Source organism: Phragmites australis, chromosome 3 (genome assembly GCF_958298935.1).
Source record: "Phragmites australis chromosome 3, lpPhrAust1.1, whole genome shotgun sequence".
NCBI classification, from domain to species: Eukaryota; Viridiplantae; Streptophyta; class Magnoliopsida; order Poales; family Poaceae; genus Phragmites; species Phragmites australis.
The window spans coordinates 48,470,884-48,521,783 of record NC_084923.1 but is presented as its reverse complement, the minus strand read 5'-3'; the positions used below and the strand labels follow the sequence as shown (position 1 = coordinate 48,521,783).

The 50,900-nt window shown below is 45.5% G+C and overlaps 6 protein-coding genes across 7 annotated transcripts; 3 read left to right on the top strand and 3 right to left on the bottom strand.

The window, feature by feature from the left end:
• Positions 1-6,682: 6,682 nt before the first annotated feature.
• LOC133913646 (APETALA2-like protein 2) lies at positions 6,683-10,705 on the bottom strand. The gene is made up of 10 exons (XM_062356851.1): positions 9,993-10,705; positions 9,856-9,881; positions 9,670-9,700; positions 9,500-9,587; positions 9,271-9,416; positions 8,741-8,785; positions 8,537-8,643; positions 8,313-8,452; positions 7,906-8,016; positions 6,683-7,127 (listed from the first exon to the last, which is right to left on the bottom strand). The coding sequence occupies exons 1-10, from the start codon at positions 10,394-10,396 to the stop codon at positions 6,918-6,920; spliced, it is 1,308 nt and encodes a 435-aa protein (XP_062212835.1). The 5' UTR covers positions 10,397-10,705; the 3' UTR covers positions 6,683-6,917.
• Positions 10,706-16,132: 5,427 nt separating this feature from the next.
• Positions 16,133-18,589, top strand: LOC133913645 (small ribosomal subunit protein uS12). Its single transcript, XM_062356850.1, has 4 exons — positions 16,133-16,199; positions 17,793-17,948; positions 18,027-18,153; positions 18,260-18,589. The coding sequence occupies exons 1-4, from the start codon at positions 16,195-16,197 to the stop codon at positions 18,398-18,400; spliced, it is 429 nt and encodes a 142-aa protein (XP_062212834.1). The 5' UTR covers positions 16,133-16,194; the 3' UTR covers positions 18,401-18,589.
• Positions 18,590-19,070: 481 nt separating this feature from the next.
• Positions 19,071-22,961, top strand: LOC133913643 (PHD finger protein ALFIN-LIKE 3-like). Of its 2 annotated transcripts, XM_062356848.1 has the most exons (5): positions 19,075-19,350; positions 19,457-19,489; positions 19,589-19,811; positions 22,111-22,231; positions 22,350-22,961. In XM_062356848.1, exons 1-5 carry the CDS (start codon positions 19,110-19,112, stop codon positions 22,605-22,607), a joined length of 876 nt encoding a protein of 291 aa, XP_062212832.1. In that variant the 5' UTR covers positions 19,075-19,109; the 3' UTR covers positions 22,608-22,961. The 2 variants fall into 2 exon arrangements, with proteins under 2 accessions (XP_062212833.1, XP_062212832.1); XM_062356849.1 differs by lacking the exon at positions 19,457-19,489 and having other exon boundaries at positions 19,071-19,350.
• An 868-nt stretch (positions 22,962-23,829) lies between these two features.
• On the bottom strand, positions 23,830-26,421 carry LOC133913642 (phenylacetaldehyde reductase-like). Its single transcript, XM_062356847.1, has 7 exons — positions 26,334-26,421; positions 26,011-26,148; positions 25,641-25,819; positions 25,351-25,539; positions 24,909-25,071; positions 24,232-24,418; positions 23,830-24,114 (listed from the first exon to the last, which is right to left on the bottom strand). Exons 2-7 carry the CDS (start codon positions 26,135-26,137, stop codon positions 23,943-23,945), a joined length of 1,017 nt encoding a protein of 338 aa, XP_062212831.1. The 5' UTR covers positions 26,138-26,148; positions 26,334-26,421; the 3' UTR covers positions 23,830-23,942.
• Positions 26,422-37,189: 10,768 nt separating this feature from the next.
• Positions 37,190-41,685, bottom strand: LOC133913641 (protein FLX-like 1). The gene is made up of 4 exons (XM_062356846.1): positions 41,011-41,685; positions 39,129-39,301; positions 38,352-38,461; positions 37,190-37,600 (listed from the first exon to the last, which is right to left on the bottom strand). The coding sequence occupies exons 1-4, from the start codon at positions 41,601-41,603 to the stop codon at positions 37,508-37,510; spliced, it is 969 nt and encodes a 322-aa protein (XP_062212830.1). The 5' UTR covers positions 41,604-41,685; the 3' UTR covers positions 37,190-37,507.
• Positions 41,686-44,892: 3,207 nt separating this feature from the next.
• On the top strand, positions 44,893-49,478 carry LOC133913640 (probable xylan O-acetyltransferase 10). The gene is made up of 6 exons (XM_062356845.1): positions 44,893-45,425; positions 45,518-45,747; positions 47,449-47,620; positions 48,048-48,247; positions 48,470-48,628; positions 48,812-49,478. Exons 1-6 carry the CDS (start codon positions 45,204-45,206, stop codon positions 49,149-49,151), a joined length of 1,323 nt encoding a protein of 440 aa, XP_062212829.1. The 5' UTR covers positions 44,893-45,203; the 3' UTR covers positions 49,152-49,478.
• The last annotated feature ends 1,422 nt before the right edge of the window (positions 49,479-50,900 follow it).

The following is a 50,900-nucleotide window of genomic DNA, read 5'->3' as shown; positions in this document are numbered from 1 at the left end:
GCGCTAATTAAAACTTCTACCGCTTAAACAAATAAAAACTTTAGCCTAGATAAGAGAATGCGACTACGTGATTTAAAATAGGATAAGGCAACTAAACAAGCAAGATAACCAAGAGAGAGAATTTTAAAGAAGGACTCGCAATAGCAAAGATACTCAAAGTAAAATGCGGGAAAGTAAATAGTTGGAGAAGAGAACACCGATTTTTTCCCGAGGTTTCGAGAAGTTGGCACTTCCCCCTAGTCCTCGTTGGAGCATCCACCAAGGATGTAGCTCCCCCTTAGTCACCAAGACTCAAGTGCTCCCTCTTGATTGCCCCTTCTCCATCTCCGGATTGGCGGGCATCAAACCAAGTATATCATCTCTTCCCGGGGCTCCCACAAGTCCTCCAAGAGCTCACCGAGAAAACCTCCGATCACCAAGACCGTCTAGGTGTTGCCAACCACCAAGAGTAACAAGCCTCAAGCTTCACTTGACAAAGACCAAGCCTAGACAACAGCTAGATGCACACTTGTTACTCTTCAAGCACTTAAAGAAGTCCCTAATCTTCAACTAAGAACTTGGAATTAACACAAGTGCTCTCTCTTGCTTCTAAATGACACGCCAAGTGTATGAGCTGCTACAGGGTCGCAAGAGATCCTGAGAAGTCCAAATGAGTGGGTATTTATAGGCTAAGGATCAAGAATTAGCCGTTACTTAACAACCCAGAATTTTTCTTAACGCCGGAAGTTCCGGTGTGAATAACTCACTTCACATCGGAATATCCGGTGCTAATGCCCCTGACAAAATAGCCGTTAACTATTCCATTAGCCGTTAAAGCCCCGGCATTTAATCAGGACTTACGCCGAATCATCCGGCGCATTGAAACGGGCCAGATGATAGTTTGCAACCTCTCTGTATAAAATCATCCGGTTATGACTCTTTGCTACGCCGGATCATCCGGTGTGTAGACATAATCCGAGACTTCATTGCGAATATTTCTCCGGTGATCTCACCACTCGAACGTCGGACTATCCGGCGTGGTCTTCAACAAATTTTCAAGTCAGAACTCTTAGGAAATTGCTCCGGTGAGATCACTCTTTCTACAGAGGATCATCCGGTGAGTTGAGTTTTTGCTGAATTTATCTAATTCAAAGCCGTCTTGAGTTATAACTTCTTGGATACTGAACCAAAAGCTTTTACGGCCAACCTAGCAATAGAAAGTCACAAGTGTGCATCAACTATGTCTAGACTCACCTAGGTCAAGCTACAACTCTTAACCCCTCTTTATAGTACGGTCAAAAGACTAAAAAGAAATATAACCTATACTACTCTAAGTGTCCTCCATCTCCTTGTGACACTTAGAACTAGAAGATCCTTATCCTTCATGTACCGATCCTTTGATCGTCCATATAAGTTCTTTAAAGGGCAAGAGTATCAAGACATCATTGTCAATTATGTTTTTCTTTTTCTTTTATACTGTTCAAAGCGCATACGTTAGTCACAATGATACGGTTGTCATTAATCACCGAAACTCTTACCTCTTACCTAGGGGCCTAGATGCTACACCGAGAAGAGCCAAATCGGGAGGGGGTGCTCGGGGCCAAGAACAGTTGGCCCCCGAGTACCCGGAGTTCCCCGAGGACTCGAGAAGAGCCAATCCGGGAGGGGGTGCTCGGGGCTGAGAACAGTTAGCCCTGAGTACTCGGAGTTCCTCGAGGACCCGAGAAGAGACATATCCGGGAGGGGGTGCTCGGGGCCAAGAACAGTCGGTCCCCGAATACCCAGAGTTCCCCAAGGACCTAAGAAGCCCCTTGCCGGTGGACCCCACAAGGGCTCCACAGTGAGGTGTTAATCGGTGGGAAGCCCAATGCTGACTTTGAGAGGGAGTGTGGTCGGTCACATCCAACCACTCCCCTACACCTGTCGTATTGATTACGTCAGTCCCTACCACTGCCTGGCAGGAAGGCGTGGGGACATTTAATGCGATGGGTCCCATCGCACGTCACCTTGCGGGGCCTATAAAGGAAATGGCTTGAAAATATCATCGATGGGCTCGAAGCGTATCGCCTGTCGCCCTGCTACGTCAGACTGTGTCAGATCTGCTCTGACCGGATGGGCATGCAGGGATATTCAGCGGTTGGCAGGTGGGCCCCCTGCACCAGCTAAAGTTGGGATGTAATAACCGATGGGACCGTCGGAAGGACGCATTTTTCAACCCCTGTAACATCAAACTGTAGACCCATGATGGTTGTTTTCTATTTATGGCTTACGGGAACTTGTGCCCCGATCTGGGCACGTCGAGCCTCCCTCGATAGGATAAAAGGGGGAGCACTTCGTAGAAAGACAGGTGAACAAGTTTTAGCAAGTCAAGTTTAGAGAGACCGGCACTTGAAGACCGAAGCTCAAGACTTGGTAGATAGACCAAAAAACCTTGTAACATAGAATTCCAGAGAAAGATATTCCAAGAGCATCAATAGCACATCAGATACACAGGATTAGGTTATTACGCTCCGTGCGTCTCGAACCTGTCTAAATCCCTTATTGTCGGTGACATGGGAACCGGGGGTCCCCGAGTCCCGAGGCCAGGATAGCAGAGTGCCACATGGCGCTCTCCCTCAGGGATTATCTCCCCGAGATCCGAGAAGACCAAGTCCCGGGAGAGGGTGCTCGAGGCTATAAACATTGGTCCTCGAGTTCCCCGAGGAACCGAGCAGACACAGTTCCGGGAGAGGGCGCTCTGGGCCATGAACAATGGTCCCCGAGTACCCGAGTTTCCTGAGGACCGAGAAAAGGCATATCCGGGAGAGAGTGCTCGGGGCTATGAACAGTAGTCTCCGAGCACCAAGAGTTCCCCGAGGACTTGAGAAAGCCCCTTACCGGTGGACCCCATAAGGGCTCAGCGGTGAGGTGTCAATTGGTAAGAAGGCTCGATGCTGCATTTAAGAGGGAGCGTGGCCTGTCACTTTCAACCACTCCCCCCACGCCTGCTGTCAGTCCGTGCCACTGCCTGACAGGGAGGCGTGGGGACATTTAATGCGGCGGGTCCCACTGCGCGTCATCCGGTGCGCCTCGGGATATCGTCGCAGGGCTCGAGGCGTATCGCCTGCCGCTCTGCTATGTCAAGCTCGCTATGGTCGGGCGGGCACGCAGGGCTGCTCGGTGGCTACCCGGTGGGCCCTCCCTGCTGTACCTGCTGAAAAGCGGGATGATGACGACAGGACCGGAAGGGGGCGCATTTTCAACCCCCCTGTAACATCAACCTGCAGTCTATGATGATTATTTTCCATTTATGGCGCCTTGGAACTCGTGTCCTCCTTTCTAGGCACGCCAAGCCTCCCCCGACGGTATAAAAGGAGGTGGGTGCATCCCAACGATGAGGACAGGTTCTTCAAGACCAAGTCTTACGAGTTGGAGAAGATCGAGACAAGCTAACACAAGAGATACATGAAGCTCTGGACTTAGACAGAAATCCTTGTAACATAATGAGATTCAGATAAAGGCATTCCCAGAGCATTTATAGCATACACACAGGAGTATGGTATTACGCTCCGTACGGTCCGAACCTGTCTAAAATCCTCTGAGCATTTATTTCCTCTAGCATCCGATCATCCATCCCGCCTGCATCTCATTTACTCTCATTAAATCACGTACAAGGTAGATTCAGAATCATCCCCCCGGCCGAATCTCAAAGGGGGTCCCTCCGGATCCCTGCTTGTGGAGTTCATCCTTCGACACTTGTGCATTTACTCCTACTAGCCGACGATCATCCGTCCCGCCTAAATCTCATGCTTTCGTATTAAATCCACGTACGAGGTAGATCCAGAATCAGCCCCTCGACCGAATCTCAAAGGGGGTCCCTCAAGATCCCCGCTTGCGGCGTTCATCCACTGACAGGTGGGGTGTGGGAAATCGCGGGCAAAAGCTTAGCCTGGTTGGTTCACCAGTACTGACAACGGAGACGTCCTTGGACGTCGTTCTACTCCCTGGAGACGTTGTCGTGGCCACTCTCTCTCCCTCCACTCGTGCCGGACTCTCCATGTCACGTTCTCATTGGAGGCATCGCCTTGGAGGTCCATCTTTGAACTGTGGTGCTCGCTGGTCCGGTTGCAGCTTTGCTCACGCTGCGACGGTTTTCATAACACCACCCCTCGATATAGGCTCTGGAGTTGTCGACGAGGATGCTACTTCTTTTAATTTTCGATTTGTGTTTCGGTGGACAGCTGACTCATTAAGAGGGTCATGCTACGGTGGAGTCAGAGCTACTACGTTGATGGTATTCAACGAAGCTCAACAACAATAACACGAGGTATGGCTCCTTGTGGTACCAGTGGTGGCCGTGGGACACAGGTGTGATGACATCAAGACAGTGGTTAAGGTACTCTGTGGGAAAACAAGTTGTTTGTCTCTGGAGCAGCAAGCTCGACAACGTTGACCTACTTTAGACTATGTCTTTTAGAGCGGTGCTTTAAATGGTGTGCAAGCCGTGTTATTTTAGCTGTTTTATCGCCTGTGGTAAGGGATTTTGGTCTTTTTTTTCTCAAATTAACCATGCAGGTTTAAGCTTTACAAACAAGCACTTGTGTTGTCCTTTCAAGAGAAAAGGAACAAGCAATAAAAGACAAAAAAATTATTTTTTCCAAAAGCAAAAAAGTTGCTCTCCTGTTGGAGCACCACACGCACAGAACAACAAATGGAATGGTGGGAATTGGTAAATTCCGCAAGGCGCCAGCTGTGACGGGGCCGGACGGGCACTGTTGGGCGCAAAAGCGAGAAGGGCAACATCCAGCCCCTGGACCACCGGTGGCAACACGAAATTTGGCAAGAACTTGACTGGCATCCATTCTGATCCGCCACTCCCATGCAAGCAAGCACAGGAGGCATGGTGACTGGTGAGTAGCTAAGCCAGGGCAGTGTAAAGAAAGGATGGTCAAATCTCAGCTGGGCTGTGACCAGTGAGCCAGTGAGGAGGGCCCTAGGACTGCAGTTGGAACAGTCCATCGCCCGATCCAGATACAGGCAGCTGAGGAGGATCAACCAGAGGCCACCCCCACCCATGGCCATGCCTCATGTCCACCCCTCTCTCTCACGCACACGGTGTCTCTCACACACACAGTGACACCAGTCACTCATGGCTCCCGAAACAGACATGAAGAGCCATGCAGGAGAAAGCAACGAAATCGCCATCACCAAAATGGGGCGTTGGCATGGCCCCAGAACCAGCGCCGGTGCAGTGCAGTGCAGTACAGTAGCATGGTACTGCCGACCTCGGGAGTGGGAAACGAAGCCATGCACACGGCGCCGCTGGTATTGGGCGGGATGCAAACGGGGTAAGGACGAGAAGGGGTGAAAGCGGGAGACAGCGACGTCGGACGGCAGCAGGAGCTGCAACTGTGTGCGCTGCTTTGTTAGTCTGGACTCTGGTCACTGAAGGCAGGCACGCCCCCATAGGGCGAGAAAAGCAGTCAGTAGGTGCTCCTGTTCCTTTAGCAGTGACAGTATAGCTTGTCCATCGTCCTCCCCTACCTCTGCTCCGGCAGTACAGTATCATGGCTAGCTCCACAAGGCTTGTATACCACTAGCTTTCACTTCACTGTGCGGGCTTCAACTGTTAGGGTTCGTTTGGTTACGGCATCCGAGCTTTTATATATATATATAACTTGCATCCACTTATATATTCTCATATAAAAGTTTATTTGATTGTTCGTGTAGGAGAGGTAACCTGTATAAATTATCCTAAATATAGGATACATCTAAATCGAGTTTCACTCACTCGTCAATCTCAGATCACATGATCATTATATCTGTTTATACAAGAAACTAAATATCTTTACTACATCTATTTATATAATCAACTAAACATTTTTTCAAAAACTATACCCTTTTTTTAATCTACTTTCACTCAACCAAATTATAAGATGCAACCCCTCTTTTATAATCAGACACGCGGGCCCTCGTACAGTCGTCGTCCATCAGAGTTGCTCCAAAAGTGTGGCGGGTGCCAATCGCCAACGGACAACTGCTGACAAGCGAGGTACGTACATACAGGCCAGATTTTTTTTACGCACGGGCCCACACGTCAATCTGATAAAGCCGTAATGATAGTGTCAGATTTGCTACGTGTACTGCATTTTCCCCCTTTTGGAAATTAACCACATTTCCCCACCTTCTTATCATTTTAAAATCGTTCTCGGACTAACGTGATCTTTTCTATTGCGAAGCTGGTTTGGGTTCAAGTTCACTGGGCCTAAGTGAAGGTGGAAGGCGTCGATGGTGCCGACCGACCATGGGACGGAAGCAGAGCGACGTGTGGCATGCAGCAACCGGAATCGTAGGACACAGATGTCTTTCGATAAGGAGGGTGGTAGGGATGAAGAACCCGTTGCCGTTGGAGATGACTGGCACGACGCATTGGTACCAAGCTAGCAATGAGATGCAATTGCCGGCTCACATTGGTACCAAGGGGATGCAATCGCCGGGTAGCCTCGTCAGCCCAGGGGAGTCTTGAGTTGGGCACGATTACGGGAGTCGATAGTTGGGGTGGCGGCAACTAGAACAGAAGTTTGTTTAGTAGGATGCACGAAACACGTTGGAAATTTCTCTAATACTCCAGAAATGTGACTGCTGAAAACTTTAGTATTTCGAAGCAGATTATGTTCAGACAGATACGGTATATATGCTCATGATTCATGCATGAATTTGCACCTTGAAGCTGAAACGTGGATAAAGAATCTCATAAACCATGATGAACCCACGGTGTAGTAGCAATAATTCAGATCATAACAAAGGCACAGACCACGGAGATAGCAGCCATACTGAGTCTTCTGGCTCTCTCTCCGATTAATTAACAACGGTTACCGGCAAGCTGCGAAACGCCACACACACGAATACAAGATCAGCAGCCGTCCCAAGGCCAAGAGTTGAACCGGAACAACAGGCTGTCAAGCGGTCGGGGGGAAGTAGAACTTGTGGTCCGGGAATGGCGCCGGCGGGTGAGACGGGAACGGGACGCCGGCGTTGCCGACGACGGTAGAGAATCCTGATGATGCTGCAGAGTGGTGCAATGGCATGTGTGGGGAGCCCTGCATTTGCCATCCCCAGGAGGGGAATGACTGCGGACCCAACTCAAGCCTTCGCTCCATTGGCCTTTCCTGCAGTTGCAACAGCACAAGCATCAGCTTTGTTAACCTTTGGCCACAGTAATGGTTTAGCTGCACGTCATTCACTAGAAACAGAGTAAAGAAGCATCCATCGGTTGTTCACGAAAACTGGCTCAACTAAGGATGCTTTGGTGAACATATACGATTTCTTCAGGATTCTAGATTTCTTATCTGCAGGTAAGTAAGCAAATCAAGACACGATAGCTGTGCTCCCTGCGAGACTTTCTGTAAAACTAGAGCATCCTCAGGACTAAAGCCGCAGCATGTGACCAGCGTACTAAGAGGCATCCCAAGTTATGTCATGGAACTATCAGACTGGACGACTGCAGTATTTCAAAAGATGCAAACTGGCAGAACTGCCAGAGTGAAACATCAATCAGCAGCTCACAGGCCAAACAGTATCAGCGATTAGTAAGTACATATGCTGAGAATGCAGACGAACAACTGTCCTTGAGATACAAAGAAAAAGGCTGTATTTCCAAGAAACAAGACATTTCATCCTAAATATCACAACCTGCTAAATGTTTCTGGGGAATCAAGCTACTATAGTTTCTACATGTCACCAAATCAAAACAAAAAATACAAGAAATGGAATTGAGAAACTGTTTAACTAGCTAGTATCAGCCTACAAGCTAAACAGAACACATTCATTTTTTTTAACATGACATGTTCAATTTAACCATCGTGGATTCGGCAAAAGTTTGAACTGATTGATCGCGTTGGCGTAGCAATTTGCATACATAACAGAAGGGTCTTAGCTTGGTAATACCTGGTGGTTCGGAAACAAGCCAGGACAAGCAGATGAGTACAAACGCTGATGGTGAGGTGGTACAGCGGTGCTTTGGTGATACACAGGCCACGGGGACGATGAGCTCATTGGCTACAGCAGCAACAGATAGGTGCAAATATCGTAAGTTCATAAAAGCTATAGGACCTGGACCATTAATAAATATCTCAACCAACTAAACGCCTATCAAATACTCCTATGAATCTTTATAGAGTAGGAACTATCAAAGGTCAAGGGTTCCACTCAAAGATACAAGACAGTTCAATCTAGTTGCTTCCACCTTAAGATTTTATTTTTCTGGATACCTTTTCAGCTACTGCAAGTAGAAAGTCATAGAAAAAAAATGGACCTGAGCATTTCACTGCGGTGTAATCTTGAAGTCAGATTACCTGAAGGGCCATCGTGCTTGAAGATTCAGGGGAGTCACATGTTAGATGGCGGCCAGCTGAGGTATTGTCCCTTTTGAAGCCGTGCACATTAGGTTGTGAAATCCGCAAATCCAAATCAACCGCATCACCATCAACAATTGCTAAGAATATAGTGACAATTATAAGATACAGCTGGGATAATTTGGATTGTATGAAAAATTTCATGGCAAGGCTGATTGTGATACCCTCATTTTCGGTGTCGGGTATAGCATCTCCTCCATTGTAGGAGCTAGGCTCAAAGTTAGTAACAGCTTCCCTCCCATTGAAGCGAAGGGCTGCCCTGTCATAGGCTCTACCAAATTCAACAAGCATGAAAGTCAGCAAAATTATTGAAGATGATGGAATCAACATGTCATTAAAACAATGATCAGTGAAAATTATTGTAGTACCTTGCAGCTTCAACTTCGCTGTCGAAGAGCCCAAGATAGATGTACCTGCATGTAAATTCCAGTTCTGAGATATGTCTCAACAGAGGATGCCTCCACTGGTAGACCATGGCAAATCTGGCTCTTGACTAAAAAGTACAGGAATTGCATTGTCTGCCAATGCATATATGTGAACTCTAGCGGTTGCTGCAAATAGATCTGTATCACATTGTTAGGTGCCGTGGCAAAACAATGAGTGGGGGAGTGGAGCTTTCACCAATTTAACATAGACGCACTAACTACTAGTAGCATAGATTATAATTACAGTGACCCTGTTTAAAATCACCTACCTGTATTCCCTAAAACCACCTGAAAGTGCCTACCATACCTACAAATTATGTCGCCCTGATCAACCCCGATGACAAGTTAAGTGAATATCATTTGAACATATTTTGTTCATAAGCAGCGTAAAAGAACACTCGAACTAGGCTAACGGAATAGAAAAGTTGAAAGCCAATTACTTAATATGCAGGTCAAATTTTATGATCGCTTACTTCTTGCCAAGAAGTTGGCCCATCCTCGCCTCCCAGCGGCCGCACTTGTGTAGCGTCACGCCGCGGTACTTGGAGCTCCCCCTCGCGAACCCCGTGCTCTGGCGGCGTAGAATGTGCACGAACTCCTCCTTGGTCCAATTCCTCATCTAAAACCACACCCACCAATCCACTACAAAGCTATCGATCACAGAAACCCCAACGAACAGTTTGATATGATGCAAGCTATTACCTGCTTCAAATCCTCCTCGTAGTCACTCAGACTGAAGTTGATGTCCGCGTCTAGCCCACGGAACTTGATCGCAGCACGATCATAAGCCCTGCGTGATGCAAAACCGGACCATTTCAGTACGCTTATCGATCAAACCGCGAATGAGAATTCAAACGAGCCCAAGCCCTAACCTCGCGGCCGCGTGGGCAGTATCGAAACCACCTGAAGAGAAGAGCATTAGGAGTTTAGGACACAGTAATCAGACCAAACGCACGGAAATTATTTCACAGTTAATAGAAGCTCGAGCTATCGACGGCTGCGCCAGATGCCGGGATATGTTTTGCCTGTTTCATCAGCTCGAGCTATAGATCACTCACCTAAGTAGACTTGTTTCCCGCAATCCCTGGGAGAACGAAGCAGCAGCGGCAGCAAATGATTAGCAGTTTGATGAGCAAATTGAATATGGATTGGTGGATGCTAAATTACGAAGTGGACGACATCATCAGAGGCTCACCAGATGTGCGACTCCCACCGGCCCGTCCTCCTGTAGAAGGTGACTCCCCTGTACTGCGAGCTCCGCGACCTCGGCCCGCGCCGCGTCTTCTTCGCGACCACCACCGGCCTCTGCCCAGAGCCGAGATCCTCAGCGCGGCGCGGCTGGCACACCGGCACCGGCGCGGGCACCGGCGCGGGCTCCGGCGCGGGCTCCGGCGCGGGCTCCGGCGCGGCCTGGGATGGGAAGAGCTGCCGCGTCATGAATCCCGAGGAGGCGACCGGCGCCGTCAGCTCGCCGGAGCAGTCCTCGTCGTCGGGGTTCCCGATCAGGCCCAACCGGAAGCCGCCGTCCGTGGAGTTGAGGACGGACGAGCTTGACGTGCCCGAGTCCGCTGGCGACGCCACATTGAGATCCAGCACCATCTCCGATCCGGAGCCCACCGGAGCCAAACGCCACCTCCCGCTCAAGCTTCAACTCACCAGTCAGGACTCAGGCAGTCACCGCCGCCTGCTCCGCTGCCCCCGCCTCGAGCTCGATCGGCGGCTTCGATCGATCGATCGACACGCGCGTTTCTATGGCGCCGGAGCAGGAGTGGCGCAGCTGCGATAAGTAGCGAGGTGGGAGGAGCAGCCGTGGGTGGTGGCCATGGGGTGTGGTGGGGTGAGAGAGCACGAGAGGAGAGAGAGAGGGTAGGGGGCACTGGGGCAGTGGGAGAAAAGGAAAGGGAGATGTGACGTCGGGGAGACGAAAGGGTATCAAAGGTAAACTACCCCATTTTTGTGCAGGGGAGCTTCGCTACGGGCACGAACGCCTCCGCAATGGTGGTTAACGTGTCGCGCGCTGGCTCGCCGAAGGCAACTGGTAGGTAAGGCTTGTCTGTGACTGCCGTGCGTTTTAGCTGTACTAATCGCGGGCCTTGTAGCTGCTTAACCTCTTTCTTTCCTGTTTTGGTCGAGAGAGATTTTTTTTATAGATGGAAGAGGAAGAGTGGTTTGGGACAACTAGTGTTTGTTTTATGTCGCGACTAGCAAGCTGCGTATGTTAATAGCATGGCTAGCTTTGTTATAATATTTTATCATAATAAATTTTGATTAAAAAATATTTTATTTGTTTTCTATAAAGTTAGTGTTATTTAGCTACAAAATATATAACATTAGATAAAAGAGGTAAAAATTATGTTAGTGGAAGAGAAATTTATTTATGCTCTAAATTTGTACCCGTTTGTATACATGTATTGATTCGATTCGTATACGTTTTGATCAATAGTTAAAATCGTGCATTGAGTGTAGACTCCTCAATTAAAATCAGAATATATTTGTATTGCTATTGTAGTGTGCTTTCTTTGTTAACTGTTTGATGCGATAACCTTGAGCTATACGATGATTCTTAATCTTTTATCTGAGTAAGAATTTTGAAAAAAAATAATAATTACCTTTTATTATAAATTTGAGCTATTGATTAATTGTATTTTACATGAACTCTTTATATTAGGTATTTGATTTTTATAATAGTTATTTTTTAAGACTATTTTTATACGAATCCTTCTTCTTTTCTATTCTAACCCCAATTTTAATTATTATTAAATTTATTTTATTTGGACTCTTTATTTAGATATTTTTCTTTCCAAACCGTATACAAATCGAATTGGTAATTTTTCATAGTTTTTAAATCCAACTTTAGCTATTTATTAATCTTATTTGATATGAACTCTTTTGTTTATTCTAAACCGTTATATATTTATAACAATGAGCGGTCTAATTTTTTTTCTTCTTATTAACATAATAATTTCGTGATCTTGAGATCAAACATGGAGACTTATTTTTTCCATCAAATATTAAGATAATATATTACAGTTGAAATGATTGCATAGCTAGTTGTATAGTTACGGTTTTATATTGGGAGCGAGTGTTTTAATATTTTGTTATTTTGATGAGATTTGGTCTTACAAAATAGTGGAGTACTATGAAAGAGGTAAATCATTTGTAGAGGAATTTACACTGTTGAAAAGTAAGTGTTGAAATATCATATTATGTAGTTGCAATGTAAATTTGGTCCTTATAAATGAAAGAAAGTGGAGTGAACTATACAATATGTAGATTTTATAACTAAGTACCGACGACAGGTATCCTAGCAGATGACACGTTGGTCCCATTTTAATATTTCAAACAAGTGCGTCGTGGTACTTTCGGAATCGTGGGCAGTTTCTTTTTGAAAACTATGATAACGACGCGTTAAGAAGTGGCCAAAGTATTTAAGTTACACAAATAAATATCTCGCTGTGCAACCGGTTAGTACAGCTCCTCATAGGAAAGCTGGCAGACGCGTTCACAAAACCGTAATCCTAGAGCATCCGTTTTAGCTATGCCAGTGGCCAATCAACAACCGACAATGGTGTTGTGCACCAGGCATCATTGCTTCCTTTTCTCCCACTGCCCCGACTAATAATGCCAGTGGCCACGATCATCTCCAGTTGTATTGCTAGTACTTAATTAACAAACGTGGCAAAAACCGTATGCATCAGACACATTGCAAAAGGCGCATTAGGCGCAAACAAATCTCAAACTAATCCTGCAGCGCAGTCTGCTTAGCCACGCCACTAGTGCCAGTATGCAACACAGTGAAGCACCGTGCCGCGAGGCGGGCGAACGGTCAGGCCGCCCGTCCGTGGAGGCATGCGTGTGTGGAGTCTATGGACTCGGCGGGCGCGGGCGGCCGTTAGAGCAAGTACAGTAACTCGCATAATATATAGTTTTAAGTGATTTAACAGATAATCTCCATAATAGATTATCATTTCAGTTGTCTAATAGTAATTGCATATTTTATTGTTTTATATATAAAACAAATTAATATTATAAATTCTATAATAATTATAACCGGTATTATGGTGCGTAAGTAATCTCGTAGTTTTAAATTTTAACTTATAATATTATTGTTTCGCAAAATAACAATATATTTTTTTCATGTTCATCTCTCTTTTCAGTGTCAACTAAAATTATATGTGACGTTATATGAGATGCTTGACGTGGAACTAACATAGTTGACCTTAGTCGCCGTGTCTTTGGTTTGTGTGGCGGCCTCGTGCGCGCGCTCGCTCTAGCCGCGGCCGCCGCGTCCTACACCCAGGGTTCAAAAAACCGTCGTTAACCGCTCAAAAATCGCGGTTACCGACCTTCTCAGTCCGGTCCGGTTTCAAAAACCGCTCGATAACTGAAATTTGAATTCAAAAAATTCGAAAAAATAAAAAAATAATAAAAAATCTTTAAAAAAACTAGACATAATTGTAAGAACTTATGTGAATTTTTTTTTCAAAAATAATGTCGTTTGCATCATATTCTATAGGGAGAAAGTTTGAAAAAATGAAAAACATTGAAGCGCACGGCTCAATTATTAACTCACGTTAAGGAAAAGTGTAACATGGAAACACATATTTTTCTTGTATAAAACGTATTTTAAGAGAATCTTTAAAATTGATTTCACTTTATTTAGAGTTTTATTAAATTCTCTATGATTTTTACAAAGTTCACAAGCATAAAGTGAATATGTTTAGAAACATCACTGTAATTAATTTTTTCATGTCTACTATTATTTTTTCTATGTAAATCATAATATAAATAAGCTAATAAAAACAGTTTCACTAATTTTTAAGATGTGATGGGTCAGTTATGAATTAATCTAGTCGCAACACATTTACACAATCATGCATGTTACAATAACTAATTCATGAGTTCATATATTTTTAAAAGATATAGGATCATGTAAGAAGACTAACAAAATTAGTTTCATGATTTTTGGATTAGCAAAGAGTAAACTATGCATTTACCTTGGTTTAACAAATAAAATTTCTCACAGAAAATTTTGAACTTTTTTATGAGTATAAATACTTTTATCATGTAGATCATATTACAAGGAAGCCAAAAAAATTTGTTTCACTTGATTTGAAGCTCGGATGAATTAGTTATTGATTTTACAAGATCGAACTCTTTTTTAGGTTTTTTGTTGAACTGCGCTGAAATTCGATAAAACCGCTCGATAAATCGAGAAAACCGAGCGGTTACCGACCCAAACCGCTCGGTAACCGACCGAATCAAAAATGCGAGAAAATCGCTCGGTAACCGACCCAAACCGCTCGGTAACCGCTCAAAACCGCTCGGTTACCAAGAGGGGAAAAACATGATTTTTTCGCAAAAATTTAAAATTTGCCGAATGAATTTTCTCCGAATTTTTTTGAATTTTTGACCAGTAACCGCGGTTATCGTGCATTTTGCCTACACCGCGCGCAAGTCGCCCACCCCGAAATCGCAAAAGAAACGACGCCCTCCGAGCCGAGCACGAGGCGCACGCGTTGGTTGGTTGGTTGGTTGGCACGTCGAGATCCAGATACGTCGCCTGAAGGCCGGAACTCCTAACGCATCTGAGCCAGTCGGTCTACCAACAGTTTGACGGGCGTGCTGTGTTCGGTTGCGGCACTCGTCAGGTCCGGGCTGTTTTCTGCCGGGCCCGCGCGTATGGGCGCACTCATCCGGTGTCCGTGCAGCCACAGGAGTACCTGTCCGTGCAACTGTGCCGCTGGTTTCGTCGAGCGGGGAACGTCGCTGGTTTCATTTCTAGAAATGCTTCCGCGTACGACGGACGGAACAGTGGCCGGGAAAGGGCACGAACGTGCAATCGCATCGGCCGGCACCGGTCGGGGCGAGGGCCGGCCGGGTAGCGCCCGCACGCCCGTGACAGGAGGAGAGCAGGACGGCGACAGCGCCATGAATGAGTTGCACCGGTACAGTGCTTTGACTAGCTTTGATTGAGTGAATGACCGAGCGGTCAGTGAGAGAAAGGCTGGCTCGGCCTGCGGCTTAGCTTCAGTGCAGGTTACGTACTTCGGCCGTGCGGTGCCGTCCGTGCCGTGCGTGATGGATGCACATGTGGATGTCGAGCGAACCCGTGCCCGCGCGCGGCTTTACTGCGAGATGGAGACGGATTTGCGTCGTGGTTAGGTCGGAGGCTCGCCAGGCTTTGGGTCTCACGGTTACGGCACGTCGTGTTTTCGTCTGACTGGAGATTAGGCACGGTATTAGTTAGTCGTGATTAGTTGTCGCTAAAAGAAATTGAGTATATTAGTATCCTTGACCGTGTTTGCTTGTTTAGCATTGTAACGTCCGATCCTGATCCAGGCTGTACGACTTGATTTGCTTTTCTAATAGCAACTGATTTGATTTTTTTTAGAAGGAAAAAAGGCACCGAGTTGATGGTTCTCAGTTGAATCTAGCGGGATTGTGGGCTTTTCAGTCGATGTGGACTTGATACGGATGATTGGGTCACAAAATCATGATCATGGAAATAAAGGAAAAAGTCCATCTACCCTCTCAAATTTGATTGTGCGGTCACATAACACCCTGTGGAACAAAGAAAAATCTATTCAACCTCCTCACGGTGCAAAATCAGGTCTATAAACATGTCGAGATGATTGTTTAAAATATTTTAAATAGTGTTTATTTATCTATTTTTCAAATAAACAACTTTTTATTTATTTATTTTCAAATAGCGGTTTTGAATATGGTTTTCCCATCATGGCAACTGACGTGGATGCCATGTCACGATGATTGTTTAAAATATTTTAAGCAGTAGAAAGTATTTTTTTACCTTTTTCTTAGTCATTAACATAAAATAACTTCCGTTATTTGAAATTTAAATAAAAAAGTTGCAGCCACGTCATCACCACATGGCAGCACCTATTATAAAAACAAAGTGGAAAAATATAATAGGAGAAGAAAACGGTAGGTAAAAATTTAAACAAACTTCCCACTATTTAAATATATTTTTCATCACTATGTGGCAGCTACGTGAGAGCGTATTGATCCGGTTTTACAACCTTGGTATTGCCTGTTAGATGGACCTTTTATTTCCTCAGGGGTCATGTGGCCGCACCATCGGACTTTTTCCGAAAATAAATTTCACTAGGCCTAACTTTACACGGCCCAAACATCTAAAGGGGCTAAAATTCTATTTAACTCCATCGTTTTGCAAGTCCTTTTGGGCCGTAGACCGAATCAACACAGCTCTTCAAAATTTCGTTCAAAATAAAAGGTCCAAAAGCCCAGCCCATTCACTCGAGCTAACATGGGCCCTAACCCAGAGCAGAAGGGATATAATCGCTTTGCGCACTCGTTGCTTCCAAACCCTTCCGCCGCCGCCGCTACGACCGAGGCGTCACCTTCGCCGATCCAACATGGGGTAACTGAACATGCTGTTTTCTAGATGCGATCGCCTAGAAGTTCCACGCTATTCCCGTTAATTTTTTTGGTGTTTTCTAGATCTATTACATACCAATGTTCGAATTCGTTAGCTTGTGATGCATGATGGTATCTCAGATGATTGTTGATTATAGGGATTGTTCCTGAAAAGAAAATTTTATTAGTGCGAACGGCGTGCCAAACATTTGATCCATTTAGCTTTAAGGTTTAATCGAATTACTAGCGATAGAGGCTTCATGTATTGCTTAATAGTGCCTATGGTCTATTTCCTTATTAGATGCATGATTCGTAGCTGGAGCTGGTATAGTTAGTGCTCGATTCAAATCTCATTTTTCATAACTGAATTGGATGCAATTTACACATCAAGGAATTAGCCTAAAAGGTGGCCTCACTGGTATACTAAAGTCTTAAACCTTTGATGTCCCTCATGCGGTGTCTTATGTAATAATTGACGGTGCTGGCAGAGAAATGTAGCAATTGACGGTGGGTATTATTGTTATGGGCTGTCCGAAATGTTGAGTGCTTGACCATATTTATCTACGACTAGCTCCGCACTTTTGTACACTATCTGAAAATTAGAAATTGTGAAGCTTAACAGTCTATTAATCCTATGCACTTACCTATATTGATGCAGACATCTCACTCCTCTGATGTGTCTTATTGTCTATACCTGTTTTTTTTTATGCCTTAACCATATATCGAATACTGGATTTAGAGAGTAGGGTAATGTTCCCCTGGAGTTCCTGTTGGTTCTTTTATCTAGCAGGCTGCATATAGCAAGGCCTGTAATAAAATACCTTTTCCCAGGCATGACCAAACTTTCTTGCACTGTACAATTCCGTTATAAAACACACATTGGCTACATTTTCACATTTCAACTGGACTTTAAGGAGACATATCCTTGTTACTGGAGACAGTGGTACTAGTGTGGCTCCAAAGCTCATTGGGATATGATAACATGTTAGTTTATTGAGCCCTGTATTGTATCACGTCTGCTGTCACTCTGTCAGTTATGCACAATACTTCAATTTATTTGCTACATCAATTTCTTTGAAATGGTCCTAGAAATCTAGAAATTTTCTTGTCATTCTTTTGCTCCAACTATAGTCTGATTATTCATGTAGTTACCTCTCGTGGTTGTCATATATGGAATAATACATTTTTAGTCTTATGGCTGTTGTGCTCTAATTTAAGTCCAGCTTCTTGGCTACAAGTTTCTTAGGGCCAATTTAAGTCAAAGTGGGGAGTTCATTCAAAAGTAGAGAGGTCTTAGTTGATCCATGGAGTTTAGGTGTTAAGCCATACAGTTTAATAGTATTCTGCTCTACCAACTTTGCCTCAAGGCCTGGGTAATCGAGTCTATGACTTTTACTTCCTTTCCTTTGTTATGCTAGTTGAGTAAGTAATCCGGTTGACTATGGTGTACTTTTTTAAAAAGGAAGTAACTTTGCACTTCTTTAGCTGTGTTTCTTCCTTGATGTTTATTATTGAAATGTTTGATCTGGAGTTTCATATGCTACATTTGGTGTTCACATATATTTCTTGAATGCTAATGTTTGTAATTCTACTGCAGTAAGACACGTGGTATGGGAGCTGGGCGCAAGCTCAAGACCCACAGAAGGAACCAGAGGTGGGCTGACAAAGCTTACAAGAAGAGTCACCTCGGCAACGAGTGGAAGAAACCCTTTGCTGGTTCATCTCACGCAAAGGGAATTGTCCTTGAAAAGATGTAAGTTTGTTAAATAGCACTGCACTTACTCATTTATCCTGAACAACCAATACCTGACTTGTGCTATTCCAATTGTAGTGGTATTGAGGCTAAGCAGCCAAACTCTGCTATCCGTAAGTGTGCTCGTGTCCAGCTCGTGAAGAATGGAAAGAAAATCGCTGCCTTTGTGCCAAACGATGGTTGCTTAAACTACATTGAGGAAAATGTAAGTTCTATTTCTGCCTCATGGAATTTCGTTATGGGCAAAAGATTTTTGCCCCTCTCAGTTGCTCACCGCTACCAATGGCTCGTTGCACTCTCAATCTTTATAGGACGAGGTTCTCATTGCTGGGTTCGGTCGTAAGGGTCACGCCGTGGGAGATATTCCCGGTGTCCGTTTCAAGGTCGTGAAGGTCTCTGGTGTTTCCCTGCTCGCCCTCTTCAAGGAAAAGAAGGAGAAGCCGAGATCTTGAAGAACCACTCCCCTTCGCCGCACCGATACTCGTAATGTTTTTTGGGCCTGTGGCGCACCGGAAGGGCTATCTCATATCAGAACTCATGTTGAAACGAACCTGTCAGCTGTTTGGCCATAGCTTTGTCGAGGAAACATCTGAATTTGAATTCTATCTATAAAGCTGCTACTCAGTGTGATGTTATGTTCATGTCTTGGTATGCATCTAGAATGTCTATATATCAAACTTTGGTGGCGTCATCTCGTGTCGGTGAAGGTACAGGTGGAAACCGATGGGTGCAGGTGAATGCGCGTACCGGCCGAGTATTCGATCATCTGAACCGTTGATGGCGGAATCGAACGGCTGGGAAGGCGCCCAGCTCTCCGCGTCGCAGCTCCGAAGGCTGAAGCGAGGTATCCACCCGCAGAGCAGAGGAAATCGCGATCTGATATGGTCCGGCGCGGTGCTCTCCACGGCCCACTGGACGGGACCGGGTTAAGCTTGACTGGGCCATCCCTAGCAGCGCCAGGTCAGCAGCCTATCCGGGCCCGCTTACTATGGAACATACTCAGGTGCCTCCTACCACCATCCTATTGTGTCACTTCCATGTGGACCCGGTGTCAAGTCTGACCCGTGTGTCAGTCTCTCCATCCAATAGGTAGCATCCCATCGCGGGTAGCAAGTCGTGACCGAAACAAATGGATCCTTTTGCCTCGGCTGGGTGTGACTTATGAGAGGCGAAGAAGCAAGGCAGCCGAATTCAACTCCCGTGTTCGGCTCGTCGGCCGCAGCTGCTGCCCTTCCGCCTCCCTCCTTCGCTCCGGCCGTGCTCGCCGCCGGCGCGCCTAGTCAACCGCTCCGTCGCATGGAGATGGCCCCTGCGCCCGTCTCCTCCAACCCGCGTACGGTCGAGGACATCTTCAAGGACTTCTCCGGCCGCCGCGCGGCCCTAGTGCGCGCCCTAACCTCCGGTAACAACTGCACCCCCACCTTGCCTCGCTCCTCGTAGTTACGCGACGCGCTGACTCCTGCATAGATCTAACGCTGCGCTCTTCTCTTGTGTCGTTGCCGGTGCAGATGTGGACGAGTTCTATGGCTACTGCGACCCAGGTGAGTGAGATCGATCTGCGACGAGCTGTTCCCGGGTGCGTGTAATGGTGGATCCGGGTGGGGACTGAGCGGATCTTGATTTTGTTTGCCTGCGTGCAGAGAAGGAGAATTTGTGCCTGTACGGCCTGCCCAACGGGAGCTGGGAGGTGGCGCCGCCGGCGGAGGAGGTACCGCCCGAGATGCCGGAGCCGGCGCTGGGAATCAACTTCGCGCGCGACGGCATGCAGCGCCGCGACTGGCTCTCCCTCGTCGCAGTCCACTCCGACTCGTGGCTCATCTCCGTGGCTTTCTTCTTCGGCGCCAAACTCAACGCCAACGAACGGTAGCAATGCTATTCCGGCACTTTGCCTTCTGAATTCGATTTCAAGCAACCGTCTTGTTGTTTTAGAGAATATAATGCATGTTTCCCCTCTGGAAGGTGGTTTCAGTTACTTAAGTTTTTGCCTTTCTTGCGTGTTAGTTTGCTTGATTTTTAGGTGACTGGGAAAATGCGTGATCGATTTTATGTCTATTTTTTTTCACTTTGTGTATGTGTGCGCATGTGCACATGTTTCTTGTGCTCTTCTTTTTGTTTCCTTTGAGTGAATTGGGGGTCATGCTTTGTGGATGAGTTCGCTTTACTGGCCCTTTTGCATGCTGTTTTTCTTCTTTCCTTTTTGTTTAGCTACAAGGTGCAAACAGAACCGTGAGCCTTTATACTTGATGACGATGGATGGAGTATTTCATAGGTACTGTGAAGACCCTTGGCCCATCAATTTATTATGAGTGGCAAACTCTTAGTCCATTTTCCACTTTAGTTCAGAAATCATGTAAAGAAATGGAGGATCTTTTGCTTTATGTAGTTCTAGCTTTGCATGTTCAACTGTTTTTAGAAATTTGATATCAATCCCATTTTTATTTTTATTTTTGTTGTGAAGAACAATGCCGCGACTTCTAGAACTAAAGATTAAAGTTGCTTCTTCTACAAGTCAGAAGTCTTCTCCTGACTTGATTGATAAGTCTGCCATCTTAATTGTACGGTAATTTATTTTCATAGATGTCTTCATGGTAGTTGTAGAAGCTACCATTTATTCCTTGATACAATCTGTATAGAACAGGAAATGTAAGTTATTTGACCAAGGTGAAAAGGACATCGTAAAAGGAACCCATAACTCTTGATGCTTGAAATTGTTGCGGAGCATTTTACAATATTACTGCTTGCTCAATTGCTTGTTCGTTCAATTGTTGTACATTTGCCTGAAAATAATTTTAGCTAATAGAAAAGCTGGGAAACTATATATATGAAGAATTTTGTGAGCACAAATTGAATTGTAAGGGTTGGGATGATTTCTAACTATTCTGTGCCATTTTAGTAATCAGCTCAGATATTGATTGTTGAAACAAATACATAATGAAGAGTAATTAGCAACATGTGCTTATAGTCGATGATTATCTCTTCTGCTGTTGGCATGGGCAGTATATTAATTCGTTGACAATTTTTTTTGTTTTTGCGAGAATTTTCTTATCCTAGCAGTGCAACTCATAATGTTCAAATTCCTTTTCTTTTTCTTGAGGATTTTATGAATAACTGTATAGTGAAAAAAAATTTGATTGTTTCATCCAATTGTATCTCTTAGGTGTCCCACATTCTTCTTCTCAACATTTAAATGCACACACACCTCTAGTGTTGAGCTCCCACTGTGTCTAGGTTTCTATCTTGCTTCAACCACCTTCTTTTGGGAAAAATGCTGATTTTGCGCTTCTTGTAGTACTTTTTGTTACATGTTTCCCGTCTCACGAGAATCACTGTGAGAATTTAATGCATAATTAGTCCTCTGCATGCCTTTTCCAACTGCTTTTTAAGCAGTTCACTCCGGATCATTTTTTTATTCCAAAGCATTTTTCTAATATTTCAATTTACATAGTTGTGTACTTGTGCTCTTGGATCCTTAACAAATGAAGGTAAAGTGAATTTAACATAACCCAGATCCTTTCCGAAGGAATATGATTATCACCTCTGCTATAACAACTAGCAATCTTAGCTGTTAAGCTATCATATTTCCACCATAGGCTTGTTCTGTCTTGTCGATACTGGGGCATAGATTGTGGTTATTCTTATTACTTCATCTCACGGGGAGAAACTTCCGGGCTGCAGTATTCTTATACCATCTCATTGTGTTAACATGCTTGGATATTGTATTCATGATGGTGATATTGACTACTTATTTTATTCTGAATGTTTTCCTCATGAACACATATGTATTGTTCTCTGACTTTTAATAAACACAAATTTTGGACTACTTGGAAGGATACTTTGCAGTTTTTTTGCCTGTAAGGTGATGAGATCTTTTGCTGCTGTACATACCCAGAACACTATTATTGCTGTACCAATAATCTATTTACAACCCGTTATCAAATTGCTGGCATGAACATTCAACACAAATGCTTCATTCTATATTTAAAGTAGTATTTCCTCTGTATTGAAGCTGTATTGTGTGTTGAAGTCTGTGTTTGCAACAATAAGAATCTAATTAAGATCCACATTGGAAAATTGATTGCATGAGAAAATTTGGTTAATTTTGTGTGAAATCTTAAGCTGAAGCCTCTTGCTGATTCGATGATTTGCTCTTTTTATTTTTCAGGAAGCGCTTATTCAGCATGATCAACGATCTTCCAACTGTTTTTGAAGCATTAGCTGACAGAAAACACGGCCGAGATAGATCTGGTGTTGATAGCAGCGGCAAGTCCAGACACTCATCAAAGGTGCCCCTTTCATCTTTCCAATAGTTTATTTTTTTACTCTAATTTGAGAAGCTGAAAATCCAGTTATTTATTTTTCTCTCAAATCTAACACGAAAAGAGTTTCAACTTCCTTATACAGCGATCAAGCGATGGCCACGCAAAGAAGTCTAGGGCGGCTCCCCCTGTCGAAGAGTATGACGACGACGAAGACGAAGAGCACAGCGAAACCTTTTGTGGAACCTGTGGCGGCCTCTACAATGCGAACGAGTTCTGGATCGGCTGTGACATCTGTGAGCGGTGGTTCCACGGCAAATGCGTGAAGATAACCCCGGCCAAAGCGGAACACATAAAGCACTACAAGTGCCCTGACTGCAGCTCGAAGAAAATCAGGCAGTAGGTTACAGTGTGCACCCACCCGCCGTCGCTGACCCATCTGATCTGATCAAACCATACTCCGTCTCAAGGTCGCAGCTAGCAGATGTGAATTCATTAGACGTTGTGCTGTTATGTGGAGGTAGAATGAGGCAAGGGACTGAGATGGATAGCTGCTCGTTTTATAAATGGCTCGTTAACTGTCGATGCCATTGCTGTGCATGTTCATTACCTGTCGTTGTAGCAGCCATTCACTGATGAGTGATTTATGCCTTGGTAGTGGTAGGGGTTTCATTGATTTGCGTATGTCTGGACTGGTCCTGTCAAATTTGTAGTCATCTTCCTCAAAGAAACAAACAAAAATGAACTCTTGTATATTCATAGTTCCATATAGATAGTCAGCCGCTGCCATCTGCGTCGACAGTCCCGGAAACAGGCGTCATCGTTTCAGTTGTAGCCGGTGATCGAGAAAGTCCGGTGCCGTAGCTATTCTATTAGGTATAGCGGCCAAGCACGGACACGTCCTCCCAACCGGAATCGCGAAGCCCCCCACCCACCCATTCCCCCGATCAAGCCCCAGGTCCAACCAGATCTCAACTCTTCTGCTCTCGCAGCAAGGACCAGTGGGCGGAGGCGCGCGCGGGATTCGCCGCACCCGAGTCGAGCGAGCAGCCCCGCGCTCGAGCTCACACGGCCGGGCGTGGCAGCTTGATCCGTGTCTGTGGCTCTGTGCCGCTACCGCACCCGCTATGGTGGGTTCTATGAATTGCAGCTGGACGCCCTCTGGAGTTGTAGCTGGACGCCCCTTGCTCCAATCATCCACAACACCAGAGCCCAGAGGATCCCCCTCCCCTGGCTCTGGCGGATCCGGATCCTCTGCAGAGGCGAAGGCAACGCAGACCGTAGCATCCGCTACAGTGATTTGTGAGAAGTTAAACAGTTGGAAATGGGTCCTAATCTGAGAAGTTCACCTAGCATCTAATCTGAGCCGTTGGCTTTCGATCCGACGGTTGGACATGGATCGATCCGACGGTTGGACATGGATCCTAATGCGAATCGCTGCTTATTCACTGCAGAGAATCACTTTCCGGCTCTAGCTGATCAAGTTCCATATTTATAACTCCCTGAAAATGTACGTTTCAGATTTGGAGCTTGAAACTTCGACTTTTTTTTAGCCGATCCAGTAGTACAGGATCCTACTGTATTTATATATTTTAACTTCGATTTTCAGAATTGCAAATCAAAGCTCACCTTCGAGATTTCCCTGTTTCTGAATTCCATTGGAACTTAGTTTCAGATTGTGCCTTTCCAGCGGTATATTATTATTTAGCCGCATGCTTATTACTAGTTACAAACCATACTAGCAGGGTACAGGATCACCCAACCATCGGGAGATGTACCCTCTGCTCTTGAGGCTCTCCACAGCATCCCTGATGATCTTCTCTACAGTACTGAACTGCAGCCCCAGCGCGATGAGCTTCTTTGACGCAGCCTCCGCTCTGAGCAGCCCAGGTTGGGTGTCCTTGGGGAACCTGCAGACAAAGCAACAACGGTAGGCTCAAGCACACCGAGAGATCGCTCTTTCACATCGATGCCTAAATTCCATTCACTATCATTGTGAAAGTGTGTGGTTTGGCTGGTCCGCGTACTTGGGCACTTTGTAGTTGGGATAGAGCTCGGCGACTCCGGCCGCGAAATCGCTCCAGTGGGCGATGGACTCCACGCAGATGTGCCTCCCGGACGCCGATGGGTTCTCGAAAAGCAGGATATGGGCCAACGCGACGTCTTCCACATGGACCGCCCCCATGAAAAAATCAGCGTACTCCTCTGTGCAACCTGCACGGCGAGAAAAGGTGTGCTTCAATGTTTCCCTGATCTCACGGTAACGACATGGCGAGCAAGCAAGAACAGTATTCTGAAAACTACATGTAATTTTTGGTAGCACGGCGTCAATGCACGATCATTTATCAACCAAAGCGTACTGATGCCTGAACTGAGTCTGAACGAGACATTTGTCCAAGCAGAAAAAGCTCTAGAGCTGAGACGGCCGGTCGTACAACCTAGTACACCTCACCATGGGAATATTCAGTATAGTTTGATTAACTTCTTTTGAGATAGAATTCCTACTGTAACATATTGACCACATCTGAGGATAGCATCAAAAGGCTAAAAATGTTTGGTTCCTGCAAGTGCATGAACAACTTAGTGGAACAGTTGAACGAAACTCCAGCTACACTCTTCCTTCACTCATTGGCCACTGTTTGGAAACCAAATTATAAAATATGGTGTATGGTCTATGCTTAGCAATGAGTACACGAAAGCATACCTTCGAGGAGTCGAAGAAACATGGCCATGCTAGCATTGATGGTTGGTTGAATCATCGGCCCCAAAACGGTCCCCGGGTTAACCACAACCACATCGAGCCCATTCTCCTCTGCAAACTTCCATGCCGCCTTCTCTGCCAGTGTCTTTGAAGCAGGGTACCAAACCTATGCAAAGGCAAAGGGGGCCTCAGATAACAGCGAAATCACTGATGAACATTCTTCTGTGTCAATGTTCACTTCATTTTCCAAGCTGACCATCATACCATCAAAATTCAGACTTCGGCTCACCAGAAGTACAGCATGCATCATCAAACTTTCATTCAGAATTGAGCAACACGAGAATACAGACGCACCATCGTTCACAATGTGCGGAAGAACCACAAGCAAAGGAGAGAAATTTGGAGATGCTAAAACAAGATAGAATTGGCCAATTGGCAGGCTCACCCCGTTCTTCTCGCAGTAGTCGATGTCGGTCCAGCACCGCTCGTCGCGGACCTCGCCGGCCGGCCACCCCGGGCTGGGCACGATGGCAGAGATGGACGAGGTCACCACCACCCGCCGCACTCCCCTGGCCTCCTTGGCCGCGCGCAGCACGTTCAGCGTCCCCTCCACCGCCGGCACCATCAGTTGCTTCTGCAACCACACACGGAGCAGGTCAGCCTGGGGGAGAGGAGGGGAGTCTCGGCCACAAGGCAACGGCGGGCAGGGCCACGCACGACGTAACGGCGCAGTACCTGGGGGTCGACGACGCGGTCGACGGTGCAGGGGGACGCGAGGTGGAAGACGCCCGAGCATCCCCGGGCAGCGGCGTGAAGGGCGGCGCCGTCGAGAAGGTCGCACCGGAAGATGCGGAGGCGGCCCTCACCGGCGCTGGCGGCGAGCACGTGGAGGTGGTCCGTCTCCGCCTTGTCATCTGCACGTCGCCGCGCAAACGATAACTGTAACCTCCGCGTCGAAAGCAACTAGCCAACTACTCTTCCCGGCACGCCATCGATGCCGCAGTCAAATGAATGGCAGTCCTTGCAATCCCGCAAGGACGCCGCTGCGCTCCGCAAAAAAAGGAGAGAAAGGAGAGGCAGTGGCGGGGAGTGTAGTGCTACTGACCGGGGTTGAGGACGCCAGCGTGGACGCTGTAGCCGCGGTCGAGGAGGAGGCGGACGAGGGTCGAGCCGATGAAGCCGCTCGCGCCAGTGACCAGCACCGTCTCCCCCTTCGCTTCCCCGCTTGCCATCGCCGGTCTCCAGGGGCGGAGCCAGGGCCCGTGCTGGGGGTGCTACAGCACGGGCCTAGCCCAGTGAACTAAAGGTAAACATGTGTAATTTAGGCCCAAAAAACTAGAATTTAGTTAAATTTTTACTGACTCAGTACCTGTCTATTGGGCCAGCACCTGTCCATGGGCCATCCTGGCTCCGCCACTGCCGGTCTCCCTTTCTCGACGTCCTTACTTGAGCCGATGAACCTGAGCTCTCGTGCTTGTGACTGTCGAATGGCTACCGGTCACTTGATTTTTATTGACGCGGTGGTACGGATAACGACAAGTAAATGGCACAGTACAATTCACGTCTACCATCACAGTTAGGGATGTATTTTTTAGGTATTGGCCGATCTAAGACTAAGATTTATTCACACTAAATTAAGTTAAAAAAAACTATATAGTGTTTCAAAACTAACTATTGGTACCACTCGCGTCCTTAATTACAATGAAAATTAGGGGTTAGCTTAATCTAAAGAGGAACATCCTATTTCAACACTAAAAAGTAAAAAGAGTCCGAATTAAGATGGGAGCAGTCACCGGTTGCGGCTCTTAAGCCATTAAATAACAAAGACAAGATCTTTATTGGATTAAACACTAAGTCATCAAGGCAAAGTCTTAACATTAGTCTCTCTTTCGGTTCCTTACCGATGTGATCAGTTTAGAGCTTGAGTCACCAAAGCAAGGGTCACCACGTCTCCACACAATTCATCTTGCCGTCGCTTCACACCAAGTCAGATGATCAACAAGCTTGCCGGTGAATCACCAACACTCCAAGGTGCCTACGTACCTCTTAGTACAAGACTAGATCACTCTTTGATCCACTCTTGGTAGCAATCATATAGCAACACTTTCTCTACGTCTATAAGCACTAATCACTCTCTAATGACGTACTTAATTATCTTGAATGATCACTTTAAGTACTTTGTTAGCTTGGATGTCATCTCAAGTGTACATGAATTTCTCTAAACTTCAGCAGCACGCCACACTTCAAATGACTGAGTGGAGGGGTATTTATAGACTCAAACTCGTGCACTAAAGTTGTTAACACCGAATGATCCGGTGGGAACAATAATACTATCACTGGATTATACGGTGAGTACACTCTCACAAACTAACCGTTAGAAACCCACTCAAGCTTCTGTGAACATCGAATACATCGATGTATACTTCATCTTCATCACCGGACTATCCGATGAATTATCCTAAGCCATCCGAGTCATTTTTTCTTCTCTGTGTAAATTACTCCAGTGTATGCATCCGATGCACATCACTTAGTTGACTTCAGCCAACCGAGCCAATGCAACTCTCTCTGGAAATAATGCTTCGGTGTTACACAACCTTCATCACCGAACCATCTGATGCCTTGAACTTTTTTCCGTTTCTTTGTACTGTTCATTGTCCGGTGGTCATTCTGTTCACACCGGATCATTCGATGGGCTAAACCTTCGATCTTCAGCGGCTACATCCTTCTCTGGTAATAATGCTTCGGGGTATTCATCCTTTTCAACACCGGACTATTCCAGGCATATTCTTCAGCACAATACTTTCTCTGGAAGAATTGCTCCGGTGAGCACTCTGCTCAAACACCATACCTTCCGGTGAAGTCTTTACGCTTCTTTCCCACTTGACAAATATACTCCGATGAATTCAAACACCTAGAGCACCGGACCATCCGGTAAGATAATTTTTTTTGGGACTTCTCTAATTCAGTCTAACTTTATCCCGGCTACGGTCGTTCGGGCTTTTTGGTTGGCCATTCGGCCATGTCTGTAATATATAGTATGGTTTGTAAATCTTTTGTAATCTGAACCTTAATACTTATGTACGAAGTTTGACTGTGATGTCATAATTGTTATACTATGTGTATCAGATACTTGATCTAGGGACTAATATGAGAAGCATAGAAGATCCCAGGTTCGGGATCTCACACAATTCATGGTTCACCGGATAAGTGGAGGCGACGATGCACCATTTCGCCGCGGAACAAGGGGAGGGGTGTGTCGAAGAGGTGTAGGTGGTGGTGCGCCATTTCTCTGTGGAATGGGGGAGACCTGGGTTGACAAGGGTGAACGACAAGGGTGAATGACTACCGCAAAGATCCTGGGTCGCCTCCGCACGAATGCTTGGACACTAGGTCTAACTACGCTTTCGGTGCTCGAAAAGTTGCCTCTATAAAGTCCCTAGATCAAAAGAAATAGATGGTCATATTCATTTAAGGGCACTATAAAGGGCTCTATTTTTTTTATATCGCTATATCCTTATATCTTATTCGTAGCTATATTTTTGCAAAAGAAGAAGAAGAGAGATGAAGTGGAGAAAGAGGTTAAAGAGAAAGCTAAGCCCCTAGTCCATCTTGCTGCGTTTGCCATTGTGTCCATGTGCATTTATTCACGTGTCTCTTTCACTACTACTTCTACCAGCTCGCTCTATGCATTATCCATTTGTACGTGCATATGGAACAGTGTCTGATGAGGCTCAGTCCGATCTTTCACGGTGGAACAACAAAGATATGAAGATAACTAACACAGCCTTATAATCTAATGTACATATGTAATAACATATTAAACAACCTCTCACCCGTGATAACACAGAACACGATTGGAAAGAGTTGAATCACATAGATTCGACGTGCAACCCAAGAAACAAGTTCTTGATCTGCTTGGCAACTCGGTAAATTTTAACAAGCTCTCATCAAAACTTGATAGCAGGGATGAACCCTAATGACACATGACCAAGACACATATCGTGGTCTATTTATTATCAAAAACTGATTACAATGGACGCTTGATCAGGCTTTAAATAACTGTTGACACGCACAACAATGACTCGAACCAACCTAGCTAAAATATGGAAAACAAATAACTAAATAAAATATTCCTAAGTCCAAAATTTAATCTTGCATGCCTCCTCTAGCTTTATTAGTTCCTGGACGTGGAGATCTTCACCGAGGGACCCATGGGTCAGCAGCAGCAACGTCTATTCCTTGGGTAATAACCTTATTTGGCGTGCCCCATCCTTGATCTTGTAGAGATAAGCGAGCAAGTGACCTCCAAATTAGTTTGGAAACTCCCAGATTTCTTCCTTTACTAGTTACATATTCGTACGTTGCAACGGGAGCCAACAATATATACAAGGTAATATAGTTTACGAAGTGAAACACGACGAGCTACAATGGAAGGCTATTTTGCAACAGGAGCCAAGAACTGGCATCTAAATTGATTAAACCACTATAATTTCAGCTTTAGGGAACTCTGAGCTCACCTAAAAAAATTGATGTGTATTCAATCAAGCATGGTTAACCTGCAAAGGAAGAAAATTCTAAAACTAATCTACCTTTATTTACCGGCACCATCTGAAAATGGTATGGAAAAATAGAGGTACTTACCTGTACTGCAAAGCCGAACATTGCTGAAAATTCAAGTATTCAACCCTGAGGGCCAATGCTTTCCTCAAGAGTCAAGATCCCTTCACGCGGGGGCGTGCATTCGATCGGACGGAGATGTTTCGTGCCTGGGAGCGGGTGCGATCGGACGATGATAGTGCGTTTGGTCGTTCCACTGAAGCTGACGATACACCCATTAGCTATTTTTAAGTAGGAGAGATATGTTAGGGGCAATAGTTAGTTTCTTAAGTTTTGAATGTATAATGACGTGTCCGTGGGTTGCAACGAGGACCAAATATTTTCACGATATACCATGTGTCACCATCCACTTAAATGCTTCTTCCACATTAAAGGAAATAATTTTCACAGTTAGGTCAGATTAACAGCACATTTGAGGAACTATAAGCTGGTACCTTATCCTTATGAGAGCTAGTTGTTCTAAAATCTGCATTTGAAAAAAAAACTACATGCATCCAAAGTGCATAGCTATGAACACCTTTTCCTAATCATACATCGGAATAAATGAGAGAAAGTAGAAAAGATCCTTACCTCCTCCAATCTATTGTTAGTCTTTAGCGCCCAACTTAATTGTTGTACAATCAGATCTTCCAAAAGTACCTGCAATAAAGCAAGCATTGAATATGTACAGAGGAAAATTGGAGCAGAAGATTTTGATATATTACTCTTTAAGTCAACATTGGATGGTAGGCACCTAAGTCCAAAATCATCACTGCATCAACCATAAATTGAACCAACAGATTTTGATATTACTTTGTAAGTCAACATTGCATGACAGGCACCTAAGTCCAATATCATCACTGCATCAACCACAAATCTCGGGAACCACAAGCTATCGGATCAAAGCTAGAGTCTACAGCAGCAACCCAAGTATTCCAGGTGCAGATCGTCAATAGTGGCTTTGAAAATGTGGCACTTCATTTCAGTTTTCAAGCATAAAATGAATCGCAGCTGCATGCCTACATCAACCAAATTTGGCTATAACAACTCATTTAAGTGATAAAAAGTTGAAGAAAAGTAGCATAAGAGAAGAACCATACATGCAAATGTCTTTTATATACAAATGATTCTCTATTGTTAAAAGAGGCAAATGATTCTCTATTGTTAATTTTAACAAATGTCTTGAGCAACATAAGAGAAGAACCATACAATTACCTCTAAAAGTGCTTTGTAGAACCTATAAAAAAAGAAAGACCAAAATCAAATATCTTAATGCAAGGCTCAATGATATTGCATCTACATGCTTGCCTGACCAAGCTTGAGCATGACTGAAGCTGATGATATGTAGGATGCCATGTTTGATGTTGAACAGAGCTATTATGGATCGATGTTATGTTCTGATTGTTGCTAGGGTATGTTATCGAAAGCGAATACAAGGCTATAACATGTGTTGCCATCATCTTAATAGTGACGATAGTTAGAAATTTAGACGAAAAACTTCCAAGTGATGTCATAGTTACATGAGAGATCGAAGCATAAAGGTGACTGGAACTTGATAACATGGAACATTATATCTTTAGCAAAGTAAAGACCGTGAGAGAGAAATTTGGGACTTACCATGCATAGATAGAGGTCCTCATTCTAGTTTGCTCCAGCACTGTAGTTGAAGCAGCGACCATGGGCTAAACCACACGTCATCCAGCAGTAGCAGGAAGTTCTTGAACTAGTTAATATTTTGGAATCATAGATTGCAAAACCAGTTTTTAAACCACTTATGCTAAGTTATTAATCAGATAATTAGATAAAAGTAATGCAATTTTTCTTACCTAAGCCAATAAGATGTCAAGTCTCCCGCTGTTGTTCAAAGAGGGGAACACATCACCATGGCTTTCTCCTGTGTTTCATTAGTAGGCTTTCTCCTAAGATGCATCACTACCTACAGAAGAAATAGTCATTCATTATATGTTAAATTCTTTCCAGATTCATTTCAGCAACTGTCGGTGACATGGGAACCAGGGATCCCTGAGTCCCGAGGCCAGGACAGCAAAATGCCACGTGGCGTCTTCCCTCGGGGACTATCTCCCTGAGGTCCGAGAAGACCAAGTTCCGAGAGAGGGCACTCGGAGCCATGAGCAGTGGTCCCCGAGTACCTGAATTCCCCGAGGACCCGAGAAGTATAAGTTCCGGGAGAGGGCGCTCGAGACCATGAACAGTGGTCCCCAAGTACCCAAGTTCCCCGAGGACACGAGAAGTACAAGTTCCGGGAGACGGCGCTCGGGGCCATGAATAGTGGTCCCCGAGTACCTGAGTTCCCTGAGTACCCAAGAAGACACAGTTTCGGGAGAGGGCGCTCGGGGCCATGAGCAGTGGTCCCCGAGTACCCGAGCTCCCCGAGGACCGAGAAAAGACATATCCGGGAGAGGGCGCTCGGGGCTATGAACTGTAGTCCCCGAGCACCTAGAGTTCCCCGAGGACTTGAGAAGCCCCTTGCTGGTGGACCCCACAAGGGCTCAGCGGTGAGGTGTCAGTTGGTGAGAGGCCCGATACTGCATTTAAGAGGGAGCGTGGCCTGTCACTTCCAACTACTCCCCCCACGCCTGCTGTCAGTCCCTGCCACTGCCTGGCAGGAAGGCGTGAGGACATTTAATGCGGTGGGTCCCATCGCGCATCATCCGACGCGCCTTGGGATATCATCGCTGGGCTCGAGGCATATCGCCTGCCGCCCTGCTGTGTCAGGACTGCTCTGACCGGGTGGGCACGCGGGGCTGCTCGGTGGCTACCCAGTAGGCCCCCTGCTGCACCCGTTGAAAAGTGGCATGATGACGACAGGACCGGACGGGGGCGAATTTTCAACCCCCCCCCCCCCGTAACGTCAAGCTGCAACCCATGATGGTTACTTTTTATTTATGGCTCCTTGGGACTCGCACCCTCCTTTCTGGGCACGCCAGGCTGTCCCGACGGGATATAAGAAGGGGTGGGCACCCCGGAGAAGGAGAGGGGGTTCAAGTGAAGTGATAGAAGACAAGCTCAAGAAGTTCAACAGATGCAGACAAGCTAACGAAGACAGGACACACGAAGCTCTAGACTTAGACAAAAATCCTTCTAACGCAAGAGATCCACAGAGAGGCATTCCCAGTGCATTTATAGCATACACATAGGAGTAGGGTATTACGCTCCGTATGGCCCGAACCTGTCTAAAATCCCCTGAGCATTTATTTCCACTAGCATCCGATCATCCATCCCGCCTGCATCTCATTTACTCTCATTAATTCACGTACGAGGTAGATTCAGAATCATCCCCCTGACCGAATCTCAAAGGGGGTCCCTCTGGATCCCCGCTTGTGGAGTTCATCCTCCGATAGCAATGGAGAATCAAGTTTTGAGTTTCATTTCATTGTAAGGTTTGTGGACACTCAAAATCAAGGATAGTAACACGTACCTGAGCACTGAAACCAGCATTGCAGAACATAATAACTGAACATCGGCTTCCAGCTATCGCCATAGCTTTGACATAGAAGCCCTCTTTCCACTTTGTGTTTATCCATTTGAAGGGAAATGAATCACTTACTTTGTAGGACTGCTACACATATTGTGTTCCTGAAGAACAACAGTAATTCAATAACTGATCAGACTGATGAGTGGTGGCCTGGTGGGCACTGCACGGATGGGACCAAACCATTACTCCAATCTAGTGCAATCAATCAATCTATGTGGACCATTTCAATCTCTTGCATTACTATCATAAAATTATATACAAAAGTAGCATACACCATCACTGAGAAGATAACAACTACAAGTCCAATACCATAAGAACAACTATAAGTGTGTAGTAAATGATTAGCATGATTTTGTTTATCAGTCATCTTGAACATATCAAGTAAAGACTATTGCTTCGCATTGCGCAAAAAATAGGAGCAGCATATTAAAAAACACAGGCATGGGTAGTTACCAAATATTAATTGGGTTTGGTAAGAATCAGTGTTCCAATCAATTATTCTTATAGTCAATTGATATATGAAGCTAAATAATCAGGAGCACAAAAAGCATCAAATTCACAACAATATCAAATGTATTCAAGAACAATATGTACAAAGACAAGTATTGTTACTACATTGGAATACGAATGCTAAGTCTGCAGCCATGACTATCAACACTACAGGCAGGGGGCACTGAATCGAAGCATATCATATGCAACTTCACAATCATATGAAAGAAATCATGTGGATCAAAGAACACATGACTACATCCCTTGATGTGTTCTACTGCTAATCGAGATTCAAGTGGAGTGGGAGGACCACGAACACGTATCGGAGTAGACGATGGGGAAGTAGATGCGCTTCCAGAGTGAACAACATGGAACTGCCAAACCTGCCGGTGGATCAGCGAAGGGGAACTCGTCGGACGGTGACAAGTCGCAACACCCTCCTCCAGAGGCTGGGGAACTGGCCGATCTTAACAGGATCCTCGACGGGGAAGTTGTGGAGCACCTCCAACTCGCACTGCAGTCCTCTGGACTTTGATCCTCCACCGGGAAGCTCTCGCCGGTGCTGGATGTACAGATCCTCGACCCGTCCTCCAACGAATCTGGTCACCGATCGGCTCTACCTGAGCCCTCCTCGACCCTCCGCTGCTCGGCTCCGCCTGAGGACGCTTCGCCCTCGCTTCCTCCAAGTAGCATCAGGCCCCCGACCACTACCATGGGCATGATGAGGCAACTGTTGTGCGCACAGTTAGGAGTGCACAGGATGCCATCGCTGCGCCTACCATGGCTGCGGATGAGGGGAAAGCCATGGTGCTTATGCGCAAGGCTCCTGCTACCAGAGGCGGTGGGGGTGGGGGCGACGTCGGGGCTGGGGGCGCGGGCGGTGGAAGGGGAGCGGACGGGGATGACAGAGAGGGGGGGGGGAGTCCATGGAGGCGGCGTAGATGGGGCGCGGGGCGAGGTGGGGGCGCTGGAAGGGGAGGAGGGTGTTGTGGCGTCATGGATCGAGCAAGCAAGGAATGCTGCGTGGATCTGGGAGAAAGTTTGTGGCGGTGTGGGCGCTGACGATGCGTGCGGACAGTGATGCTTCGTGCGGGCGTGATTGGACGGGGATCGTGCGTCTGTTTGTCCGATCATGGCTTTCCATAGATCAATTATTGCTTTTTAAGTAGGAGAGAAAATAGGAGATATTTTTTCCCTAAAAGTTTTTTCTTCTTACGTATATTTCCTTTCCAACTGTGCAGCACCAAATTAATGTGACTTCCGTTCCTTTGACAACACAACTCTCCTGGATCCCATGCAAATACATGCACACGTTCACTAGCATGGATCGGCTAGAAAGCATGCACATGTGTTTTTTTCTCTTTGATTAAAATCCTCACGAGGCATGGCTTTGTCTTCTCTGAACTGAAAATAATGCGGAACATATATATCTTGAATAAGAAATATTGCATCAAATACCTGTAGCTCATTGATAATTGACTTGCGGAAAACAAGTGTTGGTTCTTGAAAAATAGATTGACGTATCAGTGTCCCCTTCTTCTATAACAAGGGTATATCGTGCGTGCACGCGATGCGCTGATGGCGAGCAGCGCCAGCTACTTGCTTGCCACAAGGAGGCAGGAACCCATAATAAGTTGGGGCTATGAGCACAGAGCACCAACACCAGTTCCCAACCGGTCCCCATCATTGACACGCTCATATGACATGTAGCAGCAAAAACAATTCGTTCATCATGTACCAACTTTCATCTACGGCCTCGTTTCTCGGTGCTTCTCACTCCTCTTAGAATCAGGTGTAAGACTATACTTTCGCTTTAACTCGCATCTTGAAGCAAACGGTCCAAGTTTAAGAATTCTTAATTTAACTCAGAGTGAACTGATGTCGCGGCCTTCTCTACTGGGCAAACGAAGAGCAAACTTTTGCAGTCTCAAAGGCAACAGAAACAAACTTTGATCTACAAGAAAAAAACATGACCGGATGCATAAGGGCAAAAATCTAAAATTAGACAACATACGTGACCGTATTTGCTGAAATAGACAACATGTCAGCGTATTTACAATTTTAGCATCTATATTCGGTACACCGTGTGCCGAAAATACATATTCGGCACACCGTGTGCCAAAAATGGCACTATAGCACCGTATTCGGCACACGGTGTGCTAAAAATGGTACTGTAGCACTGTATTCGACACACCGTGTAACGAAAATGGGCTAGCCACACCATACTCCGAAAATAAACAGTACCGCGCATGAACAGTACAACAATGCGTTTGAATTTTGTTTTCCCTCCTTTTCAAAACGGTGGTCTTCTGTTACTCTAAAAATTTTAATTTTTTTTTTACGTGTTCCACAATCCATGTGCAACCTATTTTAATTAGATTCACTGAAAAATCCTTTGTATATTTAAAACTAAAATTCTCCAAAAAAACTACTTTTATAACTTATAATAAATTTTAGTGTCTCAAATAAATTCCCAAAAATCTAGAAAAATTCACTAATATTCTTCTTATGTGATGGACTAATTTCTAAAATTATTTTCAAGCCTAGTTTATATGATGAAAAAGTGAGTTCCTTTGTAATGCTTCATTTATATGCATTTTTATCATTTCATGTAAATGAAGCATTACAAAGGAACTCACTTTTTCATCATATAAATTAGAGCTAAAAATAATTTTAGAAATTATTCCATCACATAATAATATTAGTGAATTTTCTAGATTTTTTGAAATTTATTTGAGACACTAACAATTATTACAAGTTATAAAAGTAGTCTTTTTTGGAGAATTTTAGTTTTAAATATACAAAGGATTTTTTGGTGAATCCAACTAAAATGGGTTGCACATGGATTATGGAATATGTAAAAAAAGTTTTAACAATTTTGGAATAACAGAAGATCACCGTTTTAAAAAAGAGGTAAAACGAAATTCAAACACACTGCTGTTATTGTTCATGCGCGGTACTGTTTATTTTCGGAGCATGGTGTGCCGAAAATAGCACTGTAGCCCATTTTCGGCACACGGTGTGCCGAATATGATGCTACAGTGCCATTTTCGGCACACCGTGTGCCGAATATAGATTTTCGGCATACGGTGTGCCGAATACGGATGCTAAAATTGTAAATATGCTGATATATTATCTATTTCAGCAAATACGGTCACGTATGTTGTCTAATTTTGGATTTTTGCCATGCATAAGAGAATGGCTACAGAAACTGCTACTTGTTGTCATTATCAATTACACGCCTTCTATTTTTTAGGCGCCAGATTTCTCGAATTTGATCATGCGACATTCTTCCACGCAACCGGTGAGGTTTAAGGTTTCAGGGTTGGGAAGTTCCATGACTGTTAGTCTTAGAAGAGCTCTAGGGGAGACAAGTGGAACTGGCGAAAGAGACAGGCACGGATGCGAAGTGGCAGGGACACCATGGGCCAAGCGACAGATAGCCGGTGGATCGGTGCCAAGTCGAGGGAGCTCCAAAACAAAGAGCTTAGCTTGATAGGAGTAGCTGGAGCATCTCCAGCAGTGAGGGCACCGGGTGCATAGCTCGATAGGAGTAGCTGAAGCATCTCCAGCAGTGAGGACACCGGGTGCAGGAGGGCGGGAGACGGGCTAGTGCACAAAGAAACGAGTGCTGCAGCGGTCAAGAGGTTGAAGAAACAACAGCAACCGTCTGATGAAGAGCGAATGGATGAGCCCGTTGCCCGCATCGAAATGTTATCTTCATATGACTGAAAATTAACACGACCCTATCTATTACATGTACCGCTACATGTGTACGTCATCAGCATCCCTGAACCAGAGCATCGATTTGCATGCAACGGAACTAACTGGTGAATCATCAGGCTTCAAACTTCCGACTCATACATTCATTCCGGACCCAAAAAGAATGAACAAGAGGATACCCAGCTCTTCCATGGAATGAATATCTCTAACATGCTTAGTTTGGCGCACTCTAAAACCATCCTTTTACATTTACCAAGCCGGAAACGGCAAGCAAGTCAAATCCATCTCGAGTCGCCAGTCATCTTTGAGCATTGGTGTGCTGGCTCTCGTACTGTGCATAGGGAACAGGTTGAGTCATGTAATGAGAATTGCCATCAGTGTGCATCTGAGCCTGTCAACAAGAAGATACAGATATCAATAATCCACAGCTATACTCTAGAAACTAGAAGACCTTTTGAGGAATCTAACTCAAGGTCAGTTTGCAGTTGAGCTACTGCCTTGTGCAGTGTTTAATTTATCACTATGTTTGGCAAATCATATTTGTGTCATACACTCATTTGTTTCCGTTATGTGAAATGAAACAATATCAGAGTCAATGTGATGCCAAAGAGTGTACATTAGTCATTTTAGTTGGAGGATCCACATGCATCTTTCCAGAAATTAATCCCCAAAACGATAGGACTTATGTTTCTGGAGTAACCGTGCAAGTGGTTCCCATACGAACCTATAGCATAGACCACCACAAGTAATATGTAAGCACCGCATGCCATTCTACTACACTTAACAGATAAAAAAGGGGAACTACAGAAATACTAATAAAAAAGGCAAATCATTTAGAGACCCGGTGCAATACATAAAGTGGAAGCTGATTTCCAATGTACTTGGAAGATATAAAAAAACCCATGTTAAGGTTAAGAATAAGAAACACAAGTATATTTAACAGAGGAAAAGTGAACGTATGCCATAAATCATCCAAAATAAAATAACGAGGTTCACTTAACAGGAAAGATAAATCAATCCTTGAATCATATTTCAACAGGGTGGTTCAATAGACGACAGTTTTTCCATGCATAACAATCCAGGCAACAAACGTTGTAGTTAAAACTAAAAGCAAATATGAGAACACTCACAAGTTAACAAACCTGATTAGTTCTATAAGCATCAGGATAAGATTGTGCAGCATATGTTGCCTCAGGATTGCCATATGTTGCAGTATATGTTGCCTCAGAATTGCCATAAGTTGCAGCATACCCTGAGATAGGATCACACAAAAAGAAAAAGAAAACTAATTCAGGACAATGCCACAAGAAAGTTAATGCAATTTGAAGTACGAACTAAGAAGTATCCTGCCTAAGGGCCTGTTGGGCCTACATTCAGCTATAGCTATGGCTTCTTCACCTGGTTTCTGGAGAAGCTAAAGCCCACCTATTTTAAGAAGGCAGATGATGTTGGGTGTGGCTTCTCAATATCCGCCCACCCCACTTCCCTTATAAGCTACTATTCTTACCAAACTGTTTCTTCGATTCCTATGACTCTATGGGAAGCTAGTTTTTTCCCCTTCTCCACCATGAGGCTCGAAAGCTAGCCTTTTAGATAACCTTAAGTTGGTTGAACTAGAACAGGCCATAAGCTGGCATGCTCAAGTCACAAATGGCTCCATTTAGTATCATGGAGGATTTTCAAATGCACTTATAAGTTTCTACAGTAATCTTGGTTATAACAACTAGTTGAAAGATTCTTTTTTGGAATGCTGCAACCACAAGCTGGCCCCATGGCCGCTAAAAGCACTTGGTTTGAGTCTAACAGCCTAAGATGCCCTGATGGCTAATATGCTACGTGCTTAAGCCTCTCCTCCCTAAATACTTAAATTTTACTAAAGGGAAAGGGATAATATACTCATAGCAGATTCAGTATGATACCAGGGTTAGCAACAGCTGCTGCTGGGGTGATGGCAGTGGCCCACTTTTCAGCATTTACAAGGTCTCCTCGAAGCTTCTCAATCTCACTAGCCACAGCGATCATGTTTTTCTCCATCGTTTTACTTTGTTCAAGGTTATCAGCATGTGCCTTCTTTTCAAAGTCAACCGCAGCTCTGTCAATATTATGCGAAAGACATCAGAGAAACAGCATATACACTCTCATGGAACATAGCAAGAGCTATTATCGGTATTCTGGCTCGAGACACATCCTATATGCCCCGAAGGCATAGCTAAATGTTACTATAGCAGAAAGTGATATAGTCCCTACAAATTCTTCTTTCAAGTGCAGTAAACTTATCAGTCCAATGCCACTTTGCCAGTATCATTTTATGCCTTGTGATGAGAAAATCTCATTCGAATAAATCTGAAAGTGTTATATGGTTCTACCTCCATTCACAAATAACTATCAATATTGACTTTAAGTATTCAAAGTTTGACCAGTCATAATTTTCGAAATATTTAGTTAGGTAATGTGAAAAATATCCTTAGATTTGTCATAAGAAGTATTTTATTATTATTACACATTTTAACTATTTACACAGTATTACTAAAAGGTAGCAGAGAAAGGTAGCTTCCACAGAGTCAGAGGTGACAATTATTTCTGAATGGAAAGACAAGTGTGATTGAGGTGGGTCGGTAGATGCAGTGGCGGGTCGACGGATTGGTATTAATGAGCTGATAAGCTCTTCCGCATAACATGCAGCCAAACCACTCTTCATTCTTGGTTGGATTACGTTTATTGTGTACAAGCTTGAACCTAAACATTGTGTATCTGCACCAAAATTAACTCGGGATTAACTAATTAGGCTTTGGCTAGATGCAGGCTTTACCTATATATTTGGATTTGAATCAGGTTTATGCCAATTAGCGCATCTAATCTAGCAGAAATGTTCACACAAGAAGGGAAATAGCATATAGAGCAGCTATAAATGCAATAATTATAATTGATTGAACATTGCCATCATATTCTAAAACTACAAGGCTATTAGGTTCATTACTTGGCCTAAACAAAGTGTAGACTGCTGCACCCTCTATAGCCACTGGAAACACAAGGCATGAAAAGAGTGGTGAAATGGCTTGCATGTTAGAACCCCCCCCCCCCCCCCCCCCAAAACAACAACAAAGCCTTTGTCCCAAGCAAGTTGGGGTAGGCTAGAGATGAAACCCACAATATCCAACTAAAAAGATTTAAGTTCCATTCCCTAAAAGAGTGATGCAGAACACTTAGCAGACGAGCAGACCATAATAAACTGAATAATTCTTCTATGCATTTAAATCTCAAAAAAGCAGCACAAAGCTTAAAGCGAAGCATGTAGCAGAACCAGGTAGCTGTATCTTTCTATCCAAAACGCCTCTTCTCAGAAATGTGATCGTGGTATATGCTACCAGACTTTCAACTCATGCAAACATGCAACTAGCATATCAAAAGGTTCTAGAAAACCAGCATAGTCAATACGCTAGTATAAAGAAAAATATCCTTCAAAGTCACCTTGCGGGGCATCAGCAGTCTGTTCTAAGCAAATTCTACCTGATTGACATAGTGACAATGTAAAAGCTACAAAACAGTTTGCTTGAGTAGCAAACAATGTATATTTCTCTTTCACAAAGGAATGTGAATGGATGCTGTGCGTGCGTGACAACTCTCTGAAGCAGATTTGTGAGAAGGTGCAAAGAGCAGCTGCGGAATATACATATCCTAATTATCCTACATATGTTACAAAAAGCTCTTGTACATCTACGAGCTTTACACATTAGTCATAAAAAACATAGTTAGCACTAGAAGTTAAACCCAAGTGATGATCAAATGAAACAACAGTAATACCTGCCCTTCTGGATCTCCCGGCGCATGGTTTCAATCTGGGCACGGACAGCCTCGGTCTTACCGGCCTCGGCCTGCATGCGCGCGAGCTGCTCTCGTAGGCCCTGCAGCCTGTCCACGAGCTCGGCGCGCGCCGCAGCGAGCACCTGGATGTCGGCGTGGACCCGGTCGACCTCCTCGCGCGCCGCGGCCACGACCCGCGCTTCGGCCTCTATGTGCACGGCCTGGTCGGCCAGCGCGCGCACCTCGCCCTCCCGCTCGGCGCGGGCCCTGGTGGAGGCGACGTGGACCGCCCGGAGCTCGTGCTGCGCCGCGATGAGCTGCTGCTGGAGCGCGACGTGCGTGGCGGCGAACCGCTGGTTGTCGACGAGGAGCTCCTGGATGTCCTGGTCCCGGGCGACGAGGCGCTCCTCGATCGCCGCGAAGGCAGGGTGCGCGGAGGCGGTCGCGGCCGCGCGCGGGTGGTGCGCGAGGACGGCGTGGGAGGGGCCCTCGTCGCGCAAGGGCGCAGCGGCTGCCGCCCCCGGCGCGCGGCCGAGGAGGGGCGGGTTGGGGTCGTGCAGCTTGATGACGTGGGGGCCGCGCCGGGCGGCCATGGGCGGCGGCGCTTGGGGGATTGGGTCGGATTGGTTGGTTCGCCTCGGCGAGGGCACGCGAAGGGGAAGACAGACGAGAACGAGGTGTAACCATCGACGCGACCAAATCTTTGGGCTTTAACGGGCCGCAATGGGCTTTACCACTTGGGCCAAAAGCCCACATTATCACTGTCACGCAGCCCACATCTTTTCGCTGCCGATTTAAAGCTGGCCGACGGTGAGGCCTAGCAAGACAGAATTTGGGGCCTCGTTTTGGCCCAGATACGGGCCTTCGTGTGTGTAAGTTCAAGTGGCGTTATCTCGATGGTTAGTGGTTAGCAGTCCTCGTCATTGTGATTATGTTCCGCGTTGACATAGGTTGGCCCAAACTCCAAATTCATTTGAATTTTTGGTGCATGTGGCATCAGGTTGGTCGACACGTAGAGAACCAAGTCTTAACTTAGATGATTAGTAGAGGTAGTTGTGTCCCATGAACATTAGGAGCAAATCTCATCAAGACAAAAAAATTCTTTCAATGATAGGTAGTATAACCTTCGACAATCTGGTTGGAGGCTGCAATATAGACACGGTACTTGTTCGTGGAGTTGTACCAACCAACCATAAGGGATCTGCAATGTCGTGTTATAATCCTCCACGTCGCCGCTAGAACTACAAAAATGATGCCACTTTTTATGCTTAACGCACGGACATGTTGCTTGAGACACGTGGTTTAGGGACGCACTAGGTAGTGAGCCCTTGCCTGACTGGGTGAAGCGTGCCAGGAAGAAAGAGGCCGATGCTAACTAGTATGTATGCAATGTTCAGTTCTCGCAGGAAGAAGAGCAAGAACCAGAAGAAAAGGTCGAACAAAAGAGCAGTACAAATTGTACCGTTTGGACGAAATGATGATAGTCAGTGGCATTCCTTCCAAAAGGCACGCTAAGTTTGCGCGAGAGCAGCACGTAAGATTCAGATATCTTTCACTGTTCACATCCTCCCGACCTAACCTTGAAATTTTGGCAGCCTTGATTGGAAGAAAATTGTGTACCTTTCATCGGAGATGGTGTGTGCCGTCCTGCCGTCCTCTGAAGATCACTATTATAGATCTCTTCGTCTAGCACGGGTGAAGATTTTAAAACAGACTATGTGATATTTGAGCTGTTGTCACGTACATATCTCTGAAAATTTGTCTTACTTTAGTCTTCCTCTAAAACGCATGATTATCAAAAGGTGAGAAAAAAAACCGAAGGATTGGAGCTATCTAGCTTATTAAATTCTCTAGATGCAAAACTACAGAAAAACTACAGAGATAATAGATACAAAGGAAACTTACCATATGTTGGAACTCATGTTAGATTTACTCCAAAATTCCTATGGATTGAGACATTCTATAGAATTTTTGATAGAATTCTACCAGACTCAATTATTTGTTCTGAAGGGTCACATATGCAAAATTCCTAGAGGATTCAAATCCTACAAACCCCCTCTAAGAATACTTTGTTCTAAAGGAGGCCACCATTTTGCTTTCAGCTGTGTGGTCGTGTGAACGTTATTTCCATTGTCTAAAAAAATATGTGTCTTTTCTACAATAAAGAGAAGGTGGAAAAGGATGAGCCATGTACATTTTCACATGTGATAAGAAAGTATATTTGAGAAATCATATATACTAATTTCAACCGCTGCATATTTTGGGTTAGGGAGGGGGTAGGGTTAAAGGTTCGAGAGACGTTTAGGCTTAGAGCGATGGGTGGTGTCTTGGACGTGTGGCGAGCCAACAACAGCATCACGGGTGGTAGGAGGGTGATGGGTGAGGTTGGCAATGTGGCGACGAAAACAGATCGGTTAGTGTGGCGGAGGAAGAGTCGCCAGATGAATTGTAGGAGGGCGGACAAAGGAGTGAGCTGTTGAGGAGAGCAACCAAGAGAGAGGGAGGAAGAAACGGGTGGGTTGGAAAGATGAACAAGGACAGATGGGAAGGTTGGTCGGATGAAAATCTAATGGTCGAGAAAATGACTGAAAGGATGGGAAAAAACAGTCACACATAGTTTAGCATCTCCTTTGAGAAATTCATCTTTTTTCCTAGTAGCTGCAAACCTGGTGTTTCTGCTCTAATGCTCGAGCAACTTTCCGTTGCAAATCGCTGTAACTGAGGGCAATGCTGTTATTTTCAGATAGTATGGGCTTGAAAAGATTGTTCGAATTAGTTATAGGGTGCGTTTGGTAGGGTTCTAGTTTTTTTTTAAATATTTCGGTTTCGCATTCTCTCTGTAAACGATTATTTGGTGAAATGGAATCTCTTTGAAAACCATTTGATTAGGTATCTCGATTCAGTGAGGATGATGGTGCAATTAATTATTTTACCCTTTACTAATATTTTTTTTATTTTTATTTGATTTTTCTTTTAATACAAATAATATTTATTTCACTTTCCTTTTAACACAAATAAATCTCTCTTTTCTCCCACTCTCATGTATCTCCCTTATCCAACTCTCTCTCCTGAGCTCGAACAGGCGGCGGCCCGAGCAAGCGGCGAGCAGGCGGCCGAGCACGGCGGCGGGCGGACGCGACGCTGCGGCGGCGAGGGCAAGGTAGGAAACGGCCTCAGCGAATCGGTTGAAACGGCCTCCGAGACGTTTCGCCGGGATTCGATGGAGCGTTTCGTGTCGAAACTTTTCGACGGGGCGCGTTTGGTGGCGCTTACAAGCATCGCTCTCATAACAACGGCGGACCTACCCATTCGAGTTCTCACACCATGCATGGTCCAAACCTCCCAAGAGCACCGGGCGGGCCCGAATCAATGTACTCAACTGTTGCATCGGCCGAGCGACCAACGTTGCTACAGCACGACTCGTTGGTAGCCTTAATCACACACGTGCCAGCGATAAAATGAAGAAAATAAACTGCGAAAGAGAAGCTGGTTTCGACCCGTGTGATTAGTGATGGTTCGAGTTTGATGAATTACTGTCCATAAAAATGGCGAGTTGCTCGGTTGTTGTATTGCAGTTTGTACACTTCCTTTTCCAGAGACCGAATGCTGATCAGTCTTCGGATACAGCATTAAAACGGTTATGGTTATCTTACCGTAGCTACTATATCTTAGTAACTGAACAGCAAATGCAGGAAACTGGTTTGTCATGTTTTTTTATAAAGAAAACTTTATTAATTATTAACATTACATCGATATGATACAACCGGTTACTAGATTGTGAACCAAAATTTCCCAACCACTGCACCAATTTCAGGTACTTACACTCAGCTGGAACCATTCTCTTGTTTGCAACATCAACCTTGCTTCCGCTACCCACTCACACTCAGCAGTCTCCACCACTCAAGACTCAACTCAAGCCTACTCCACCAAAAGGGCCCAAAGGGAAAGCAACACAAAAGCGCAGCAGCAGCTGCTTCTCCATTTCCGCAACCCAACTCCGGAACTCCCAACTCCTCTCTTCTCTTCTCCCAGATCCCACATCTGCAGCATCAGATCAGAGATCAAACCACCAGCCGATATCGCTCTCCATCGCTTGCGAATCTTGCGATGCGAGCAGCAAGAAGAGAGCGCGTGGGTAATAGAGATTAAAGAAGGGAGCGGGCCGGGGGAAAGGACCTCCCCCAGATGAGATCATGAGAATGGTGAAGCAGCACAGCATGTCCGGCGGGCAGCACGGCAGGAGGAGCCCCTTCCTGACGTCCTATGCGCTCACGCTCGCCTTCATCACCTTCGTCTCCGTGCTCTACTTCAAGGACTTCTCGTCGACCCTGCACAAGCCTTTCCTCCACCGGCCCCCGCCCCACCGTCGCCAGATCAGCCGGCCCCTCCGCCCCCTCCACCATGGCGGTAGCAACGTAAGCTGGCCAGCGCCACAGATCAGTCGGTGTGTTGTATACGTGAATGCATGCTGACACAAGCTTGGTGTTGGTTTTTTGGATTGGTGAAGGTCGAGGAACACCGCGCGGCCGTCGTGCAGCTGCCGTTCGCGGTGGGCGCGGCCCCGGCGGGGTGCGACATCGGGCAGGGGGAGTGGGTGTACGACGAGGCGGCGCGGCCGTGGTACCAGGAGGAGGAGTGCCCCTACATCCAGCCGCAGCTGACTTGCCAGGCGCACGGCCGCCCCGACAAGGCGTACCAGCACTGGCGATGGCAGCCGCGCGGATGCTCGCTACCCAGGTAATCCTTCGCTTGCTCTGAACATTGGCAATACTGATTCAGCAATTCCGGATCATGATCTCTGCCTAGTAGCCTCATGATCGATGTTAATCCATGCTGGATCAAAGATCGAGGCATTGCTTCAGTTTTTTCAAAATAAACTTAGTTCTTCCTCGAAAGAATCGACCACGACATGGGATGGGACGTGTCACCGGGGCGGTGTGGACCGTCTGGTTAGAACGGACGGGCGGAGGTGGCGAAAACCGGCGAGATTTCGAGGCTAGTCTTTGTCGGCACGCGGCTTCGTTTTGGACCATCCGAGCCGGCCGGTGGCAAACGCTCGGCAGGCGGCCAACGCTGAGTCCCAGGCATGGTGGCCCCCGTTGCTCGGTGTGGGTAGCCGGGTTGGTAGCACAGTGACTTCAAATAGTTGCGGGCTGTTGGATTCGATAGGGACGGATCAAATTTGATAATACAGTACTAGCACACAGTAACAATTTAATACTTTACGTACAGTAATTTTAGCTACATTGTCCCGCGCTACAATAATGCCTGCAAATCCTTAACGCCATATGGGTGGTGGGGGCGCGGCGTGCCACACGGGACACAAGTCCATGCGGCGACGACAAGAGTCATGCATACGCGACGTGTGCCGCGCGGAGCCTGGACGGCAACGTCGCCAAGCAGTTAGGTGGGTGAGAACGGAGACAGACCGCTCAACTCCGTCGAACAGTCTCTTACGTAGAACGGAGCGGGGTCGTGATCCTGGCGGTGTGATCGGACGGCGGCGGTCGCCGAGTCGCCGGTGTGTGCTCCATAAAAGACGTGCGATTTCATGTGTCAGGGGGTCGTGGCGTGGTCCATACTCCATTGACGCGTCTCACATGCGGCCTCCAGTCGTCCGCTTGTCGCTGCCCTGGCCACCGTGGGAACTGGGAGGGAGCGTCGTACGGCGGTAGGGGCTTTTGACTCGTTGCGCTGCGGCCTGGCGCCTGCGTGCTTCCGGGCGAGCAAGGGTGCAGGTTGTCACGTGGGAGCACGGGGTTCGAGCAAGGCAAAGGGGCCGGCCGAGCGGTGTGGTCCGTGTGGGGTGCGGTGGGGCCGTGAGGGATGCGAATACAATACAGCCGTACAGCCAGGAGCCATGGATGGAGACGGTCCCTACGTTTGCACGGGGCTGGGCTCCTTTAGTACGCTTCATTTTCTGTAGATCCGGTGCGTATTCAGCAATAGTTCTGGTGCGGGGTTTGGTTCTTTGTTGCGCGGTTTGGTGCATTGTTGCTCTCGAACCTTGTTCTCTCAGCTTTGAAAACTCGTATGGGTTTACTGATGTGACGCGCGAGGGACCTGAGGGTGGTACGTGGCATGGAATTTAAGGAACCCAGCTGTTTGAGGAGAATTATATCAGGATTTTGCTTGTTTCTAGAGACTCCCTTGGACTCAAAGTCTCGAAGTCAAAAGATTCAGATATGGGTTACATTGCTCAATGTCAAAGCAATGCGGCTCATTGAACTCTGTACTCAGAGCTTAGTGATATGGGTGCGTGTGTGAATAGTTATAGATTTTTTTTTTCAGATTATCTACGTTGAAACTTGATAGTATCGATGTCATATATGTGTAGTGCAACTGGATCACATTTTGTACGGTAGTTTGTTAAGTGAGCTGTGGATCTGTTCGTCTTATGATGTGTATCTTACCCCGCAAAATTGTCGTGCATTGCAGCTTTAATGCAACCCTAATGTTGGATATGCTGCGGGGCAAGCGCATGCTATTTGTTGGAGATTCTCTAAACCGAGGGCAGTATGTATCATTGCTTTGCCTCCTGCATCGCTTCATCCCTGAGAGCTCCAAGTCCATGGAGACATTTGATTCCCTCACAGTTTTCAGAGCAAAGGTATTCCTTGTTTGTATTTTTTGAGATAACAAATGAATTAAAAACAGCTCTAGGCATTGCTCAGAATGTGGTGCAACATTTTACTGTTCACTGAACCTACTGTAATCACCAAAGATAACCTTGCTTAATTCTGATACTCGGGCATCTGTACAACCCCTTCCCTCTCTCTCTTGTACGTAAACTTTTATATTACTCATCATATATGCAGTAGGATCTTTCCCCTCAGAAAAAAGATTTTTAGAGCTGTCAACAAAGATTTTACAGAAACACCATTTCATAATTGTTCATATCTTTCCTTGCAAAAAAGAAATGTTTGTAATTCATATATTATTGCTTTTTCTCTTACATTGGTGTTTCTTTTCTAGCTTGTAGACCCTTTTCCTAGTTTCATCCATACTGACTGAGCTTAATGTTTCATTTTTGCTAGAACTACAATGCCACTATTGAGTTCTATTGGGCTCCCTTTCTAGCTGAGTCAAATTCTGATGATGCTGTTGTGCACCGCATTGCGGATCGAATCGTAAGGGGAACATCCATCGAAAAACATGCCAAATTTTGGAAGGGGGCTGACATTTTGGTGTTCAATACATACCTTTGGTGGATGACTGGGCAAAAGATGAAAATTCTGTAAGTATCTTCCTTTACTATCTCAAGTTAGGTTTCCTGGTACTTGAAGAAATAAGAATAGGAGGTCATGGAATGTGACAGTTTTGAGAAAGAATATTTGTTTATTTACTTCTTCTGTGATTTATGTTTAGCGTAGAACTCTAGTCCCACAATTTATTTAAGACAACCTTTATTAATGGAACTTCAGCAATAGTTCTTATTTTTAACACCTTCCAAATCCAGGCAAAACTCTTTTCAAGACAAAAGCAAGGACATCATAGAAATGGAAACAGAGGAAGCCTATGGAATGGTACTGAATGCTGTGCTGAAATGGGTTGAGAGCAACATGAACCCCAAAAATTCAAGAGTATTTTTCGTCACTATGTCACCCACTCATACCAGGTGAGCTAGCCCAAATGCATAATCTGCTTCCAACTTTCGGTGTACATTCGATCTGAGAAATAACCCATTCGTGTTCATGTATCGATAGAACTTGCACATATCTGGTCATCTGCAGCAGCACCGCAAACCCTTTGGATTATGGCATGCCATATATTGATATGTGCTTCTGTTTTTTCTTATTAGGAGCAAAGATTGGGGTGATGATACTGACGGAAATTGCTACAACCAGACAACACCGATCAAAGATTTGTCCTACTGGGGTCCAGGCACTAGCAAGGGCTTGATGCGCGTCATCGGAGAAGTGTTCAGCACGTCTAAGATCCCTGTTGGGGTTGTGAACATCACCCAGCTCTCAGAATACAGAAAGGACGCTCACACTCAGATATACAAGAAGCAGTGGAACCCGCTAACCCCGGAGCAGATCGCGAGCCCTAAGAGCTACGCGGATTGCACGCATTGGTGCCTTCCAGGGCTCCAGGACACCTGGAACGAGCTGCTCTACTCGAAGCTTTTTTTCCCCTGAGCTAAGGTTGGGGCATTTGGAGGGTTTGATACGCTGATCCCGTATTCGGTATTCCCTTTGACTGAACACAAGTTGATGAATTGCATGTTCAAGCTGGGAGCATAACATACTATCTGGCAAGCTCTCTGGTATGCTGGAGAACGGCTAGCCTGACATCAACATATAGGTCCAACATTCTGAAAAACACACGGTACACGAGAGATGGAAGCTGTTGTAGTTTATGAAAGGCCACTTGTCCATACTGTATTTTTTTTCTTGGCAAAGATTCCACGCGGCATGGTGTTGTTGAAGTACGATTCATTTATTGAACATCTCTCTATAACCTAATTCGCGTGAGGTTTCTCCACAACTGTGTAGCCACATCAGTAGTTGCATCTGCATCCGGCAGATCTCGCCATGGAGAGAATTCAGCCGTCCAATCTCCCCATGTGAAGTTTGCATCTAGTTCCTTCATGAAGCACTGAATGGCTCGATCTTGGGATCAGGTCCTCACTTTTTTTAAGAAAAAAACAAGGGTACCAGTCCAACTTTATATAAAAAGCCAAAGTCTTATACCAAATGAAAGGAAAGCCGGAGATAGACAAAACAACGAAACTGTTAAGGCGCACAACCACCGGGGAAGAAACCGCACCCTTACTAGACTACCACACCTAGCGAGAGAACCTAACAATTTGCGACTAAATCAAAATTACACCAGCAAACATGCTATAAACAGACACACTAGCTAAGCATAACTCTCCCTCATCAAGCCAAGGGGTTAACAAAAGGAACACCACTGCCAAGATATCCTTCACAGCATCAAACTCCTTGGTTGTAGGACGAAGCCAGAGCCAGCCACTACGTGTGTCTAAGCCGACTGGACACCTCCCTGAGCCTCCCAATGCCGAGCTCCACCTTCCATCTTTCTTGAGTATGAAGCAGGATCTTTCACTGTTGTAAAGAAAAGATAATTTTGAAAAGAATGTGAGAAGGTTTAGCTACCAGTTTTTTTTCTCAATTGCCATTTTATTCTGCACCCTCCACAAAGCCCAGCAAACTACCCCAAACCAAAAATAAGAAACATAATCTGGTCCTTAGATCCTCCTCCTAACCAATGACTAGAAAAGTCCTCCAAAGAGATTAAGATCATGTCCCAACCTAAACCCTCTTGCAGAGCACACCACACAAAAGTAGCCATAGGACAGAAAAACATAATATGATTGTAATCCTCCACTTGCCCACATAAATAGCAAACAATTTCTCCAGGCCAAATTCTCTTTTTGAGCTGCACAACAGACTGCAGTTTATCGTGATGTTTTGCTAGAGAAAAAACTTCACCTTCAAAGGTAACCTGGAGGCTCACACCTCCTACATTCTTATGCTTACCACACCTTCAAAACATATTTGCTTGTAAAGGGATTTAGTTGTGAAAGTACCATGCTTCTCCAAAGCCCAAGACACCTGGTCCTCTTCCAGGTCCAATTGCACTTCATCCAGCAAGGACATGAGGGCCTGCCAACTCCTGTCCTGATCTCCAGACAAAGTCCTTCTAAAGTAAATATACCATCCCTCCTCTGTTTTAATATCTACCACCTTAGCTTTTAGATTATCACATATTTTGTACAGCTCTTGGAAAACTACTTTCAAAGGAACCTTCAAAGCTACCTTCTCGATAGGTCATGAGTAGAAAAAGGTTTTTGAAAAGGACCAAAATGTTGGGCCTACGCTACTATCAAATCTGTTTCATGGGCCGAAAGTTGAAGGTCTGGG

Bases quoted from the DNA above. Each gene is read 5' to 3' on its own strand.
- LOC133913641 (XM_062356846.1), bottom strand. From the start codon at position 41,603: ATGGCCGCCCGGCGCGGCCCCCACGTCATCAAGCTGCACGACCCCAAC. The intron at 39,302-41,010 runs GTATTACTGTTG...TAATATTGACAG, and splicing joins CGGGAGATCCAGAAGGGCAG to AGCTGCGGTTGACTTTGAAA. The intron at 38,462-39,128 runs GTATCATACTGA...ATCCTATCTCAG, and splicing joins AGCAGCTGTTGCTAACCCTG to GGTATGCTGCAACTTATGGC.
- LOC133913640 (XM_062356845.1), top strand. From the start codon at position 45,204: ATGAGAATGGTGAAGCAGCACAGCATGTCCGGCGGGCAGCACGGCAGG. The intron at 48,248-48,469 runs GTAAGTATCTTC...TTCCAAATCCAG, and splicing joins GGGCAAAAGATGAAAATTCT to GCAAAACTCTTTTCAAGACA. The intron at 48,629-48,811 runs GTGAGCTAGCCC...TTTTCTTATTAG, and splicing joins ATGTCACCCACTCATACCAG to GAGCAAAGATTGGGGTGATG.
- LOC133913645 (XM_062356850.1), top strand. The intron at 17,949-18,026 runs GTAAGTTTGTTA...TTCCAATTGTAG, and splicing joins GGAATTGTCCTTGAAAAGAT to TGGTATTGAGGCTAAGCAGC. The intron at 18,154-18,259 runs GTAAGTTCTATT...CAATCTTTATAG, and splicing joins TAAACTACATTGAGGAAAAT to GACGAGGTTCTCATTGCTGG.
- LOC133913646 (XM_062356851.1), bottom strand. From the start codon at position 10,396: ATGGTGCTGGATCTCAATGTGGCGTCGCCAGCGGACTCGGGCACGTCA. The intron at 9,417-9,499 runs GTAATAGCTTGC...GTGTGGTTTTAG, and splicing joins ACGAGGAGGATTTGAAGCAG to ATGAGGAATTGGACCAAGGA. The intron at 8,017-8,312 runs GTAATCTGACTT...TTGCTGCTGTAG, and splicing joins CAAGCACGATGGCCCTTCAG to CCAATGAGCTCATCGTCCCC.
- LOC133913643 (XM_062356848.1), top strand. From the start codon at position 19,110: ATGAGAGGCGAAGAAGCAAGGCAGCCGAATTCAACTCCCGTGTTCGGC. The intron at 19,812-22,110 runs GTAGCAATGCTA...TTTATTTTTCAG, and splicing joins AAACTCAACGCCAACGAACG to GAAGCGCTTATTCAGCATGA. The intron at 22,232-22,349 runs GTGCCCCTTTCA...TTCCTTATACAG, and splicing joins AGTCCAGACACTCATCAAAG to CGATCAAGCGATGGCCACGC.
- LOC133913642 (XM_062356847.1), bottom strand. From the start codon at position 26,137: ATGGCAAGCGGGGAAGCGAAGGGGGAGACGGTGCTGGTCACTGGCGCG. The intron at 25,820-26,010 runs GTCAGTAGCACT...GGCGACGTGCAG, and splicing joins CGCTGGCGTCCTCAACCCCG to ATGACAAGGCGGAGACGGAC. The intron at 25,072-25,350 runs GTGAGCCTGCCA...GCCTTTGCATAG, and splicing joins ACTACTGCGAGAAGAACGGG to GTTTGGTACCCTGCTTCAAA.